The 72,089-nt window shown below is 45.7% G+C and overlaps 1 protein-coding gene across 5 annotated transcripts; it reads right to left on the bottom strand.

Moving 5' to 3' along the window:
* Nucleotides 1-47,677: 47,677 nt before the first annotated feature.
* On the bottom strand, nucleotides 47,678-70,478 carry LOC129380661 (uncharacterized). Of its 5 annotated transcripts, none has more exons than XM_072284860.1 (2): nucleotides 59,325-59,810; nucleotides 53,607-55,182 (listed from the first exon to the last, which is right to left on the bottom strand). In XM_072284860.1, the coding sequence occupies exon 2, from the start codon at nucleotides 54,709-54,711 to the stop codon at nucleotides 53,908-53,910; it is 804 nt and encodes a 267-aa protein (XP_072140961.1). In that variant the 5' UTR covers nucleotides 54,712-55,182; nucleotides 59,325-59,810; the 3' UTR covers nucleotides 53,607-53,907. The 5 variants fall into 4 exon arrangements, 3 of the variants coding, with proteins under 3 accessions (XP_054918327.2, XP_072140961.1, XP_072140962.1); XR_011890518.1 differs by lacking the exons at nucleotides 53,607-55,182; nucleotides 59,325-59,810 and adding exons at nucleotides 47,678-48,875; nucleotides 70,072-70,478; XM_055062352.2 differs by lacking the exon at nucleotides 59,325-59,810 and adding an exon at nucleotides 70,072-70,478.
* Between the last annotated feature and the right edge of the window lie 1,611 nt (nucleotides 70,479-72,089).

Below are 72,089 nucleotides of genomic sequence, written 5' to 3'. Positions count from 1 at the left end.
GGCAATGGCGGGGCGAACGAAGGGCGCCTTTTGTTTAGTTCGAATGGTCGTGGCAGAGGGCGCAACTCTCGTACAGATTATGTTGCAATGAAACGTTTTCACATTTAATCTGGTGAGAGGACACATGCAGGCTCTGCGTCTGCAAATGGTGGCAAACAATACCCACTGCCACAACGGCCAGGTCTAAACAACACTTTATGGCTACTGATCGGGTTTATTTGGAAAAATCTGGCTCTCTGAGTGACGACGCAACGTCCTCTAGTACGATACGTCTACTGTAAATGGAAGCACAGCATACCTATGCGCTAAATATTCAACCACTGACTATTGAGGGACCAAGGTAGGCGGGAAAACCGGTTAGATAAAGAAAAACATCGGTAGATACATGCATACGTACAAGCATAGACAGGCACAAAACTCCCGGAAAGTGCGTAAGAATGCTAACGCATTAAAGAAGCATTCCTGTGGAGCTACACATTTTATCTCAGCTGTAACCGATAGCGCAGGACACGTTCTCTTTAAGCCTTGACCATAGTGTAGTTTCGGTACGTATAGGGTAGGGTAGTTGGTAAATAATGCTGAAAAATAATTTCTTGACCGCTGGGGATGAATTCACGAATATTTTTGTGCTTACGTACAATTTGCTATTCACTGGCTGACCCGCTTCGCTATAATTTATCCAGCATCATAATTGGCTGGAATATCCTCTTACAAACATTTACAAAGTAAGAGATATTCGTAAATATAGTTCTTGATCACTTCTGTGGGCAAAATTTCCAAATTCTCTGAGGAAGTTTCAGCTTAGGATCACTTATCTAATACATGGGAAAGTATTATTCTTTTTAGTCGGCAACCACTGCACCAAATTTGATCACTTTTGCTGCATTTGAAAGAATAAGTTAATAGGTGGCGACTGTTGGTAGTGTATTCTTTATTTAGGCCGTCGATGTCTAACAGAAACATTGTCTAAAATTGCAAGTTTTGAGAAAACAAGACTATCAAGGTTACCTTTACTCAAGTTAACTATCAAGTTACCTGTACCTGTAACTGTACCTCAGCGATGTAAATTATATCGCAATTCTGTAAATTGAAAGTTTAGCCAATTTATAGCGGACAATATGGATATATTATGCATGCCTCGTAAGTAAACCATTAATATGTGGCTAGGTATTTAGCAGAACCCTTGCAAACATTGTAAGAAATTTACGTAAAATATAAATTATTGCATCAAAGTTGTCGGGTTTGTATGTTCTAACGGGAACAGTTTGGGGAACTGCGGTCTTTTACTCTTGCAGAGTTGCGGATTTTTAAACGTCGTGTTCCTATTCTTACCATTTACCAATTTTTGTAAAAATATTCGGGTCCTAAATAAAATTTGCGTTTCTGGCACTCACTAGATTTTAACCTTTTTTTTTTAATTCAACAAATTTCATTAACGTTGGCCCAGGGCATCTCAGAAAAGCAATTCGGCGTTTTAAATGCATTTCAAAAGGCGGCATCGGTGTAGGGCCTGAGATAAATTTTCAGAGCAAGCCTGTTGTGCTAAAGACTACAAAAGAAAGTCGTAGAAGCAGCACGCATTACAGTTTTCTTGCGACCAAACGTACACCACAGATTTGCTTAAACATGAGCGTTGAATAATCAACTGTATTTGAAACAAATAATCACCAGTTTTCATAAGGGCCAACAGCAGTCGTTCGTGTCCCTGATGAACACCACGTAGTTATGCCTTAATGAAACTATGGATTATGTATTCCGGGTGAGCTAAAACGTATAGCGTTACCGTAATCAAACACCAACTAGCCCAACAACAAGTCCTTCTATAGTATACCCTCCTTTTTCTGAAAGCTTGCTTACAATACGAGCCCGTGCCTCTTCTAAATACTTTGCAGTACTGAGGTCTGCGACCGCAGCATCGCCGGCGACTTCATCATGTGCCCAGCCTGTAACACAACCTGCCCTTACGAGTACCTGTACAACAAATGCACAAATCACAGGGCAAGTATCTCTCTGTCAGAAAAGAAAAAAGAAAAGCGAGTGGCCGAATATTAGTTCATTACAGTCATTCTAAGTGGCGAGTGTGTAGAGGCGTGACTTCATGAAGGTGTGCCTTAACTCAGTACGAATGTCCTCATGCTACGCTATGTCTGTGTGTGTGTTCTCACTTTTAAAGCGAAAGCTTTACTGGCCACGAACTTGCGATTTCGCCGTGGCGGTGCTCCGAGGAGGTACATGACGTCACAACTCGCACCTCGCCGCGGATATTCTCTCTCTCTCTCTCTCTCGCTCCCTAGTCACTACTGCGCATGCACCACCAGTAGCACCGAGCCACAGGTGTTCCGCCGCTGCGCAGCGCCGCGCCTTTCCGCCATGGCCGTTTGGTATGACGTCACACCGCGTTTCTCGTCGTTGCGCTCGCCTCCACTCGCTTCGCCAACTGCGTCGCATGCCTGATAACATGTCGGAGGATTTAAAAGGAGAGTCCCATGCGCCGCAACCACTGTTGAGGCGGCAGTGTGGACGGCGACAATCCTGATAAACAGGAGGAGGCCTGGAATCGACATCGGAACGAGATGAAGAGGAAACGAATCGCCCAGGAAACAGATGAACAGCGCGCCGGACTGGCTAAACGCCGCAACATAGCTAGACAATCAGACTAACCTGGACTTGCAATCAAGATTAACCAAGGCTAACCATGCTATGCCTTAGCTTTCGCTACGTATAACCTAGCATAGCCGAGCTAAGCCACTGCCCATCTTTTTGTGCTGTTGTGCTAACAAAAAAAATTCTAACATTGATTTAAAATCTTCGAAGAAAACCTTACAGTGCCTATGTGCGAGGCCGGGTGACAAGATCCTTTGAGGAAGTAGCTCATCAGGCAAACTACGGATCCACTTTTACCTAGTCGTCGTATTGCATATGAGGGAATAGTTCCCTTCTTTTACTCTATCCTCTTTGTTATCCTCTCACCCAGTTCTTTTATTCCGCTTCTTCCATCTCTCCACTGTTGACCGCCGTTCAGATGTCAGCAGGCAGCACTAGACAGTTGCAGTGCAGCCAGCAATAAGTTCCTTCCCTTTTTTCCCTTTATTTATTTTGATTTAGTAACCAATTACTACTAAGAAAGCTTAAACCCGGTAACAAAAAACTTTGATATAGAGACGCGGCATCGTCAAGGCCCTGAGGGAGACAAATTCCTTGCGAAAAGGTTGGCTTGTTTACCCACTGCTAATCAGTTCAAATTACTAATTTCATGCGATACATATATTTTTTGACGAAGCTGAAAAAGAATAATACATTGAATTCGTGCACTGAAATATCAAATTGTCACAGAATCTTTCGCGCATATAATATGGCCCGCTTCTGTGCTTCCCACGCAGCGTGGCGAGTGTGTGTTGCAGTGACGAATCGTTAGCAAACTTGCAAACACATACAGAAGCGACTATAAAAAAGTAGCGAACGCAGCAATCTTCAAGGTAAACTGTTCAGACAAAGTGTCATATTTCTATTGCAGATGATGTATATTTTCGACAATGGAGCCACAGTGGGCTTTGCAATATTTATGGCCTTGTGGGGTAAGTACGACTATTTAGGTTTTCTTTGTGCTCCCAATAGCACGGTTGTTGGTTGTCTGTATAAAGATAGGATGAAATATTACACTCCGAGGGTTTGAGAACGGGCCTGCCACAATTCATATCATTTGGACGTGTGAAAAGAAGCTGGATTTTTTTTTGCTAACTACGCAAAGCAGAGTACTGTCACTGTTATATTTAATAATATAAATAATAATATAATAAAGGCAGCTTGTCGGGTGCGTACCATGGCCACGTACGCTTATATCGCCTTCCGTTTCTCTACCACGGGTGCGCTTTAAAACCACGGCGCTGCAATTTTGCTTTAGAGACTTTCCTTTCCTTCCTTCTTCGCCTCACTTAAACTGGCTCTCTCAACTACTACACGCAGAGACAAAGCAACAGCGCGCGCATTAGATCCCATAGATGAGATGAATATTTACAATTACTATTAGGGTTATAATTATATTCGAGTGCTGATTGCCGTGCTATCGTTTGTTAACGAAGCTTTCCCTCAAGTCTAAATATTTTAAGGCAGTTTGTCGTGTGCGTATCATGGCCACGCACGCTTATATCGCCTTCCGTTTCTCCCACGGGTGCGCTTTAAAACCACGGCGCTGCAATTTTGCTTCAGAGACTTTCCTTTCCTTCCTTCTTCTCCGCCCTTAAACTGGCTCTCTTAACTACTACACGCAGAGACAAAGCAACAGCGCGCGCATTAGATCCCATAGATGAGATGAATATTTACAATTATTATTAGGGTTATAATTATATTCGAGTGCTGATTGCTGTGCTATCGTTTGTTACCGAAGCTTTCCCTCAAGTCTAAATATTTTAAGGCAGTTTGTCGTGTGCGTATCATGGCTACGCACGCTTATATCGCCTTCCGTTTCCCTACCACGGGTGCGCTTTAAAACCACGGCGCTGCAGTTTTTGCTTACCTTTCCTTCCTTCTTCTCCGCCCTTAAACTGGCTCTCTTAACTACTACACGCAGAGACAAAGCAACAGCGCGCGCATGCGATCCCATAGATGAGATGAATATATATATATATATATACATATATATATATATGTATACATAGATAGATAACTATCAGTCATAGCTCTCGTAGTATAGCCCTCTGGGCCGTTTCCTTTCTTTTTCTTTCGAAAGTAGTCCTATTAGGGTTATTATAATTACACGAAGGTATTTCGCCCTCGTCAGCAGCAGTCCTTGAGATAGTTATTCTGGCGGCTAGCTTCCCACGCTATGCGTGCCGCCATCGCACCTGGTTAAGCTTCTCATAGACGCTAGAGTTATACTATGTCCGCGCAACCGTGAGCGATCGGAAAGCGCGTTTCCCCCTCTTGGCCGGCGGGGACGGGAGGCTTTGTTCCGGCCGCAAAGCCCTCCACGTCTCAGTAAGGTGCCTGGTGATGGTCTCGTACGGACGATGCCCTCTCGGTGAGCGCAAATTTCCCCTCATCTTTTAAGAGGTTCAATACTTACAAGCATTTGTCTCGCAAACCATATTTATTTCAAGGAAATTTTCCACGTCTCAATAATTTCTCTCATCGTATTCGAGTGCTGATGGCCGTGTTATAGTTTGTTAACGAAGCTTTCCCTCAAGTCTAAATATTTTAGGGCAGTTTTGCTTGTCTCTAAAGCCGCTCGAGTTCGCTCTTCTCCTCGGGCGGCCATTTTTCCAAGAAAGTATGCCTTCCAACCACTCGGAAACCAACTATCGCGGACAACATGAGTCCCTTTGCACGTAAGTATGAGGCTCGGAGCAGGAGCTATGGCGCTTGAAAGTAGCCTGGGGCCTGACGAACCAACCGACTGAGCTATCTTTCCGGGCAACATCGAAGGGTCACGAGTTCAAATCACCTGTTATGTTCCTTTTTTTTTTTCGCCCCTTTTTCTTTCTTTCTTTTCCTTCTTTTTAATGTCTTTTCCTTTATTTTCTCACTGTACGGGAACCCTCCTAAAATAAAAAAAAGAAAGATATATATCTTCAATTATGTATGGCCTCACATGTGCAGGTCATAAATACCAGGTTCTCTAGCCGAGTGCCATCCGTGCGGTATAACCGAGCTCAGATTGGTCCACCTTGACTGATCAAATAGGGCACCACTGTATATTAAATGAGGCGTACAACTCCTGCGGGACCCGCCGTGGTTACTCAGTGGCTATGGTGTTAGACTGCTGAGCACGAGGTCGCGGGATCGGATCCCGGCCACGGCGGCCGCATTTCGATGGGGGCGAAATGCGAAAACACCCGTGTACTTAGATTTAGGTGCACGTTAAAGAACCCCAGGTGGTCGAAATTTCCGGAGTCCTCCACTACGGCGTGCCTCATAATTAGAAAGTGGTTTTATCACGTAAAATCCCACAATTTAATTTTTAAATTTAACTCCTGCGGGGACGGTAGAGTATCCGCCTCCCGTGCAAGAGGACCGTGATTCAAATCCCGGGCCGCACAATTCTCCACCGGAAAATACCAGAAAAAAACAACAACCGTGGGTTGAGAAAATTGCACAAACAGGCCTGGAGTGCGGCCTGATCCCGGTGACCAGAACCGGTAACGCACTCTCTCACCAGAGCAGGATTGGCCACCCTGGTGCAGGATTGGCCACCCTGGTGCAGTACTTGGCCAACCCCTCCTATATGAACACAACAATCAAACCCCGGCCCTCAGTCCCCAGCAGCTGCGAAGCAACTGACCACGGCGGCGGTCAGACCTGCGACGCTGCAGAGGGTGCTAAGAATCCCTGGCTCCGGACAGGCCGCCATTGGAATATGAACCTGGCAACGTTTAACGCTAGAACGTTATCTAGTGAGGCGAATCTAGCAGTGCTATTGGAGGAATTAGAGGGCAGTAAATGGGATATAATAGGGCTCAGTGAAGTTAGGAGGCCAAAAGAAGCATATACAGTGCTAAACAGCGGGAACGTCCTGTGCTACCGGGGCTTAGCAGAGAGACGAGAACTAGGAGTCGGATTCCTGATTAATAAGAACATAGCTGGTAACATACAGGAATTCTATAGCATTAACGAGAGGGTGGCATGTCTTGTTGTGAAACTTAATAAGAGGTACGAAATGAAGGTTGTACAGGTCTACGCCCCTACATCTAGTCATGATGACCAGGAAGTCGAAAGCTTCTATGAAGACGTGGAATCGGCGATGGGTAAAGCCAAACAAAATACAGTATACTGATGGGCGAGTTCAATGCCACGGTAGGCAAGAAGCAGGCCGGAGACAAGTCAGTGGGGGAATATGGCATAGGCTCTAGGAATAGCAGAGGAGAGTTATTAGTAGAGTTTGCAGAACAGAATAATATGCGGATAATGAATACCTTTTTCCGCAAGCGGGTTAGCCGAAAGTGGACGTGGAGGAGCCCGAATGGTGAGACTAGAAATGAAATCGACTTTATACTCTGCGCGAACCCTGGCATCATACAAGATGTAGACGTGCTCGGCAAGGTGCGCTGCAGTGACCATAGGATGGTAAGAACTCGAATTAGCCTTGACTTGAGGAGGGAACGGAAGAAACTGGTACATAAGAAACCAATCAATAAGTTAGCGGCAAGAGGGAAACTAGAGGAATTCCGGATCAAGCTACAGAACAGGTATTCGGCTTTAACCCAGGAAGAGGACCATAGTGTTGAAGCAATGAACGACAATCGTATGGGCATCATTAAGGAGTGCGCAATAGAAGTCGGTGGTAACCCCGTTAAACAGGAAACCAGTAAGCTATCGCAGGAGACGAAAGATCTGATCAAGAAACGCCAATGTATGAAAGCCTCTAACCCTACAGCTAGAATAGAACTGGCAGAACTTTCTAAGTTAATCAACAAGCGTAAGACAGCGGACATAAGGAACTATAATATCGATAGAATTGAACAGGCTCTCAGGAATGGAGGAAGCCTAAAAGCAGTAAAGAAGAAACTAGGAATAGGCAAGAATCAGATGTGTGCGTTAAGAGACAAAGCCGGCAATATCCTTACTAATATGGATGAGATAGTTCAAGTGGCTGAAGAGTTTTATAGATATTTATACAGTACCAGTAACACCCACGACGATACGGTGAGAGAGAATAGTCTAGAGGAACTTGAAATCCCACAAGTAACACCGGGAGAGGTAAAGAACGCCTTGGGAGCTATGCAAAGGGGGAAGGCAGCTGGGGAGGATCAGGTAACAGCAGATTTGTTGAAGGATGGTGGGAACACTGTCCTAGAAAGGTTGGCCGCCCTATATACACAATGCCTCATGACCTCGAACGTACCGGAATCTTGGAAGAACGCTAACATAATCCTAATCCATAAGAAAGGGGACGCCAAAGACTTGAAAAATTATAGACCGATCAGCTTACTGTCCGTTGCCTACAAAGTATTTACTAAGGTAATCGCAAATAGAATCAGGAATACCTTAGACTTCTGTCAACCAAAGGACCAGGCAGGATTCCGTAAAGGCTACTCAACAATAGACCATATTCACACTATCAATCAGGTGATAGAGAAATGTGCGGAATATAACCAACCCTTATATATAGCCTTCATTGATTACGAAAAAGCATTTGATTCAGTCGAAAACTCAGCAGTCATGGAGGCACTACGGAATCAGGGTGTAGATGAGCCATATGTAAAAATACTGGAAGATATCTATAGCGGTTCCACAGCCACCGTAATCCTCCACAAAGAAAGCAACAAAATCCCAATAAAGAAAGGCGTCAGACAGCGAGATACGATATCTCCAATGCTATTCACAGCGTGTTTACAGGAGTTATTCAGAGACCTGGAGTGGGAAGAATTGGGGATAAAAGTTGATGGAGAATACCTTAGCAACTTGCGATTCGCTGATGATATTGCCTTGCTTAGTAACTCAGGAGACCAATTGCAATGCATGCTCACTGACCTGGAGAGGCAAAGCAGAGGGTGGGTCTTAAAATTAATCTACAGAAAACTAAAGTAATGTTTAACAGTCTCGGAAGAGAACAGCAGTTTACGATAGGTAGCGAGGCACTGGAAGTGGTAAGGTAATACATCTACTTAGGGCATGTAGTGACCACGGATCCGGATCATGAGACTGAAATAACCAGAAGAATAAGAATGGGCTGGGGTGCGTTTGGCAGGCATTCTCAAATCATGAACAGCAGGTTGCCACTATCCCTCAAGAGGAAAGTGTATAACAGCTGTGTCTTACCAGTACTCACCTACGGGGCAGAAACCTGGAGGCTTACGAAAAGGGTTTTGCTGAAATTGAGGACGACGCAACGAGCCATGGAAATAAGAATGATAGGTGTAACGTTAAGGGGTAAGAAAAGAGCAGATTGGATGAGGGAGCAAACGCGGGTAAATGACATCTTAGTTGAAATCAAGAAAAAGAAATGGGCATGGGCCGGACATGTAATGAGGAGAGAAGATAACCGATGGTCATTAAGGGTTACGGACTGGATTCCAAGGGAAGGGAAACGTAGTAGGGGGCGGCAGAAAGTTAGGTGGGCGGATGACATTAAGACGTTTGCAGGGACAACATGGCCACAATTAGTACATGACCGGGGTAGTTGGAGAAGTATGGGAGAGGCCTTTGCCCTGCAGTGGGCGTAACTAGGCTGATGATGATGATGATGATGATGATGATGATGATTCTTATTTGCGACCGCGACAGTGCCATGTCACTAAACAGTTACAGATGGATGCGTTCTTGAAGCAACAAAATTAACAGTGTTTTTTTTTTCGATCCAATCGGCGCCTTAGTCATCGCATGACTTGCACTTATGAATATAAAGCAGGCCTAAAGAATGTAGTGACTGAAAGTCATTATGCAATTAATCTTAATGCTTAGTGCCGTTGCTGACTATAGTCGCTAGTTTTGTGCGGCGTCGAATACTTGTTGCAGTAAGTACTGTATACTCTTATTTTACATAATGAATACCTAGGGCACCCAACAGCTGTCAGTACTTGCATGGGTTGTGTTCACTATAGGTGCTTAGATAGTGGAGCACATGCCGGCTCTAGCACATATTGCACTACTATCGCATATGCGGTAATAACCGCGGATTCCAAAAAGGCGAATATGCAGCAGGCAAGTCGACAACAAATATATTTAGACAAAATGTGTCATATGTATACGTATCTTCTCGAATGCTAGCACACTCGTTATTGTTCGCTAAACCATCTGTTCCATCGCCATCATTAAATCATGGCAGTACTTACACACAATACCACCAAATATAGAAACAGTTTACAGAGTCTGCCAGCATGGTGCGCATTCTGTAGAAAGCGTTCAAGGAAAACAAAAATATTAACCTTTATCATCGTATTTGTAATGTTCGCAGCAACTATCTTCATGGAGCTCTGGAAGCGTCGTCAATGCGTCTTGGCATTGCAGTGGAACCTGAGTGACGTCGACAGGCTCACGGTGAGAACTGCAGTGCCAGTGCACATCATTTTTCTCATATAGGCGCAGCAAGTCAACTTTAACATTATCAAAGGAAAGTATGACCAAAGTCATTTGAAAACTTTTTTTCCTCTTGTCGCAAAAATATCCACCCTACGTACCTTAACTTACACCCTCCGCATCACATCAATCATCGCATTGTAGGTTCATACATAGGCTGTTCGTAGATGTTGTCACACCTATTTACTTGTCGCACAGACATTCCTGCCTGAACGTTTTCAAGCGCTGTGTTCAAAACTGCGTATGCCAAGATGGTGCATCAACAGCCAATGCATTGATGAATTTAAATGTATTTCAAGTATGCTGCATACATCTTGAAAAACTTCTGTTTGGAATTGTGCTGCAAATATGAATAAAATTTGCAAGGTATTTCAGTAAAACCTGTGGGAAAGTAGATAGGTGTTTCTGCTCGATGCAGATTCTTTGATTTTACTTCCCATTCTTTTTCACAATGTTTTGCAACATACTTATTTTTCAAGTGGTCATATTCGTGATTTTCAAGCCTGCTAGGGAATAATTAGTTGATGTGCACATATCTGATGCTCCAGTAGTGAGTTTTCGTATGGTATCCACATGCTGTAAACTTCACAAAACTCACTAAACAGTTTGAAATATTCATCCTATTTTGCAACTGTATCCTTTCTTATAATTCTGAAGACAAAAGAAATCCGGTGAAAGTAAGTTTTAGATCAGCAGCATGCTGAAGAATGGAACAGTACTGAAATATAGAAAGGACTCTAAAGAACGCCATGAAGGGGGCACACATCACTAACGAGCTCATTATGCAGCGCGCGTATTTACAGCCTTAATTGTTGAGGCACATTAACTAAATAGGTGCTCGTTCTGAAGCAACATCGCCTCTTTATGCTATGTCCATTGAGCCTCGTTTTGCGTCAGCTTGCGGGCATACGAGCTTTTGTATGTGCATACATGTGCGCGTGTGTGCATGCTAATTTCCTCGTCTGATCACTTTATCTGAGGTTATGCTGCACCAGACTGTCTTTCCCTTATTGTGGCGTCCGCTACGTTGTTTCATTCGAACACTACCGAGTTAGATGGACGCAGTGCATTGCCTGCCGAAATGTCCACATTTCCTCTTAACCTTGGGTGGAGCTACCGCGTTTGCTCCCCAATTCGCGTAGAAGTACTCATGTAAAATACTTTGGCCTTTCAAAGTACTGACGTTGAATGAATGAATGAATAAAAAGGGGACGGCTCTAGGCCACTGTTGGGAATTAGGAGGGAAAGGAATGTGGGTTCCCGGACTGTTGGCTGGAGCACATCTTCATGTCAGTCTTGGATCTTCCGCTTTATGCAGACTCAGGTGCATGTTCAGTTACGCCGCTCTCACATGGGCTGATCGACCCCTTCTACACTACTCTTAACAGGCCACTTTGTCTGCCATATGTCGCAATGGTTTTCTGTGTTTCAGGGTTAGTCTGTATTCCAATTCCTAGGGCTCTAATGTCTCCGTCTAGTAAATGTTGAATGTTGGATCTCCCTTGGGAAAAAGCTGCACAGCTCCAAATGAGGTGTTGCAAGTCTGCTCTGCATGACTCCTGGCAATGTGTGTATCGGGTATAAGTGTTCGAAATCGTAGCTTGTCTGGGTTGGTGCCATTTCTCAAGTATGCGTGGTGTGTATGCAGCGTTGGCCATAACCTTACTCAAAAAAACTTCTTCCGTGCGAGTAAGCCCGCCCTTCTCGTCGAACACATGTACTGGTGTAGCTTCTAATAGTCTCTGTTTACTGTCTGCTTTTATTTTAGTGCGAATGTAATGCATCAGTGCTCTGCTAGGAGAGCCTTCGGCCTATATCTTTAGGTATGGATTTTGGTCCGCGGGGTTTGGCGAGGAAATGGAGTGTGGGGAGCTGTACGCGTAATCAAGCCCACCCGCTTGCGCGGCAACTGCGTGAACGGCTGCGTTTCCCCCATCCGTGCCGGTGTGCCCCGGTGTCCATAGGATTTGAACATTTGTCCCATTGTCCTGTATTCTCTTTAGCTTTTTTCTGGTGTCGTTGGCCACAGCATCGATGTGGAAGTACTTGGAACTCTCCTTTACCATAACTTTCCTTTCGCAGGACGTTGTGTACCCGGAGTACGAGGCCAAAGCGACGCTATACAAGCTGAATCCGGTGACTATGGTAAGAACCTTGTCAAAGGAAGAGAGGCAAGATATCACAACAACCGCTGTGTTACTACCTTTGGGCAAAAGGTGTATTAGCAAGAGCGAAATGTCCCTGAATGTTTATACATGGAGGCTCCTACCACGCCTTACAATAATATTTACCCAAATCCTTGTTTGCACGATACTGGCAGACCTCATTTGGTCCAACCAGAATATGCACAGCTTACTGACTACTGCGAATTACGCAGCTTATTCACTACTGTTTTCAAATGACTGGTCTTAAGTGCGCCAGATTTGTGTTTTCAGCAGTTCAGTACTCCCAACTTCTCCTAAAGGTCTCAAGGTTGTGACGCCTGTAGAACTATAGATAAGCTACGGAACTTGGAAGTAGATTTGCAGTGGCGCTTCTGTCACATTAGCTGCGATGCAAAAGCGAAATTTTACAACTTACACTGGGGTGAATTTTGTCGGCTGTGCGATTGGGGCTTGTGCGAATTTTCTATCCTGGTACGTACCCCGTGGCCCATGTCTGGTCGGCAGTGCAACAGCCAGTGCACACTTGGTGACCGAATTTGACTATCCTACTGCTATGTATACTGTTGCGTACAAAGGACAGAGATACAAGATAGAACGATGGGACGCGCAAGGCGCATTTGTGTCCGATCGTTGTTTCTTGGGTGCTTGTTCGTTATGCGCGACACTGTTCCTACTTATGGCATACCAAAAGGCCCAAATAGCTACCTTAGTACATAATCCTACCGCTTTTGATTGTACGAAATCAGCCGACGTCTATCCAAAGTGGGCGAGGTAGATAAAGAAAGCCGTCACTTTGAAAGATAAGACAGTGTGTGACCTTGTAGAGTGACAGCCCCATTAAAAGCAAAGCTGTTTTTTCCGAGTTGTTGCATACCGAACTTCAGTTTCCGTTAATTAGACCACACTGTAAAGCATTGCCCATGAATGACTCACCCGTTAGGAACGCTGCCCGCATATAACACTATCGAGGTCTTTTCTCAATAATCTTTAGCAGAGGCCGCACTTCATCCGCACACATACAGATATATAAGTTTGCATGTATTATCGCATTCTGTAAAGCTGCAACGCGCAAAACACCCGCGTACTTAGGTTTAGGTGCACGGTAAAGAGTCCAAATAATTCCGGAGTCCCCCACTACGGCGTGCTTCATAATCAGATTTCATAAATCTGATTATGAAATCAAATCAGATTTCAATTCGGCGTCTTGCGTCCAGCGTCAACCGCTCGTCATGTCCAACCACGCAGGGCCGCCATGTAGCGCAAAGAAGTTACTGAGCTAATTGAAGTTCTCAAAGTAAAATACGTCAGAAAAGTCGTAAAGCACGACTTGTACACAACCAGCAGACATGATAGCGTTGGTCTGTAATTTGCACGTACGAGAAAACATTTTTCTGTTAACGTGAAAACTCAAACACAAACCCATTTTTCAGCATTTCTAAAATTCATAGAGCAGCCATGACTTCCGAGATCGCGCGCGACGGCGCGCGCAAATCTCAGAGGCCATAAGGAGGCGCGCCCGGTTCCTTGCAACACCTCCAGATGGTACTAGCGTCTGCCGCACCGTGGCCCACGCAAGTGGCCGCGTTTCTACCAGAAAGCTCCCCTTCGTGCACAGCGTTCGCCCCCAGCGTTTACCCGTAAACATTACGGTTACATTAGATGCAGCTGCCGGGAAGCGCGAGAAGCAGTCTGGGATCTTTGAATGCTATCGCGTTCCACTAAAAGACGAAGCTTAGGCGTCCTCCAATCTTCGCTTTTTTTTTTTTTTTTTTTTTTTTAAGCAGCAATGTGCAAGCAGTGGTCGGACCGCTCCCTTGGTCGAGCGGGTAGCGCTAACTTGTGAGGCTTTCGAGAAAAAAAGTGGAGAGCGTTTGGTCATTCCAGCAAGATACATAGCCCCCGCGATTTCTGTCGTCTGCTTTATTCGCCCGCCGAATAGCTGTCACTACACCAAAGAAATATAAACACAGGCAGTGTCGCCTGAAGGCGAAGCATCGAAAGCGATAGTGGCAAGGTTACGCGTTGCGCTGAAAGGGTCTCGGAAAGTTGGCCTGATTAGTAGCGCCGTAAACGGCGTTGCAGGAGGCGCATAGCGGTGGTGCATGAGGTGAGACCGAAGGAAAACCACCTATGTTTGTCAGCGCCTAAGAATTAGAATATTTGCCTTTACGTTTAATGTCTCTTCAGCTCAGGCCAGTGTACGGATCACGGTGTGATTTCCACACACCTGTTCAGCACTGAACAACGACGTAGAAAGAAGCAGACAGATGAAGACAGCGCTGTCTGTCTGTTTCTTTCTACGTCCTTGTGCAGTCTCGCTTACGCATTCTATCATGGATTCAAACCAACTAGCCCGTCAACGTGTTCTAACTAAATTAACCAGCACGGTGGCACGCACGCACAGGTAAACATGAACACATCTCGCTCGATGACAGTGGATACTGTGTGAAAACGCTGGAGTTACGAATCGCGGCAGGAGCCGCGAGCCAATTGACCTCGGTGCATCTGTCGCTTCAACGCGAACGAAACGTCGAAAGCACAGCGCATACGAAGCTGCCGGAGCCACATACACTCTGCAAACATCGCAAACCGCTTTGAAGATGAGGCCCGTGCGGGTGGGCACTTTGGCCACGTCGCAGATCGCTTTCAGGACACAACTGCTGATTCACGCTTGCATATTCTATCATTATTAGCATCATGTTAGTAAGCGAATGTCTACACGTTTGTAGGGCAGATAAAGCTACTATGATTACTTCGTACAGCTATCTACTAATTTGCTATCGCAATCCGAGCTTCGCCTTTCGGGTGGAACTGCGAATATTTTTTTGTGTAATACAAAGACGTTAGACAAGTTCAGACAAGATGCACCAAATCTTATTTTACATATAATACAGAGAAGTAGGTTTATAACCTAACATATGGGCCGGTTATTGGAAGAATTGTTCTTTTAAAGCGCCCCTCACCAAGCCACATAGGAAATTGTGGCAGAATTCTCGCAGTTCTTACGTGCCCTCTTCGGTAGAGGGCACGTAACTTTCGGTAGAGACCTTGAGCTTCAAGCAAAATGTCTCGTTTTTTCTTACGTCCTTATCGGGGCCATTGAACATGTAAGCACGAACTGTGGCTCATTCTAGTGGCACATTTTAGTGGCAATGTGAAATATTCAGAACAAAAAAAAATATTCGAATTCACAAATAACGACTGCTTGACCCTAGGTCCAAATCGGCTAGGACAATAACCGATCATTTGAACGTTTCGAATACTTACTGTTCAGCTTGTCCGTACCCCAGCCCTTCGCCTTGCGGAACCACATCTTCGTTATGGACTACGTAGCGCACTTTATCTCAATTGACGAGGCTTGATAAACATTTCCGGTCACACCATGGAATATGCACTTCTCTCTGATCAGTTATTGATACCTTGCACTGGGCTAACGCGATCAGTATCACTAAGACGAACCCATTTGCATTTTTCTTTTCTGCAGATATACGAACCTTACGTGCCCACCTGGGAGAAAGTGGCGCGGATTGCAGCTACCAACTCCGTCGTTTTGGTTATGGTTAGTACAAGTGAACAATAATCTAAGAACAAATGACGTAAACAACGAGGAACTGACTGTGATGAATCGTTGTTGAGCCTGATGGCTCGTAGGCTAGTGAAATAACTATTACCACAACTATTAAAGTAAGGTTTAAATGGACAACAACAAGGCGCATGAAATCAGTTCCGGCCGGTAACACATTCTTCCAGAACTTTCTTTTCGTTTATTGTGAGAAAGAAAGTTGACCTAGCAGTAAATAATAAAATGACAGATTTCACTTTCTGAATTTTGCGCGAATATTTCGACGTCAGAAAGCCAATGTGACGTTACGAATTCGGAAGCATTTTCTAAATTTCGGACCGCTTCGGCGCAAGAGAGCTCAAGACCTGCTAGGTAGAGTCTCTGATGCTATTGTAATGCAATGCTGATAGGAAGTCTGCAAGGCCATATTTGAATCTTGACGTCCGGTTCAAGTTGGAACGGGAGCTTCTGTGTTGCTCTTGTGTCTGGTGGGCCCCTGATTATGTGACTGACCACATTGCTGTCGCTCTAGGTAAGTTGCTTAATATGCAGCTGATATTCCTCATTGGTGGCCCGTTAACGGAGTAGTGAGAAAAAAAGGTTTTGCAGGATTTTTATTTTTTTTACTGGATTGTTGTCGACACGGTATTTATGCTATGGAGCAATCAACTCCCCGAGGTTACAGCAAATAGCGCATTACGTCACGTTTAAATGTGACCAGTGCTACTAATGGCGTGGAAAGGAGGCTGACTATTCGGCACGTCAGCAAAACCTCATATGGTTGTCTAGTGGCAGCGGATATCACTGAAAAAGTAAACACACACTATGGCCTTGCTGTGGATACCTGAGTGCATTGACGCGCATAAGCGCATAACTTGCATTTTTTTACGCATCCTGCCCTCGGCGCGAGTTTTCAATGGGTTGCACAAAATGTGCTATGAATAATTACTTGCGGCGCTCGGATGGAATTAAAACTTTCCATGTAAATATTGAGCGAACAGCTTCCTAAACAACAACAACAACAACAACAACGATAACAAAAGAAGAAGAAGAATGCGGAAAACGAGATTTTTGTGTCTGTACTGAGAGCTGACCACAAGCACAATATTTCCCGTGCATTTTCGTCGTGGCATTGCCGGATATCGGTGCGTCTTTTTCAATCTGCGTCATAACAAACAGCAAGTATCATGGCCATAACGCTCACCCTAATGCTAAGAATAACGCATACCGGCCGCTCCTTTTGAGGGAGCAAATCCCTGTGCCTCGTCAAACTTCACATTCGAGAGCCCACACACCCCAGGATTACTTAGCTCGAAGCAGGGTGAACGTGTTGGTGCTTGAGGGGTACGAAAGCCTTCAGAAATTAGGTAAGATAAATGGGACGCGCAGTTATTCGCGCAGACGAATTTTCCGACACTCTCTCTGTTGTAAGGGTGCAAGGTATCCCTCACTGAAATCAAGAATCTTGCACCTTTGAACGTTGTGGTTGTCCCCAAACAATAGTGGCCATCCGGCTTGGGTGCCTTTTTTTAATGAGGCACCCCTGATAATTCCTGGTAGCGAATGGCATACGCTCGTGAGCATGGCATGACGTTCTTGACAGGAAATTAGCGAACACAGAGGGAAAATAAAGGAGCTGTACGCTAGGTTGATGGCGATTAATGTTGACCAGAAGATAAGCCCCAAAGGTTGTACAAAAATATTGGAGTATAGCTACAGCTTATAAGTATGGGGCAAAATCCCAATGACCTATTAAAACAATTTGCTGGTAATTTGTTTGTTTTAAAAGATATAAAGCTAAATGTTACCGATTGTAGGAAGCAAAGCTACAAAACTGTAGGAAGCACAACTTCGGGCGTAAAATATATTACGAAAAATTTCCCAAAGTGGGTTTATTTCACGAAAAAAAAAAATCCGAAGCACAGGATCTGCGACTCCTGTAGCCATTCGTCGAAAAAAGAGAAATCGTAATTGCGTAAATTTCTCAGACCTGGTGTTGCTTCACCTGCTAATGCCGGCTTTTCTTGAGTACGGAAGAATCAGTACGCCCCCAATGAGATGCATGCGGTTGCCGCTTCAGAGCAGCTCACGTGGTCATCCCCACCCGCGTTGCAGCTGTGCCTGGTGGTGTGCTCGGTGTTCGCCATCATCGCCTATCGCATCATCACACTCGGCTGGTTATCGCAGAAACCCCAGCTGCGCCCCCACGCCCACATGGCGACTGCTGTGTCCGCTTCGCTGCTCAATCTCGTCGTCATCTTACTCATGAACAAGGTGTGTGTGCTCCGTTCCGTCTTCATTTTGATTTCCTAGTATCCTGAGGGCACCAAGCATTTACAAGGGGAGTGGCCAGTAGAGCTCAGAAATAGAGTACGTAAGAACTGAAAATTTCTCATTATGCAATACTAGCCGGTAATCCACGAAAAGCAGCAATGTCCTACAAGCTAGGAATTGATTGATCTGGGAAGGTGATTCCAGTCCTCAGAATTCCGTGGTATGAATGATTACGGGGAAGGGTATGTGATACATTTGCTAATACCGATCTTACTTCTAGGACCGATGCGTGAAAAAATGTGAGGTTGGGCAAATTAGATGAAGGCGGCACCGTGGGATGTGACAATAGATTTCGTGAAATCCTGCAAGCCCGCAGTGTCGGCGTCGGGATCCAAGTCAAAGAAGGTCAGCGGTGATTTTTAACGGATGTGGAACTAGCGGTGCAGTTGTAATTGTAATAAATCTGGAAGTGCTCCTCTGAACAAGGTAACTTGTGGCAACAAGCTTAATGAAAATACGTTCAACCTAGAAGCCGCATATTCAGCTTTAGTTCCGACAAGACCTTCGAACAAAGGTGATTTCAGAGAAGAATATTCCACATGTTCCTCTCTGCGTATACGTAAACGAAGGAAAAGACAACTCAAGCACCCACCAACATAATCAGAAAATAAAGGGGAAGCGGAATGCAGCAATAATGAAACGTATAGACCACTTCGGCGCCGCCATAAATTTGAGGTGATGCGTGGAATCTGGAAAATAGTAATGGCGCTAGCGCTAACATTCGCAAATGCGATTCTGTGTTTCAAATCAGATATCTGGTTGGGGTTGGAAGTTAACCAAAGATCGGTAGCCCGGTGGGCATCGGAAGTCCGCGGGAAAACCACCAATGAAGCAGTGCAGGGTGACATTGGTAGAGACTCGTATGAAGTACGAGAAGCGTACTTTTGGAGAAAGACTCAGGAACCTGAATCAAAATAAATAGGCGGCTAAAGTGCACAAGTATCTGTACATTAAAAAAAATGAAATTATGGGGTTTTATGTGCCAAAACCACTTTCTGATTATGAGTCACGCCGTAGTGCAGGACTCCGGAAATTTCGACCACCTGAGCACCTAAATCTAAGCACACGGGTGTTTTCGCACTTCGTCTCCATTGATCGGTACATGCAAAGTGCGGACACAGAATCATGTAAGAAGTCAAGAAATTTGGCAATCAAGTACAGGGTAATTGAAAGCGTAAACAGACAACCAGGAGTCAAAGAAAGTGAGTGAGCAAAACAGAGACAGTGAATGGAATACAAATATTGGAAACAAAAACCATGAAGATTTAACAAGAATATCAAGAAAAAGAAAATTAGATACTGTACAATAATACGAAGGGAAGTGCCTTGCTATTTGAGGCTGGCGCTGGTTGCCGAAGAAGAAAAACATATCGGAGCAAATATTCGCAACTAGGTCAGGCATGTGTAATGCTGCAACAAAAATTTTGCGACCAGTCATCACATTCTAAGGAAATGCCAAGGAATTCACTCAGTGAGACCCGTGGGTAACGTACGCCTTCCAGAAGCGCTTGGGTTTAAATTGGACGGAATCGTCAACCACTGTCGCAGTGGAGATAAGCAAGACACATTTAAAATAATATGTAAAAAAAAGCAGGGAAGAGGTTGATACGACCGGATCTGTTACAGACATATCTAGCGGTACAAAGTAGCTTGAGAAGTTCTGGATAAGAGGAAAAAAAAGATTTAAGCGATGTATGCTGAAAATGCCACAATGAAAAGCATGTTTGAGATACCTAACTCAAGCAGGCTAGGTGACTGTGTCACCACCCCATTTCAAAGCGAATGCCAATAAATCATCATGATCGTCCTCAACCACAAGGTAGAGAAGTTTTGAGGAAGAGAAAGATGATTGAGGTGATACGAAAATATTAGAGTGAAAAGAATGTATAGCATCTCTGATTAACTCAAATAGGCTAGGTGACTTTTGTCACCATCCTACTTCAAAGGGATAGCGAATAAATCATCACCATCGTCATCATCTTTGGTACCTTATTCCGGAACTCTAACAGCATACTGCGGATGTCAAGTCAGGCATCCCCTCAAGGACAACCTAAAAGCGTCGGAGAGCCTGCGCATGGTATATTATGCGTGCGTCTAGTTGTACGAAAAAAATTATATTAGAGTTTTAGCATATGTACAAAACCGTTCTGTCGGCACAGTTACTGCACCCGCTATCTCTGCACGTGATAGCACAGTCGACATGTCCATTACGTGCTCTCTGTCTTTCTTTGCCTGCCTGTCTCTCCGTTGTTCGTGATGGTGTGCGCTTGCATGGCACTATACGTTCCGCAGATGCAGATCCGAAAGCCAAGATAGTTAATGGTTCTCGCAGTGACACTATACGGTATTAGGCTCCCAGCCAGGAATTTCTGCCTGATTTTACATGCGTCTCTCGCAGTAATTTGCCAATGGCAGCGTATTGTGTTTTTGTTCCACAGGTGTACAGGAAACTTGCCACACGATTGACTAAAATAGGTAGGCTATCCCATGGTCTAGATTTTTTTTCATACGGTTTAAGGTAAAGCAAATGATGCTTGGCTACGTCTAATGAAATAGTATACGGTGGAACCACTTCAACTGCTGAGGTACTTGAAAGGAAAAGGGCCAGCAACTTTGCCTCCGCAGTTTAAAGGCTGTTTCTCGAAAACATTTACGGCTGCTGGTATTACTTTATTGACCGTTTCCTTTCTCGTTTCTACTGAATTTAATTACCTGCGCATATACTGACTGCCGTTGGGCATGACTTGCCTGTTTTTGTCTGACAGCGCTCACGTGTCACTAACGTTTTCTTTGTCATCAATTCTGTTGCGACTCTTTCACATGATGTGCCTCGTATAAAGATGGAGATGCGTCGACTCTTTGTTTCAGTCTTCATTTACACTTAAGCACAGCAATGAAAGAGAAGAGCACAAGCGAAAACAACTGTAGTTTTGATTGAAACATGTAAATAATAATTAAAATGGAAGGGAAAGTGGCCGCAAATACGCTTTGCCGCCGGTGGGAGCCGAACCCATATCGCTCTGCCAATTCAGCTACGGCGGTGGATGTCCTTCTCTCCGCTTTCCTGCTCGTCTGACTATGTGCACTGGATCTGGCCCTGGGAGTGTTAGTCATCGCCACTCAGGGCCATGCCACCACACAGTAATAATGTGTACAGGTTTGCCGATCGTCGCCGGTCAAGCAGCCCTCTTTAGCATAAATAGCGACAATAGCCTCACCGCATTCGATGTTCACGTTAAGTCTGGGTGGGTTATCGGTGGTAATAAAGTTGGCAACAGTACTATACATTTACCTTAAGCGGCAGACATCGCGTTATACATGGTGTAACGAGGCACATGGAACCGCAATTACATGTTGGCGAAATACTCTTGTAAATTTTACCGTGAATGATCTGAACTTTAGGCCTGGTGCTAGCGTTATTCGGGGCAAACTAGCATTATTCAGGGCAAAGAGCTCCGGTTAACTTGAAAAAGGTCAGCATGGGCGCCTCTAGAAATGTTACTTCGATTAGCATGCACGTTGAAGGCCGAAAAAGCAGCAGACGAGAGGTCAATTACTTCTTCAAGTCACAAAAATTCGTGGTTTCTTTCGTTTTTGTCTTTTTTTTTTTCAGAACGTCCAAGGACGCAACACGAATACGAAGACAGCTTCACATTCAAGATGTTCCTGTTCACTTTCCTCAATACGTACTCTTCGCTTATCTACATAGCGTTCTTTAAAGGAAGGTGCGTGCTACTAGAGTTAAGATTGTACAGGACGCGTCAATTAGTTCGTTGCGGTTTGTTCTGACGAGACTTTGCGGCGAGCTTCGCTTCTGCTCCGAGGTTGTGCGAATAAACCTACCTCAACCCCGCAGACTATAAACAAGGTACTTATTTTGAAGACTACAAATTCTCACAATAAATCAACCACCGAGTTTCTGACCATGCTTACATAAGCTGGATGGTCAGCTAAGCTAAAACCCGCATTTGGAGCGTGACTGGGCCCGGAAGAACAGTACAGGCATTTCATGGCAGCAGCGTTGCATAGAACACCAGCAAAATGAGGTATATCGTGACAGCGGCGATTCAAAGCGAATAGGAATTTTTACAGTGTACATCGTCACATTACATCGTGGTGTGGTGTAACTTCGTGCTGCGGTGTAGGGTCGTGGTGAGAATTGTGGAGTGGTTCTGGTGGCGGTATGCAATAAAATTAGGTTAAGGCTAGCCGCGCTTCTAATGACGCGTTTATTATTATAATGTCATTTGTGTAACAGTATAGGCAAAATGAAGTCAGGTTACGTAGGATAGACACATTAAATAGACACACAGCTAAGCTGCAGTGAAGTCGAACTAACTACGCACATGTCCTTTGTGATCCAGGTTCGCGACGCGCCCAGGGCATCACGGGACTCTGTTAGGATACAGCTTGGACAAGGTTCGTGTGGTTTGTTCGCACCATTTTGCGATAATCTGAATAATATTTGTGTTGAGCTCTCGCGCAGTATCCGATGGTGAAGATAGGTAAATGTGTCACAAGGCCACAAGGTTCAGTGACGTCGGCGATAAAGATTCTGGCTCGCCTGATCACGGCACGGCAGAAAACATTGAACTTGGCACATTTCCGAATTCCCACGAGAGGAGAAACGTATGTGGTATCTTGTTGGGATTGAAATGCGAAACAAACAAACAAACGAGCAAACACAGAACAGATGTTGCATTCTATTGAATAGTTGCGTAATCACTCAATTACATTCAATTAGTTGAGTAATCGTATCGCAAGTGAACGCAAAATGTTCTACAACCGCAAGGCTAGGACTCCGAAAGATGGAACACCGCATTAAAACATGTACTATGTAGAATGCGAATGTGAAACTCCGCTCCCAAATGTTTGCTTCGTGTGCACATTTTAGTGCGGCGCGAAAGACATCCACACTTCAGCGATTTTGGACAGCAACACCGGAATGTTAGGTCAAAATCGCGTTGCTCGAAAAATAATGCCGAGACTAAAGATTTGACATGAGGCTCAATATTGAACGATATATTTGCGCACAGTGCTTATTAACACGCATGGTTCAAATTCACCACAAATGAGAATTAACCGTTGCTCGAAAATAAATGCACTTTTGTACAGTTCAATTCAATTCAATTCGCTTTAGTTCAACACCAATATGTTGAGGACCGCGAACAAAAACCCTTTTTATGGCTTGACGAGGTCCGCAGCCCCTTTTAACAGCATAATGTGAGGTGTTACATATTGTGCTAGAATCCCCTAAGTCGCAATAACATGAGCGACAGTCATAATGCATATATGTAAAATGAATTCAAGTGAAACAGAATGTATATATAGTACATATAGCACTCACGTACAATTGAAACCGAGAGAAAAAAAAATAACGCTAATTACTAATGCACATTATACGTATATGAAATCGACAAATGTGTCACACAATACATACTACAATGCAGAATTCGGCAAATACACTGTTACCAAAACCAATTTCTTCCCTTTTGCAGAAACAACGAGAAGACAAGAAAAGGAAAAGCACAATAATGAAAGTTATACAGTGTAGATTTTGTTCAAACAAGACGGCAATGTAAAGCGCAACATTTGGTAGGTGTAATTAGTCCTTGCCCGTGGCATCACCCAGAGATCGCAACTGCGCGTATTTAGCTTCCCATCTCTGCATCTTAAGTTCGAGATAGTATTTAACGTATTATTATTTCTGTTAATACCTGTCTTATACCGGTGAATTAGTGTTTGCTTATAAATATCAGGCATAGGAGGTAAATTCAGTTTTTCGAAAAGCGGGCGCGTATGTGTGTCGTAGGGAACATCCAGAATACTACGGACGGCCTTTTTTGTATTCTGTATAATGCGGTGATATTATAAAGTTTCGTAATACACTAAATAAGATGGCAATAGTTAATTTGACTGAGAAGCAAGGACTTGTATAGGAGAAGCTTGATGCTTTTAGTGAGAAAATATCTTAACCTGCAAAAAGTTCCGCTCACACGGGATATTTTAGTAGCGACTAAATCCCCAGGCAAGTTTCACGACATATGTTGTTCGAATACAACCCCAAGACATTTAACAGCAGGCACAATTGGAATGATAGAATTATTGAGTTGTAATGTTAAGTCTGTAGCGACATTACGATTTCTCGGTCTGAACAGAACAGCTGTTGTTTTCTTAGTATTTGTACTAAGTGAAGTCGCGGCAGACCACGAGGACAGTTTTGTGAGTGCCTCATTTGCGATACCGATAGCCTCTGTGGAATTCGGTGCGGTAACCAGCATAGTTATGTCGTCCGCGTACATAATAAATTTCACATTATTATCAATAGTAACAAAGTCATTATCATAAAGACAAAAAAGCAGGGGCCCCAGGATACTTCCTTGTGGCACTACCGCGTGAACTGGCTTTAAATTTCACCCATATCGTTCTATGATCACTTGTTGCATACGGTGTTGAAGATATGACTGTATTATTTCAAGAAATACGCCACGAAAACTATAATATTCTAGTTTGTTGAGTAGTGTAGTATGATTTATACAATCGAACGCCTTCTAATAATCAACAAAGGTACCCAGAGTACATAAATGCTGTTCAAACGAGTGCAACATAATTTCCTTTTGAGTGAGTAAGGCAGTTTCTGTCGACTGCGCTTTCATAAAGCCGTACTGCATACTAGTGATCAGGTCGTGTTTGATTAGAAACGATGTCATGCGGGCATGCACTAGTTTTTCTATTCCTTTAGAAAAAATGGGCAACACCGATAATGGACGGTAGTTTGTTAACTCGTCTTTGTTACCACTTTTGTACAATACTACTACCTTCGCAACCTGAAGTCTTTTCGGGAACGCGCCCCTAGAAAATATTAAGTTGAATATGTGTACTAATGCAGGTAGAATCAAGTCCAGGACATGCTTAATTGGCATGATCTCGAATGCGTCGACGTCACAACATCTGCTGTTTTTGATAGGCATAAAAGTAGCAAATACCTCATCTTCCATAGTAGGCGCTAAAAATGCAGATTGTTTAGACCTGCAGCCAAGATAATTAAAAGAATTAGGATCATGAGTACCGTTTACTAATGTTGTGAAATAGTTATTAAATGTATTTGCAAGCGCCTCATTTGATAAAACTTTATCACCTAATGTGATTTACCTTATAGTCGTGTTCCTATCTCCTCGCCCAAGAAAACCATTAATACGTTTCCAGACAACATCAGATTTCTTTATTACGTCATTATTGAACAAATTATTCAAATACTGTTTCTTCTCTCTACGCAAAAGACTATGTGCTTTGTTCCTTTGTGCCTTAAATTCATGCAAAGCTTTTGAGTCCTGGTGCGAATAAAAATTTTGTAGAGGCGGTTTTTGGCGCCAATTCCACGTATAAAGTTCTTTTTATCCAAGGTTTCTTGCCTTTACGTGCCGGTTTAACTACTTTGTATTTGAAGCATTTATCGAAGGTATCCTTAAACCTAGCGCAAGAGTATTCATAAGCAGTTTCTGGATCACTGGTACGCATTAGTTCTGACCAATCTATTAGCGATATTGCCTCACAAAAATACTGTAGGCTTTGCATATTGACATCACGAACCATTTGTGGGAAACGGTGTTTGCGTGTTGAATATGAACAATGGGTCATGAAAAGAAATATTGGAAGGTGATCACTTATATGAGCACTCACAACACTAGATAAAATGTTAGAATGGTGGATGTTGGTCATGAAGACGTCAATTAATGTCTATGTATCTGTTGAAACACGAGTCGGACTATTTATAACATTTTCAAAACCATTTGATTCGATTTTCTTGGTAAGTTCTTCTCGAGAAGTAGAAGCCATTAAAAGATCAATGTTTAGGTCACCTGCCAGAATTAACTTGTAACCATCGTCAGTCACCCAACACAAGCATTTTTCCATAAAAGACAGAAAGTTCTGCGTGCTCGATCCCGGTGGTCGATATAGGACGCAGAAAACATTATCATCGCACTGTGCAGTAAGCACTTCATAATCCAACGTAGCAAGGGAAAAAGATGCAACAATGTTGCAACGGAGTGTGCTTTTTGCCATTAACTTAACGCCACCTCCTCTTCGACATGACCAATACCATAAAAAATATTGCGTAGCCGGGCAACTTAAGAACTTCTGATTCACATTGGTACCATGTTTGAGTCACCATCAGTATGTCAGGAGCAAAGCCAAACGTAGCGACGAGCGCAAGAATCTGTTCCTCTTTATTTCGGGCAGACTGCGCATTGAGATGGATAAAAGATAGGCAGTTCTTATTTTTGCCATACAGGCTGCCAACTTCATGCGGTGTAAGATATGATGCGTGCGTAGCGCTTCCAGACATGACGTCATCATTAGTAACCATGAAAGCTTGGTTAGTCAATTTTTTCTAGATCAGTGGCATGCATTATTTGCAACGACCGGGAGGATTCACTTTCCCTAGGAAAAATCTTGCCGTCCCACGTCCAAGTGAACACCAATTCTTTTTCAGTTTTCCTGCGATCGTCATGCCAAAAAGGTTTTCAATTCAGAGCACAGGTGTTCATTGACAAACACAGTACAAGACTGTGTGTAGCCAAGATCAGTGGCCGACAGTCGCTTCTTTAGTTTTATTGAGGACTGCGTCGCGTTTTGACCGGCTGCGGAACGTATCACGATGCTGGACTGCCCGGAATCCCTCGTCGGAACTCTGTGACAGATCTCAACGTCATTTTCACTAATAGGCTCACCTACAAATTATCCGACTTTTTTCAGAATGGTAGAAACGTTTTCGCCCTGTGAAGTTAGAACACCTTTGATTTACAGATTCTTACTTCTGGAATATTGGTCTAGTTGTACAATTCTGAGCTCAGATTTCAGTACACGCTTCTTCAGTAGTGTGGATTCAGAAGTGAGGCAAGCGTTCTCAGCATTGATTGCAGCAGTACACGCTTCTTCAGTAGTGTGGATTCAGAAGTGAGGCAAGCGTTCTCAGCATTGATTGCAGCGTTTTCTTTATGAATATCTTTCATGATGGTACACGTGTCCTCAAAACATTTGTTCATATGAACCAGGCTATTAAAAAATTATGGGGTTTAACGTGCCAAAACCACTTTCTGATTATGAGGCACGCCGTAGTGGAAGAGTCCGGAAATTTGGACCACCTGGGGTTCTTTAACGTGCACCTAAATCTAAGTACACGGGTGTTTTCGCATTTCGCCCTCATCGAAATACGGCCGCCGCGGCCGGGATTCGATCCCGCAACCTCATGCTCAGCAACAATGCAGGCTATTCTTAATCTCTCTATTTTCGTTCCTTACTTCTCTCTCCAGAGATGCGCGCATATCACGAATTTCTTGCTTCAAATCTTTCAGCATTTTCTGCTCTTCAGGGGACATTGCAGCAAAAGCAAATAGACACAGAAAAAAAATACTTTTGCAGTAGCGACAGCAGTAAATAAGCAACGTGAATACTTCAGTCGCACATAGAGCCTGACCTGCGAGGCAGAGAAGAGGAGACACAGCGTAGGCCGTGCTGTCCCGCTGCTGTCCCGCTGCTGTCGCCGCTGCCAAGTGAAGCGGCACAGTGCTTGCGTCGGGTTTATATAGAGATGGCACTGTGGTGTGGTGATGACGTAGACCGTGACGTAAAGGCGAGCTCGTGGCTAGTCACGGGATGATCATCGGATTGGCAGTTATGCCAGTGAGGCCAGGCAGAGATGGTTTTCTCACTGCAGTGCGGAAACTCGCCTGTTCTTATGAAAATATTTGAATTTTGCATAAGAAAACGAAAGACAGCGCGGATGGGTATGCAAACGGAGATGGTGGGGTTGGTGGGGTTGGTGCATAATTGTGCAATACATCATTAACTGGCAGAAAAGGCGAGGTACTTTCTTTCATTTCTAACTAAATTCTTTATCGTCTACCATGAGAACACTTTTTATCATTTGCACCTGGCGTTAATGATCTCTTTGAGAAATCGCAATGTCAAGCGAGCAAATAAAGGAATCACTAATTATCTTCTTAATGAATAACTTTCGACCACATGCTTTTCTTCTCCTCGTGTGCCCGTTATTCCGTAAAACAAGGACGAGAAGCCTCAATCATGCTTCCGAACTCTGCCGTTCTTGTCTGATGTGCCCTTTTATGGTCATTGGTGGCAGTTGGCCCCTTGTAATGTAACAAAAGATGATTGTTAGTCAAGGCTGTTTATGTTTTTCTATACGTCGTTCCATATTTGACGCTGTTGTTCCTGATTCAGGATGTGTTACGAAGTTCAGAGCTGTCGTGTTAGGGACACACAGCTGCTGTAAAGAAATTAAATTCGTCCCTTTTTCACGTAAGCGCTGCAGTGATTACTGCAACCGTAATGTATACTATCTTATGCTTGTATATTTACCAATCTGGTGCCCCTGGCCATTATCTTCGTCGAAGTGTTCGTTACTCTCACGTGCCAAATTCGAAATCCAGAATCCTTGCAAAAGAATCGTAATCGTATATAAAAAACTGAAGCTGTTTACTTGCATCAGTTTGCCGAAAATTTAGTAAACTACAAATGAGCTTCAACAGTGTCAAATCCAGATTAGTAACTTTTTGTCGACAGTTATTGCAACCACTAGGCCTTCTGGCTAATTAAAATCACTTTGTTGGATCCTAACTCGCAACTAATTTGTCACATATATGTTAGAATTTAGCGCCAAGGAAGCGTTCACCAATTTCAAACGGTCACTTTGTCCTACTTGTTTGTTGCTACCATAGTAACACAAACCATCTTGAAACACTGTTGAGTGATACAAGTTTACTAGCTTAACAAGTGAACCAGGACACGGAGAAAGCAAGACGAAGTCACACAGCTGTCCTCATCTTGACTTACTTCTGTCTCACTTGGCACTTACAGCAGTGAAGTATTTATCAGACCACGAGCCCACTACTGCGCCTTAGGTTCTAGTCACTTCGCACCTCTCCATAGTAACGCCTTCTGTAACCTGTTGCAAATGAATTACTGCGTTGCCTTTCAGTGCGACGGCGTCTGCCTCTACGAAGTAACCGTCCAACTGGCAATAGTCATGATCGGCAAGCAGGTCGTCAACAACATCCAAGAGTTTGCAAAATTGTAAGATTCCGCGCTTCTTCTACCTTTTCTTACAGCTGTTCATCGCACAATCGTGACTTTGTTTTCCTTGGAACTTCCGCCTACTTTTGCGTAATTTGCAGCTCTTTTCCTCGACCGTTTTCGTCGCCAAGGTTCTTTCTTCGTTGATCATACAAATGTGCAAGTTCCTCGTTAACCCGAAATTATCACGATAGCAATAATGTGTGTAATGCCGGGTATTTAGTTAAAAATGGAGACGCTCCAAAAGAGTCACAATAACGAGGGATAAGTACTACGACAAAAGCACGAGGCTTCGTAGAACGTATATTAAAGCAAATCTACGCACCATATATTGGTGACATGAATTTCTTTGGGGTCTACAGATGCCTTAAACGACTGCTTTGGTTCCTTCATAGCCGCTCAAAGCAGCAAGAGGGGCTATCTTTTGCGAGCTTTTCGCGATGCTCGCGCCCGTACTTCAAGCGTAAACCAACGCAGGCGGCTCACCAACCGGTGGCGCTCGTGGCAGCGGGACCACGTGAGGCGCGGCGGCGCAGTGAGCAGTGGACCGCTGGCCCGCTGGGAGGAGGACTACGTGCTGGCGGAGTGGAGCGTGCTGTCGCTCTTCGACGAGTACCTCGAGATGGGTGGGCGGGCTAGCCTTGTGCCTATGTGCCAGTCCCTACCACGAGATATACATGCTTATAAATGAAGGGGAATGGTGTAGCCAAAGTTAAAACTGCATCATGCGAACGGGCAATGAACTGTTTTATTTGCTGAAATGTACAAATAATAACGGAGAGATTATTGAACGTGGACGAAAGGACAACTTGTCCTCACATGCCGCATTGCTGCTCGAGAGTGCCAGTTTACATTTGGAGACCAAAAGAAAAAGTCGCAGGGGGCTACATCCGGTGCGTACGGAGGGTGGTCGAGCATAGTGATGGAAATGTGTGCTAAGGCCTCACGTACTTTCAACGCAGTGTGCGCAGGGGAATTATCGTGGTCCATAATCCCCTGCCCCTCTTTCGACCAATCAAGTGGGAGTCGAACCGACACCTTCCCCATTACGCGTACGACGATACGTGCCAGTTCACCTACGCAGACGGCTGCCGACCGGTCGACTCCCTGCATCTTTTGACTACGCGCATTAGCTCTAGCCGTGACGGTGTTAGCCAGCGGCACTCTCAGCCAGGATGTGGAATGTGGAACATCCAGACGTCGCACTAGCTCAATCGTAGGTAAAACATCGCGCCGGCAGATGGCCCTTTCTTCGTCCACTTTCATACTTATTTTACGTATTATTTCTACATTTTAATTAAAAGAAGGGTAAAATTCTCTTATGCTTTGCTGGGCATCACTGTCTTTATTGTCTGCTAGCCCTTCGGTTTCCTTTACTATACGTATGCGTTCTTGCTCAGATGAATACGTTTGCACTATGCTTTCCGCCGCTTTGAGCAACAAAAAACCAGAAGGGTAGTTTTTCTTCGGAATGGCTGCGGTATGGACGTCAGGGTTGGCTGTCAGTTTAATGTTATCACAAACGGATGTATATGAAGAAATGTCGTCGTAAAAAAAGAACACTGTGGTTTCTTTTGTAATTTACGTATAGGTCATAAGAGCGGTCCCTGCTTATATAACATGCATGTTGTGAACGAGGCTATTTATTATACAGTAGTAAAGTTCGGATAAGGCTCATCAGCAATGAAAAAAAAAATGCACCTATGCTGTAAAGGAATACACGATGTGAACGCATATTAACACGTAGAATAAGTGTTAATATGTGTAACGCGCACACGCACACACCCATATATATCGCATCATATCACACATCATGCGTTATATTTTTCCAGACAGTAAAGTCAGTCGTTTTTAGTCAACGCGTCGTCCCGACGTTTTCTGCCGTTTTGCGTAATGGCGTCGTCTGCTGATTTACATAGCTTCTAAGATGTTCCAACTCGCCCTGTGCAACCCTTTCGCAGCCATCCAGTTTGGTTTTGTCACCCTCTTCGTGGCCGCATTCCCACTGGCGCCGCTGTTCGCGCTCCTCAACAACATCGTGGAAATCCGCCTGGACGCCTACAAGTACACCTCGCAGATGCGCAGGCCGCTTGCCGAAAGGGTGCCAAACATTGGTGAGCAACGTCCAATGCCATTTTTGTCGGGGGTGCTTGAATGCAACAAGTTGGGAATCAAATCGAATACCAGTAATCGAGAAAGACGAGCTTCGAATGTCGAACCAAATATAGTATATATTTTTTTCTTCTGGATGAAGCAAAATAATACGGTTACAAGAAGAACCAAACTTCCAGTCAATTGAAATCACCGGAAATGAGAAACAGATAAGCTGACTGTTTCAAATGAACCATCACGATGATGGTTCGTTTTGTATTTCGCCCTTTCTTTGTCGCTTTCACAGTGAGTATTTTGTGCATGTGACCAGTGGTACATTCTTTTCTTTTTCTGGGTGCAGGGGCATGGCAGGTCATTCTGCAAGGAGTTTCCATTTTCGCTGTCATCTGTAACGTAAGTGCACTTCCCGTAGCATACGCAACGTCATTGACATGTGTGTTAAGTTGCATTTGTGTGCACAAGAAATGAGAAACAGCTGAGAAAAAGCGTTCGCTCTGTGTGAGAAGCTAATCTTTCGAAAGTTCATTTAAAGCCTACGGCCGTTAACAGGACGTGTTCCCAGACACGTCCTTCATCAGAACTTCATTTATGAAACTTGGTGCTAGCACGATCTCAGTGTTCAAAACTACCCGAAGAAATGGTTCGGCGTGCACTTAGTAATTTCATTTTCGTAATTTAAATTACGTCGGCTACTAAATTCTGGGACATGTATTACCACGCGAGATGCTAGTAGAAATATGGTTATCAAATAGCATATAGTGGGGAATTTTTCATTTGGGCACACGTTTTATTTATTACGACACAGTAAAATACTTCTATTAAGTATCTTTCGAATACTCGTACTTCTCGTTTGATTTTCAGCTGATCTGATCATCAACTTGCATCACTGTGGTGAAACTTTTTCGTGCGAAAAGAGCCCGGCGTCACAAAGTATCTTTTCGAATACTCGTACTTCTCGTTTGATTTTCAGCTGATCTGATCATCAACTTGCATCACTGTGGTGAAACTTTTTCGTGCGAAAAGAGCCCGGCGTCACAAAAATACCAGAGAATCCGTGACAGCAGAATTTTATTAATTCAAATTATTTGGGAGAATTTATTTGAGAAATTATTTGAGAATTTGGACATCAAGTTTCAAATAGAAACTTGCCAGTATACTTCGGGACAGCGCGAAAAAATAATGAGAAAAGATTAGACAACGCGGGTGCAGACATGCCCCAACTTTATTTGAAGACACAAACGTATATGTCGTGTGAAGAGTCAGAAATAGCCAAGTTCACTGGTCTGACAAAAATTAAAATAAACTTACAGTGCCAGCAGACAGCCCTATCACCTGGTCACAACTTGCAGCAACATAGCCAAAATATATTTTTTTATTCCCGGTAAACCTCTCACTAGAAAACAGATAAACACACGTGTCCACAGTAGCAGACGACAGGGCAGCGTGCCTTATTGCTTACACAGTCATGACTGAACAGGAAGTTCTACACACTCTAGGATATCGACAATGAACAACACGAAAGCCTTCAACGACAGTCACATGCTAAGTGCTGTGACACGTCAATCAAAGACTGCGCTATTACTCATTCCCAAGCTTTCTCAAATACAGAGTGCAAGTACGTAAATGCGTGTGCTCAAGCTTTCTATAACTGACGGCAGTGCCAGACCGCACAGCTTAGCCAGTACAGGAAGCATATCTTGCAGACAGCGACCATTCTTGCGGCAGACGAGAGACGTTCTGAAATGAATTTCTCCCGGCACTCATCTCCTATTGGCGCTTTGAAGTCACGTGACAAATTGCCGGAAAAAACTGCCTTCAGGTGTGCTTTAACCTTACCTAAACTAACCTAACCATCCGTGAGCCAGTAGGAGGTAAGTGCCGGGAGAAATTCGCTTCAGAAATTCTTCCGGCTGCCGCGAGGATAGACGCTGCCTGTCTTGTAGGATCCACTACGCGTTCAGTTTTCATGTTCTGGAACCGTACAACCGTGCATGCCGTGCATGTCTACAACAAGTGGTGGCGAAGGCAGATAAATTGTGCGTCCTTGTTGGTGCCGCGCATTCGACAAGGCAGGGCAAGTTGTCACACATCAAGTGCAAGCATGCCATCAAACTGGCCCGAGTTTATCGTTCTTCAGATCGCGGTGCAATTTCTGTCGTATTCCTAAACGGCTGGTATATGCAGAACCTGCAAGTAGGCTCGGGTGCTGAATTTTAAATGCGGGTTAAAGAACTCCAGTAGATCGAACCAAATCAATCAGGAATCCCCCGCTGTGTGTCACACCTTCCGTGTTACTTTACAACGTTGAACCCAGTAATTATGTGAGAGTTTGTTCTCCCATAGTTTTACGGAAAGACAAAGAATCTGTACTCACAGCTAGGCTGCTACAGAAGGGTTCAGATTTCCCTTGGTTTCTCACCATGCAGCACGATAGCTTCAACTCTAAATCTGGTGCCAAAGTCACGAAATAAAGGCAGAAACTTGGAGTGGTTCGCGCTACCAAACTGCCGACACTCCGCCGATTTCGATGCTCCCAACTTGATGGGGAATGATGCAGTCATTTTGCAGACAGGAACTGGGTCAGGACATGTGTTTTTCACTATCCATTTCCATTTCGAATTCTTCATTAGTTATCGTGCGTGGTGCCGCAAGCGATCAATGTGTCACCGGCAGTGCGACAGCGACGGTCATCATAGGGCGCGCTTGAGACGTTCGCGGCTATTTCGTTATTCCGTCGCCAATTGCACTTCGCACCGTTTGGACGAGTTTGCAGAGAGCTGCAGGGACGATAATCTTGTTTATATCTGCGTCCAAAAGGCTCGGTAAATGTGTGTGCAACAGTTGACAAAAGGCTGAAAGGAAGAGCGTCAGTGGCCGCACAGGGCCAAGGATGTCAATAGGTTCACTTACTGTGGCTCGCGGGATTGTGTGTAAGCTAACTTGAGCATGTGCCAAAGTGTTCCCGTATCGGGCGGACGGGCCGCTGCATTTATGTTCGGTTCGGAAAACTTGGACACTCTTTAAAAAGTGTAGTGTCGTACAGTACCTGTCGCGTCATTATATCCCGTGAGGTTGCATCATTTAAATTCACGTCGGTGATCACAAGGCACCAGCGCACGCACGAAGTAGTTAAATCATGTTTTATTAATTTTTGCGCTGTACAACATGCTGGTATATGCATAAGCCAGGATTCAGTGATGCTACAGAATGGAAAAAAATAATTTTTTTTATGGCTCCTGCTTTCGCTGTTCACGTCAGAGCGTGCGGTATGTTTCAGTGCTCCATCTCTGCAGGATGAGCCACGGCAAAACAGCCGAAGAGGTGCGCATTCGTTAAATGCTACCGGCAACCGAGAGATTTTCGGCCAATACGCTGAGCCTGTGAGGTCACGCATTGGGCCGACTGTTTGAGGGGGAAACGCGACGTGAAGGGGGATTGCGCAGAACTGGCTTGCCAAGGCTGGCTGCCTGAGTCAATACCTTCCTTGTCGATATCCTACACTGTAAAAACTTTTACATCCTTAAGGGTGTTTTCCCGTCGCACTGGTAACACCCTTACAGTTAGGGTCTTACAAAAATGTATACAGGCCGACAACGGAGCTTAACTACACGTCCAATGACGAGAAACGCAGTGGAAAAATATGTAATCATTCGAACAGCCTTGGGTGCACAGAAATACCCGACAGGAGAGTTTCATATCTGTCCCTGTAAGATTCTCGTGGTGGATATTTCTGTGCCCCCAAGGCTGTAAGAATGATTACATATTTTTCAACTGCGTCTTTTGTCATCGCACGTCTAGTTAGAGGCTCTGTTGTCGGCCTGTATAAATTTTTTTAAGGCCGTAACGGTAAGGGTGTTTTTAGTGCGGCAAGAAAACACCCCTAAGGGAGCAAACACGTCTACAGTGCTCCGCCGTGTTCAGAGTGCCGAGCTCCCCTGCAAAAGTATTAGTCCGGCGAGTACAGAAAACAAATAACAACACGTATTGTCTGTCACATCACAGTTGCCTGCTAGCTTGCCTTTTTCTTTTGTGTTATTGGAGGAATAAGTTTAAACATTTAAAAAAAAAGATGTCGCGAAAACAATGTCTAATCTGCTTCACTACGTTTTTAATGAAGTGCGCTGAGTACGCCCATGTATGCCAAAAATAATTCACTCTTTCGCTAGGCGCTGGCAGCTGCGAAAATCGCTGTGACACAGATCGGCGCATTCGAAACAGCAATGTGAAATTCGCACTATCGGAAATCGCAGCCACCGAAAAATCGCAGCGCAAAGATCACCCCGTGTGAAACAGGCATCTGGGGGCAAATGAGTGAAAAATGAGAGTTCTGAAGCACACTTCATTGATTTCAACTGATTCAGTGCTGCTCACTAGTGCTTCTTTATTCGGCTAAATCTTCACTGGCCGACTACAAAAGCGCGACGCGCATGTGTGAACAGGCGTTCCAGATCGCGTACACCAGCGATTTCATTCCGCGACTGGTGTACCGCGTCGCGTACAGCGGCGACTTCAGCATGCGCGGATTCGTCAACTTCAGCCTCTCGTCCTTCGACACGAGCGACTACGACAACGAGACGCGCCCGGACAACGCCACGCTGGACGGCATCGTCGTCCGAGAGTGCAGGTGGGTTGTGTAGGCCGGGGAACCCGGGCCCTTGGTCGGAGGTAACTCATAAGCCGGGCTTGAAACTGTAATAGCTTCAATTGCTGACACCTTTTTATTGCGAAAGCAATACTGCTCGCACCTTCGGCCCATCGGTGGTCGTGGCGCCTCCTTACACAGCTGCGCGTCACGTGACCGTGTGACGTCACGCCAGACCGAGAGACGGGGCCCCAGTTCGCGGCATAGATGGTGGAGGCGAAGCCTTGCGCGCCGCTGCTGCGGCGCTACCGAGAGAGGGCGCTCGCTGGTGTGACGTCACGCTAGGAGGATAAAGGGGGCTACAGCTCGGCTCCTCGCAGTGGTCGGCGCGCTGCCTTGCGCTATGTCGGATGATGTATAGCCATAAGTTTAACAAAGGGCAACCATGTCCACACCATCAGCCGAACCAAGGCGCAGCCAAGGCTATTGCTTTCGCAATCTTCCAGGCTTAACCAAGCTAAGCCTTCAGCCAATTTTTTTTTTTTTGTGTGTACCAAATGTAGGCGATGCTCCTGAGATGACTGTGGATCGAATTTATAATGAACACGAATTCAAACTCCAAGATGTGCCCATGTACCTTTGACTATAGCGAAATGTATAAATGAACTGCCTTGCACTCATACCTTCGACAGCTGCGGGTGGTGGTTTAGCGGGGCTGAGTGCAGGGGGCGTTGTATGTCGGTGCCGCGGTCCGATTTTGAGCGTGTAGATTGCGTGTGGTCTCAGGTGGATGAAGAGAATAAAAAACAACGCACTTCCATTAATAAAAACTTAGCACGGTAAATTGTGCATTAGCGTGTCGTTCTTGGCGCGGCAGCAAATGTATAAAGTAGTACATATTTTCATGGAGTTGGATACAATTGCGTATCGGCACTTGCAGTGTAAGTCGTTCAGGCATAGGATCTTGTAACATTGGAGGAGGAGGGGGGGTATGGTATGGTATGGTAAAACTTTAATGGAGGGGGGGGGGGGAGGCCAGGTTAATAAAGGAAAACTGAAAACGCGCGGAGGCAGCGCTGCCCGTAATATTCCCGTAATTTCCTTCGTTTATTTATGGCCTGATAAATAGACCATTGAATTGTTTCACCGCTGTAGTGCGTAAACTGAAAGGAGAAATAATATGCTTATTTCAGCGTAGGCAGTTCAATCTCTTTCTTAGTTCACGGTTTCGAGTTTTGGCACATAGGAGAGCTTCGTGTTCGTTTTAAAGCGTACTTATCGCATCCGCTTCCGAGACCGGTTTTTTCGTGTGTGTTCTAGCCGAAATGTCGCTCAGCTTGGCTCACGGACTAATGACAAGTTTTAGTGGAAAAATGCTAAACGAAATAGACGCATGCAAGTGATGTTCATCGTTGGCGTCGACTAAAGCATATCCAGCTTTTCTGTACCAACTAGCGCCCCGAGTGGCCGCGGCGCGAAGCTAGCGCGTTTTCAATGGAACGAGCAGGTTTTTCGTTCCAATAGAATAATTAAAAGTGCAGGTCGATTATTGAAAAAGGCTGGTGACGGACATGTTCTAGAAGACAATCCACACGAGAAAAATGGAGTGATCGTGCTGTGGAAAGCTATAATATTGTTTCCAGAGCGGTCAAAGGTTCAGCAGTGGAAGCCTATGTGAGCGACCAAAATTTGTACTCCATTTTTGAGACGCAGACGGTAGCTGTGAAAGAACTACGGCTGCTATCGTAATAGCCGCTACAGCGTATGTAGTACCGAGAGTGCTTTCAATTGATGCCTATCTAGATTCTCTACACATGGCGTAACGCTGTTCCCAAAAGGGATTTTTGAAGCATAGTCGTGCAAACTCAACTGGTGTCTTGATCAAGGAGGTTAAACCTCCTTTAACCTCCTTGGTCTTGATAAACACGAGCGTATCAATGCGGAAACGTCAGAAACCGTGACAGCGGTTTAATCGCGCGCACCTATCGTCCCGCGTCATGCTAGTTTAAATTCACTACGCCATGAGGTGGCACTCCCGCGAACAACATCCTGATGTCCAGAAAAGCTGAATACGGATCTGCTGCCTTTGTAAGATAAATCAGTTAAGTTCTCAATAGAAACCGAAAGCTGCGTCATGCTTGTCCGGGCCACGTGGCGCTGTATGAAGCCCCGCCCCTCTAAGCCTTACCTTCATGAAAAAGAACAATGATAACAAAAAATCTCAAATATCCGCGTTTTCCAAGCTTTCTGTTCAGTCACGGAAATGCACTGAACAGGGGTTTACTTGTTTCTATAAAGCCGTATTGATTCCTTTGTCCAGGTACCAGGGATACCGAGAGCCACCAGGTTCGGAAAACGAATACGAACTCACCCTCACCTACTGGCACATATTCTCCGCCAGGCTTATCTTTGTCGTTGTGTTTGAGGTAAGCGCAAACTCGTGAGCAAAGGTGTGTGAAGCTTTGTGTGAGGCATATGGAGTCAGAACACGAGCACACACGCACACGCGCACGCGCACACACACACGCACACAGACGCACACGCACGCACACACAGAGACAGACAGACAGACGCACGCAATTTTTCCCTCGCATGGCCGGCGCCAACTTTAGGTATGACTTACTGTTGAACTGACCCCACGTATCTCTTTAAGGCGAGCTCCATCTGGTGGTGGTGCAAGGAACCCAGTGGCGGGCGCCTACTCCGCTGTGATTGGTTGGTCTATTCGGCCAGAAGTGGGTGAATAGACCAGACCATATGACCAGCCAGGCCGCAGCGCCCACGGTCACTAAACCCGGTGAGGGCCTAAAAAGAGAAGACGAAGAAGAAGTAAAAAAAAAAGCCCAGTATACCGATCTTAACACGTTCAGAGGTCACGCACACCAGCCCTGCCGGCGCCATAATGTATGCACACAAACTTTGTTTTTCGCTGTATTTCGGTTCAAGGCAACATTGACGGGAATGCTGAGTAGAATGAGATTGGTGAATTTCTATAACGAATTATTAGGGGAGGCAGGGGGGTATCTTTATTTTTTGTAATTTTATTTATGCAATACTGCGGACAAGCAGGGTGAGCCAAGTCCAAGCAGAGTGAGCAAAATACAAAAGATTATTTACACAGAAGAACAACATGAAACAAGGGTGTAACACGTTTAGACAAATTGTTTGGTCATAAGGTAGACGATTAAGAAAATTTTTAACTTGATTACAATACATATATTATAATTACACGAAATAACAAGATTATTTACACAAACGATATACAGCTCACGGGCGCTGGGGGTATGCTTCAGTTAGATTATTCCAGTGATCTATTGTTTGTGGAAAAAAAAAAAAGAGTATTGAAAAGTGTCAGTCCTTGCGAAAATTCGTTTTAGAGAATGAGGGCGGCGGTGTCGAGTGGGTCTGCTTATCAAGGGGGATACGTATTTTGTGGTTTCTAAGGCTAGCCTATGATTAATTAAGTATGAAAGAAACTCTAGCGGACTTTTCTTTCTTCGAACTTGTAATAGTTCAATGCCGTTATCGGTTAGTAATGCAGTGGGGAAGCCAGTAGCCTTAAATTTACTGTAAATAAATCGTACTGCTTTTCTTTCAATTCGTTCTAAGTTATTAATGTTACCTTTTGTGTGAGGGTCCCGAACTATGGTAGCATACTCAAGTTTTGGCCTAATTAAGGAAAAGTAAGAGAGTAGTTTAACACTAGGCGGAGCAGTCGTGAGTTTGTGGCGCAGAAGGCATAGTTTCCGGAAAGCGGCAGAGCACATGGTATTGATGGGATGTCTATCTATTGTCTATTGATGGGAAGTCTTGTCTAACCGCGCGGCTACCGTATGTTCACTGTTTAATCCCATCTCCTTATAATACCATAACTCTAGAAGTAGAGCGGTTTGTCACCAGAAAAAAAAAGAAGAAAGAAATTCTTTAGCAATTTAAGTTACTATGTTGGGAGGGTTGGTGCGCAGCTAACAAAGGCAATGTGGTGTAACCAACATTACATTCGTTAAAAATTTTCCTGCAGCCGGCTAAGGACTAAAGCTACTAGTATCCCTTGCAGCAGCGGTGGCATGTCGGAACTAGTTTTGAGATCGGTCTATTACATGGTCACCTGGAATTGCGGATCCTACAACCCGAGTTGCGTTATGAAAACACATCGCAGTGTTTTTGTCCCCTTCAGGCTTCTCACCTATATAGGTTGTCAACAGATCGTCTACTCGTGGTCACCGGTGCACACTGTGCACCGTAAAAATATTTACACCCTTGTGGGTGTTTACTTGTCGAACGGGTAACACCCCTACCGTTAGGGCCTTACAAAAATTTATAGAGGACGACAACGGAGTTCTAACTAGACGTGAAATGACAACAGACGTAGTTGAAAACTATGTAATAATTCTGACAGCCTTGAGCACACAAAAATATCCACAGGAGAACTTCACAGGAAGAGATATGAAACTCTGTTCTGGGATATTTCTTAGCACCCAAGGCTGTTGGAATGATTACGTAGTTTTCAACTACGTCTTTTGTCATCGCACGTCTAGATAGAGCTCCGTTGTCGTCCTCTATAAATTTTGTAAGGCCCTAACTGCACACTCTTCAACAAATGTACACCCTTTGGGTCGTATATTGCCGCACAGCAATAATCCTCATCAGTCTTGCTTGCGTTTTCTTTCTTGAAAAAGCTGCCCTCGCTACTTTCCTGTCGAGAATGCTCTGTCGTGCTGATAACGCGCATGTCGTTCATGACTTAGAAGTACCGGGATCCCAGCATTAAAGAAATGAAATGCGGGCAAGACATATGACGATTATTGTTGTGTGGCAAGATAAGACCCAAAGGGTGTAATTTTGCTTACACTCTACACCCTAAGAAAAGTTTACACCCTTTGGGGTAACATTGCAGGCCAAACTCATCCACCATGTATTGCATGAACCATTTCTTCTCTGGCTTAGAGATGTTCGCGTGCAATTCTCAGTTGATGATCACAAGTGTGGTATCATCCTTTCTAACCCACTGGAAATATGTGTTCATAAACTCATTGATTTCGGACTTAGAAGTAGCGGGCGAGATATACACCGTCGAGATCCCGATTCCTTCTTCCATTTGTATAGCACAAACATCCGCACAGTCGGTGATGATTCTGTTCATCCCAAGATCGTACGGTTGCACTTGAATGTCGTTCATTACGTATATAGCAACACCTGCAGCGCGCCTCTCTGCCCTGCCAAGCCACACGACTCAGGTGCAGCCATTGAGCTGGACGAACGAGTCTGACCACGTTTCCGAAAGACACAGGACGGGTGTCTCGTTTGGGATTGCATCGCGATAGAGATCTTCCGCATGCAGATTCAGTGATCGAACTTTCAATGCCGCAACTGCAATCGTATGCGGTTCCTGCAGTATATAGTGCTTGGCAAGTCTCGTAGGCAGGTAGTGATTTTCCAAACGCTTGAACTCGTCTTGCGAAGCTCTGTCCCAGTTTTCGTCTGCATGGTGAAACGTGTGGTCTCCTTTCAAATTCACGAAGAAGAAGTGATTCACGTCCGTGCGTCGGTTCAGAGCCACGTACACGGAGCCCTCTGGGTTCCACGTGTGACATTAATAGTTCAAGGGCGCGTGACAGGTTCCCCAGCCCACAGGGGTATGTGCCCTTTCTGCACTATCACCAGGATTGGCCCACATGATTTTTTTCTGTTGCCGGACGCCGAAAAAACTACGGAAGGTTTGTCATACACAGCTTTCGCTGTAAAACTACTTGCATGGCTACTGGGAACCAAACGTCTCCGCAGATCTCGATTCTTGCTCAGTGATCTCGACGCACGAATTCACGTGTTGGGGCACCATTGAGCAAAGGTACCGGCTTCACAGAACGTTCGCTTGACAAGGCTGGCTGTGTGCCGTAATGCTCTCTCCAAACTTTTTCGTTCCTGCATGGTTAGAACACCGTGCGAGGGATCTTGAGCGCCATGCTAAACCTTGTTATCGCTGTCGGTGCTCCACCTCCGGGTGAAACCACCGCTTTCGTTTACAAGTGCTCATAATTATTGGTGTTTACAATACACGGTGTATGCCGATCTCATTACCGCCGACCGTCGTCGTGACGTGAGTTCTGCCGATTCTGTTTTGCAATGCTTTCTTGTGACCATGTTTTATTGTAATGTTCTTGGATAGACCAACTAAGCGCACGCAGTTTTAAGGCATGTACACTGAGTTCCTCCGGCGAGCACGGGCTAGGCCCGTTCATACAGGTTATGAGCCCGGGCCGGGCCTGGGCTTCAAACGGCGGGCTGGGCCCGGGCAACGACAGTTGGGCCGCATATAGTCCTCTAGGTTCAGCACAGCACAGCTCAGTGGAGGCGTGCTATCGCATACCTGCTGGATTCCCGCAAGAAATGGACCTGATGAGCTTGCACTGCTGGCGACATCTTGCGGCGCTATGTTTTAAGAAAGCACGCAGAACTTGTGTTGCAGTGATCGCCGACTGCTTATTGTATTTATCTGCTGCCATAAACGTGCGGAAGGTAACGTAAGAGTCCCAAGGAATTTGTCTGAATTGCACATTTTTCTAGGGAAATATTTTTACATTCTTTGAAATAAAATTACATTATACCTTCGAAATAAGAGAACGGGTCATGTATACGCGCTTTTCTGGATTTTAATGCCTGTTGGTTCCATGTGGCCATAACTAATGAAATATCGAATTCATGGCTCGTTTCTCCTCAGCCTTGTAGCTCAATTAGCGTTATGATGTGTTGCGGCGTAGCAAGTTGTCCCCACTGTTTAATGCATCTTACTGGGTAAGTCACACAGATCCATGTCCAGGAATATCGGACATTGCGTCTTACAAAATTTGTTTAACTTCACCGCAATACACGAGCGTAAATGAAGGGGCGGCATTTTCAAAAATTATATTTCAGAATGTCTGCCTAGTTTCCCCAACTTTTTCTTAGCAATGTGGAAAGGGTCTTCTCACATCATACCCACTTACGACACCTATTCGACAGGGAGCACTAAGTGCCGACTAAGCACCGTAAATGCGTACGTTACTAAAAGGAAGCCCCCCTCTCGACGTTGCTATTTGACACTTGTAACTCGGAGCATCTTATATTATATATTTAAATGCTGCCCTCCATGAAGCAAACTAGTGTATTGCGCAAGTTAAGGTAGTGTAGTGCGACCGAATCCAACTGATTCCCAGAGGGTCAATTTCAAAATTTCCCAAGTATGACCCACTTCAGGTGAGGGATGCCGAGTGCGCGCACTGATATTTAAAAATAATTTGCCGAGAAACTACGCAACTCCTTACCGGTCCGTTAGGTGCAAGGTGCACGTGACCGTAGGGCCCACGTCAGCGTAGGATACATATTTCGCTCAAATCCGAGCACCTAAAATAAATACGACCTGTGGTCGTTTGACTCCCGCAATCGTTTTCTTTTATTGTGTTTTGCACATGCGCAGCACGTGGTCTTTTTCATAACGGGTCTCGCGGCCGCTCTCATACCGGACGTGCCTCAGTCAGTGCAGCAGCGGTTAAGGCGGGAACAGATCGTGGCACAGAATCTGATCGCCGGCCTGCACAGCGGCCAGCGCGCTCGGTCCCAGCGAGGATCTAGGAGCAGCTTCTCCAATGTCAGCAAGTGATCGTCACCAACTTCAGGATCATCGCTGCCAAGACTATCCCGCGATACAAGCGTGCTCATCTAATAAGAAGTGGAGGAGTTCGCTTCGAACTGTTGTTCCTGAAGCAACATGCTCAGGTCATGCTGCAACGTCTCGGCGTAGAAAATTTGGAAAAAAACAAGCGTTTAAGGATTTATGCGTAAGAATAAATTAAAGACGCTGAGCCGGCAAAAGGATTTTGAAATGGGGGTTCGGCTCCACCCTGTGAGCTTCGTTCAAAACCTATTTATTTTTCATTTGTGTGCTTTGCAACCGCGAACTTACGCACAGCCCGGCGTGGTTGCTCCTCTGGTTGCGCGCCGAAGGCAAGAAATGTGAACAAGATGGGAGAATCTGGCTCTACACGATGGGTGGATTAACGCCGACTTCCGGCGTCGCTTACCTTCACAGAGAGTGACGTCAGGGTTCCTCGTTAGATTTCGCCTTCTCGTCCACATATTCGATCGCTTTCATGCGCGGCCGTGCTGTGCGCTGCCGCCGCCGGAGTAGAATCCCTCCCCCCTCGTCCCTCTCCTTCCCTTCCCGGGTGCCTCGCACGCGAAGGAAGACGGCGCGCATCCTCCCCGCTTTCCTCCTTTGCGTGCGCGAAATCGAGCCGCAATCGTCGGGGGATTCTCGAAAGTTTAACTCGCGGATACAGCATACAACACACGGCGACGATAGAGAACTCTTTACTGAAATAGAAAACTCTGCCGGCACACCGACCCTTTCAGCTAAGCAGTTTGCTCTAGAGAAACGAGATGGTGGTTTCGATAGCGCGCTCCTAAGATCCCTAGATAAAACAAATTTACGCGCCGCACGTTGCCTAAGCGAAAGCGCACGAATATTCGAAACCTCTTCAGCCCTAATTCTGTATGATCAGCTGCCCGAAATGCAATTGACTTTTCGCTTACGCACTGTGCTCCATTCATGCCACAATATCTGTAGTGGTGGAGTGCAGACACGAGCAGTAGTTCGCTCTTGCCTATTAAGGACTGGAATGAATCTGCGTTTCCAATTTCACGGACCCCTGCTAAATAAGGACTGCCTGGCTGCCGGCTCTTCGCGGTTCACGGCTTCCCTTGAAGATAAAAAAAATCATTCATCCGCCAGGGGTGTATCGCTAACCTCCAAGGAAAGAACTGAGCATGTGTTGGTGGGCTAGTTGGTTAAGCATGATTACAAAGACGGCGCCGAATACAACAACACACGAAGAAGGCAGCGAAGACAGCGCCTACGTGCTGTCTCGTGTTCCCCTTCTTCGTGTGTTGTTTTATTCAGCGCCGTCTTTGTAATCTCCAAGGAAAGAAGCTTCCTATCCCGGAACGTCTGCAAGAGTGAGTACCCGTCGTCGTTACACAGTAAAAAAGGCAGTAGCGCCATTTCTTACCATAAAGTAAGTTTCTCGCACCTTATTTAGACACGTCCACCCCAATTGACACGCGAACTTAGCTCACTCTATCGCTTATGAGTCAAGAATAAGTGAACAGGCGCATTCTTGAATCAATGCGCCGAAGCTTGGGTGACGGCCATTACACGGACTGCACACCAATGTTCGAAGCTGAGCGTTTCGTAACTATCCAAACAGTAAGCGAGCGACTATGGATATTGCGTATTTGCTACAAGCTATTACAAAGTACAGAACATCTAAGTTACAAGCCTTGTGCGCAGCAAGAACAAATCTATCGCAACTGATCCTACCCAACAGCGACACGGCAGATAATCAACAGATTGTGACTGCCCAGGGAATTTACTGAGCCAGAAACGTGACATGCCGCTGTTTAAAAGTATTTGCTAAATAAAAAACAAAGAATGAAACGCTCTGATACAAATTCCGTTCATAAGCGGAAAGTTCGGATAGCGTGGAATACATTTTTAGCTCCGCTTTTAGTACCAGCACACTAACCGCTACTCGCGCCGTTTTCGGAAAGCGCAATGAGCTCCGGAAGTATTTGCATGTCACCTGAAGCAGTGGCCAAAGATTCGAGTGTCGTTAGTCTAGTCATCCTCTACGATTTCCATCGAAACAAGCGTTTGCAGAGCCGCACCGGCGTCATGTACATCGATTGTAAACACAGAGGCAACGGAGGCAGTTATGCAAGCAATGGACACGTCACCACGTGATCAAACGTGGCAGTGCCTATGGCATATCGTCGTGAAAAGGGTCTGTAAGTAGGAGTATATGCTACTCTGCATAAGGAAGGGGATCGGGGACACAGAAGCCCTAGGAGGAGGAAAGCGAAAAAGCAAATAGAAACAAGAAAAATGTGATCATTGTATATACAGATGACACAAAGTTGATTGGTATTATAGTTTGTCATGCAATATAGTTTGTTGCTTAAACTGGTATTAGCCTAGAGAGGGAGAGAGTAAACATCGATATTCAGGGATTCTTAAAACGTTATCTCCGGGGTGGTCTCCCCTTTCCAGGAAACAATAGGCTTTCGCCGCGTCGACGGCCCTCGCTACCAGCTCGCGCTGGCTTGCGAGGGTGGAGCTGTCTATACGGCTCTCTCCCAAAGCTTATGTGTGTAGTATGGATTGGCTCGGCTAAGGGGTGATTCCGTAGAGCTCCATACTATGTGGTAAATGATGCTCTGTGCTTCCACAACAGTGGCAAAGTGGAGAGGACATTTAGAGGGTGAAACGGTAGATGGGCGCACGGGGAACCTGTTGGTTCGCAGTGCCCTGAGAAGGCGATCTTGACCTTTGGTTAGCTTTCTTTTTTTTTGCTATAGTGTATGGTGAGCAACTAGAGAGTGAAGGTGCCAGGGCTCCTCCGTTCCGCCAGGGGCTTGGTTAGTAAAACCTCGAGGCCCGAGATGCGCCATCTCGTTGACTGAGACGCCATGATGCGCTGGTACCACACGATCTTTACTCGTGTTTCAAGGGGGAGGGTGTCCCTCTAGAGTATTTGCCAGCAGGTTCGGTGACTTATGCCGTAAGAGAAAGTGCGGCGTGCTTGCTGGGAGTCTGTTGTTATGGCAGTCAGAATTTTCTCTCTCATCACGGCATTGATAAATACCACGCAGAATCTGGTATGACGACGACTTAAGAGCGACGTCGCTAATCCAGTTGAAAATATATGTAGCTGTTAGCGGTTAAATAAGAAACTGCTGCCGCCTGAGAACACACTGGGAAACGCGTTCGGGGTATACCAACCGCGCCAACCGCAGCATGATGCCTTGAGCTATTATGCTCACCAGTAACATTATAATGAAGTGGAAAGCCTACACTGCCATCACAGAGGCGCCTTTGTATCCCCAAGATCAAGGACTCTATCAGGGGTTCAGGGACGTAAACACCACACCCAGTTTCCGTCACCGTGTCTGGGAATGTAGAGGCTTCTCGAATCAGCCGGGCTGCGTCGCATGGCACCACCATATGTTCCTATGAGAAATTAATATCTTTCAGAGAAAACAAAGTCGTTAAAATGGCACTGGCATTATTGCGGTATGGCCGAGAATTTGCGGTTCTCCAAAAAAAGCGTCGCAGTTTCTTCCGAAAGGCGAAGCATCGATTGGCATAGCAAATCAGTAGACAACTATGCGAAGTGAGGACAGGAGATTTATCGGCCGTATAAACTTGGAAACGTGCCCTTACTAACTATATTAAGAAGCATGGTGCTAACGCGAAAAAGCAAGCATGAACACATCACACTCGATAAGCGCGGACACTCGCCGTCGAAAACGCTGGATGCTGGTGCCAGCAATCGCGGCAGCAGCAGCAAAAGAAGTGACCTCCGTGCGGTTTATTGCTTCAAGGCAAGAGCCGCGAGAACAGCGCGCAGAAAGGTACGAGCCGCCTGCAGATCCTTTCCGAGGTACGGGGTACGCGACCGCGCGCGGCCGGGCAAAGTACACGCTTGTCCGCGGAGTCCAAGCCCCCCATCCGCCCGCACACCCTCCCCCCCCCCCCCCCATTCGTCCCGTGCTGCGTCCCCGCTTTCCTCCATATGTGGCGCACAGTAAACGACGCGCGGCAACGGTGTCTATAGACATGCAGTTTCTACGGGACATCAAGACGACGGCGACGGCAAATATGCGCGTGGAGTGTACATATAATTGCTATCGCAATAATGTGCGACGAAATTATTCTTGTGGATCCAGAGTGCCACCTCTCTCCACCCCTTTCTTAGCCCATCTTCCCTTTCCCCAATTTGGTCGCGCGCTGTCCTTTTCGAAATAAATGTATTCCATCATCGCGTAATTGCAGCAGGGACGACTCACCATGTCACTCAAAATCCGTGAACGCCGCGATAATACGTGAAGCCGTGGTGTGCGTTCTTTGTCCCATTGCATAGTCTTTATTTCTGTGCTCATTGAGTCATTGAAGTTTCGTTGTCATCATTGTAGTCGTCGCGTCGTCACTGCTGTCATGACGTTGTCATTTTTGTTGTTTGGAAGCTATCGTCATGTTGGGCTTTGGTTTGCGACTTTATGTACTTTTTTTGCTGTCTGAATTCCCAAGGACAGTAACTACGCAAGAACATAATTCTGTTCAGAGTCGAACACAGAGAGGAAGTAATAAACATCAACAAAATCGGCGAATTACACAAATCAGTGTGAATTGGAGATATTGGCGAGTTTTCTCGAAAGTTTACGAAAACGTTAAAGCAAATGGTATACAAATGTGACCCAAATGGCCTAGATGTCGCCAAAATGTCCTAATGTCAACGCACTTGGGCTAAGGGTCGACAGATGATTGGAGACCATATCGGTCAAGCTTACTGAGTCACTGAAAAAATTTAGTTCACTGGTCTGAGCTGCTGAACGAGTTGCAGTCGAGTAATCTTCGAATGACGATAGAAGTTCGCGTCGTCAGGCAAGACATTCGCTGAATTGAGCTCAACCATAAAAAATAAAACATTCTAAAACTTCAGTAGCTCAAAAATATATCGTCAAGTTTGTGACGTCGCGCGGTGGAAGCTAGAAGAAGCGGCTTGTGCCAGTCCTCAAAACGATGCTGACAAACAAGAGATCAGCGACACTTAGATGTCAGAAAGTGCCGCGCGTCGTGGCGAAGTCGGAGCAGCCGCTCTCGTTCCCGACGTTGCTCATCGGCTGGCATTGGAACGCGATTGAGAAGTCGGCGCTGTGCCTAGTAGGCCCATTCACCAAACCACGGCTCTCGTCTCCGCTGCATCGAAAGTAGGCGTAACGGGCGTAGAAGAACTGCGCCTCGGACATGCGGTACAGGCTCCAGGCGAGTTTCGTTCGAAACCACTCGGTCCTTGCGAGATCCCCGCCGGCATAGCTCGCGGTTGCTACACTCGCGGCTATCCGCAGGCCCATGGTCAGCGCAAACAGGTAGTCCTCGTTGTCGTACATGGACAGCCTCTCCGACTGCTGCACGCATTCCCTACGACGGAGATAGAGGTGATACGGAACAGCGGGAAGACAGAAACACCTTTAGTAAATCCAGTTCAATTTCAAAAAAGGTAACTTAGTCGAAATGGCAGATTTAATTATGTAAAGTAACCAACGTGATTTAGTACAGGTAACAGAAAAGCGGAAGCTTCCGGATATTTCGATGAGGTAGCATTGTAGAGGGCGTACGTTACCGGGATTCAGCCATACGAGTATCTAATAAGATTCCTCCCGCGAGTAAGGGGAAGGAAGCGTAGGAGGGGAAACTAGTGACAAGTCATGAGCAAAGCAGCTCCCGGATTGGTTAGCGCGTGTGCTGACGTCGATTGAGCGCTATGGTGAAAGGAATAAGGTTGCACGCAATAGGCAGGAGGGAAGCCTATCTTCCCGCCGTTGATAGATGGCGTAGCGTGATTGACGACGTCACTGATTATGAGGCACGTTGTACATAGGGGGGAGTGGGGGGGGGGGGGTCAAGCACGTAAAGTGATGAGAAGGTTATCCTGGACACTCTCAAATTCTGCCACATTTTCTTATTTGTCATTGTGACAGATTTAGTAGACTCACACTCTTCCAACAGCTCCTCTGGTTGGCTCAAAACGCCACTTTGGCTGAATTGGACTGCGTAAAGAATAGCACCACTGCTGGCTTGATCGATCGTACTCGTTATATTCGGGAGCGAACATAACGAGGTGTGATATAGCACACGGAGGTCACCATGATGTGAAATGCCAGCAACATGCATCCCGTATGTAAGTGGTTAGAAGGGCGCGGCGTAGACGCAGTTAGTGGAGGCTATGTATGAACGTGCACCGTTACGGCATAACGCTGTGGAATGCCGACACACATTCGGCGTTTCTAACAGCTTCGACTGGCGTTGTATCAGTCGACACGGAGGGACGTGATAGGCGACGAAATGGGAGCCGATGAAATCGCCGAGTGTGCGTAGGCTTTAAGGGACAGTGCGGGAACTAAGCCCACACTATTGGATCACCGTGAACACATGCAGCTGGCCGGCCCACACATGATACCGCATATATCTCATTGAATAAACGTTTCCTAACTGACGCTGGCAAACTTTAACAGCCGAACTCTGTCCAGTGAGGCCAGCTTAGCAGGAATCTTTGAGGAACTATCAGATATTGTTTGGGATATCATTGGCCTTAGCGAGATTAGAAGAGCTAGTGAAGCGTATACAGTGCTGACTAACGGCTATGTCCTCTGTTATAGAGGTATCCCAGATAAGAAGCAATACGGGGTAGGATTCATAATCCATAAGGAGATAGCGAGCAACATTGACCAGTTCTACAGCATTGATGAGCGGGGAGCAGCAGTCGTAATCAAACTTAATAAGAGGTATAGATTAAAGGTAGTGCAGGCCTACGCTCCAACATCCGGCCACGATGATGATCAAGTAGATAAGTTTTATGAAGATGTTGAATTATCGATGAGAAAAGCGCAAACTCACTATACTGCAGTAATGAAAAAGTGTGGAAAAGCAGACTGGTGAAGAAGCAATTGGCAACTATGGCGCCGATTCTTGAAACGTTAGAGGAGAGATGCTGGTAGGATTCGCTGAAAGGAATAAGCATTCAATAATGAACACCTTTTTCAGGAAGCGTAACAACAGAAAGTGGACCTGGACAAACCCTAATAGCGAAACAAGAAGTTAAATTGATTCGTACTTTCTGCTGACCCAGCATAGTGCAGGATGTAGAAGTGATAGGTAGGGTAAAGTGCAGTGATCATAGGTTGATGAGGGCTAGGATTCACCTCAATTTGAAGAGAGCAAGAGCTAAATGGGTCAAGAAGAAACAGGTCAACCTAGATGCAGTAAAGGTAAAAGCAGACAAATTCAGGCTGGAACTTGCAAACAAATATGCAGCCTTAGAACAGAGAGATTATGATGACAGAGCTAATGAGTGAAACCATAACTAGGTTGGCTTCAGAGGGAGCGATTGAAATGGGAGGCAAGGTACCAACGCAACCAGTAGGCAAGCTGTCCCAAGCAACGAAGGATCTAATAAAAAAACGACAAAAAAATGAAAGTGTCCAACTCAAGAGATTGGATAGAATTCGGCGAACTGTCAAAACTGATCAACAAAGCGAAAATAAGGGATATTCGAAGCTGTAACGTGAGAAAGACTGAAGCCGTAATGAATGGACGCAGCCTGAAATCGGTGAGAAATAAACATGGCATAGGACAAACCGAGATGCATCCACTGAAAGATAAGCAGAATAATATTATCAGCCATCTCGAAGGTATAGTAAAAGAAGCGGAAGCATTCTATACTTACCTTTACAGTATCCAGAGGACTCAGGATACCTCCATTCGAAACAGTAATGAACAGGATACAGAAACTCCTGTAACTAGTGATGACTTCTGAAGAGCCTTGCAGGACATAAAACATGGAAGAACGGAGGAGAAGATGGATTAACAGTCGATGTAATCAAAGGTGGAGGAGACATTATTCTTGGAGAACTAGCGGCGCTCTATACGAAGTGTCTATCGACTACAAGGGTCCCAGAAAGCTGGAACAATTGAAACATTATTGTAATTCAAAAGAAGGGCACGTTACAGAATTGAAAAATTATAGGCCCTTTAGCTTACTCCCAGTATTATATAAAATATTCATCAAAATAACTTTCAATAGAATAAAGGATGCACTGGACTTTTGCCAACCAACGGAACAGGCTGGCTTCAGGAAGGGATGCTCTACAATGGATCACAGCCATATCATTATTCAGGTGATCTAGAAATCCGCAGGGTACAATCAGCCTCCCTATATGGCTCTCAAAGATAGGAAAAAGGCATTTGATTCAGTAGAAGTACCAGCAGTCATAGAGGCAATACGTAATCGAGGAGTACAGACCACTTACGTAAACATCTTGCAAAAAATCTTCGAGAGATTGCACAGCTAGCCTAATTCTACACAAGCAGGGCGATACCTAGAAAAAAGTGGTCAGATAAGGAGAGACAATCTCTCCAATGCTATAATACACTGTTTGCTTGGAATAAGTATTCAAGCTACTAATCCACGAAGGCTTAGGAGTAAGGATCGGCGGCGAATATCTCAGCAGCCTTCGGTTTGCCGATGACATTATTTTAATGACAGATGCTTGAAGACCTTAACAGAGAGAGTGTAAGAGTGGGGTTGAAGATTAATATGCAGAAGACAAAGATAAAGATGAATAACCGGGTAAAGAAACTAGAGTTCAGGATCGCCAGTCAGACTCTAGAGTCTGTGAAGGAGTACGTTTACCTAGACCAATTATTCACAGGGAAACCTCATCACGAGAAGGAAATTCATAGAAGAATAAAAATGGGTTGGATCGCATACGGCAGACATTGCCAGCTCCTGACTGGAAGCTTACCATCATCAACCCAATGAGTGCATTTTACCGGTGCTGACATATGGGGCAAAGGCTCGGAGACTAGCAAAGAAGCATGAGAACAATTTAAGGACAGCGCAAAGAGCGATGAATGAAGAATGCTAGACATAACGTTAAGAGGCAGAAAGAGAGCGGCTTGGATCATAGAGAAAACTGGTATAGCCAATATTCTAATTGACATCAGGAGAAAAAAATGGAGCTGGGCAGGTCATGTAATGACACAGGTTAGACAACCACAGGGCCATTACGGTGACAGAATGGGTACCAGGAGAAAGGAAGTGTCGATGAGGACGGCAGAAGACTGGATGGGCCGATGAAATCAGCAAATCCACGGGCGCTGGTCGGCATCGGTTGGCTCAGGACAGGGGCAATTAGAGATCGCAGGCAGAGGCCTTCGTCCTGGCAGTGGACATAAAATAGGCTGCTGCTACTGCTGATGTTGATGATGACTTTAAAACTTTATTTTGCTTTCATCCGCAGCATTTATATTTAGTTTGAAGTGACTTCGCGAAACTCATTTCCTCGAAGCAGCGTCATCTGTCGAGTTTCTTTTTTAATTGTGTTTTTGTATCATGACAGGATCTCAAGTTTCACCTGCGCCGCGCTGGAAATCACAAAAAGTGGCTCGGACCCTCTTACATCTCAATACGGCGATGTGCAATGCTTGGACGTTTCTCACAAGGCCGTCCTTTCATCAGCGCGGGCACAGATGACGACGAGGACCGACATAGACTGTGACGTGCAAGTCAAGGAGCACACTTGGAGGCGACAAGAGCTGCTGTCCTACGCGAAGACTTTAATTACCGCGGAAACCCCTCTACTCGAACCTGACGCAGACAAGGCAACTCATTATTGAACGGGGTCAACGTCGAGGTCTTCTGTGGGAACAGCGTCGACTTAAGATTTCCAGATTGTGACATGGTTGCCTCGTATGCGAGGACGAAACGGTGCGACAACATTGGTTCGATACTGCAAGCGGTTCGGCGACTATGATTGGCCGAGATACATTAATCAGATTCCCTAGTTTAGTCTGCTAGGGCAGACGACTGTCTTAAAAGCGGACTTTTTTGGTGCAGTAAAGGTGGGCTGACATGTCCCGATGTGAAATCAGATATTTAATGTGATCCTACATAGAATGGGCGTCCCTACGTGTAACCAGTGTAGTTATTGTAAAGCAAAACTGCTTTCCTTTATTACTCCTACCGGACGTACTCATCAATGTGCTTGGAGGTACCCCGAGCCGCAATAGGCCAAAGCAGTGAAGCAAAAAAATAATGAATGGCTCCCACTTGCCGCCGTTATACTCAACAAAATACGTCGACCCCCACAACCCCGTAGCTACAATCACCCAAGCAAGAACTGTCCCGTCTCGAACATGTTTCGCGATTGTGCAGTTTGCGGAATTCCGCAGTGTTGTATACTTTTAGTAAGTACAAAAGAGCGTACTCGTATTTAGTGATCGTGGTGATCATGGTAACGTAACTAAATATTAGATTTGGTGTGGTTTGATCTATAAGCCGATCCAACCGTAAAATACGAATTCGACAAAATGCAGGAATTTATTATTATTTCTAGGTTCTAGGTTTTAGGCTTTTTAGGTTTCTAGGTATTTTTAGGTAACGGCAAGGACCTTACTGAAAGGACTTAAGCACGGCCTGTGTCCTTGTAGACCAGCCACTCCATTCGTGGACGTTTCTCCACATCCAGTACGCCATGCGGCTCGCAATGACCGGCGCATCCGCGAGTAGAGGATTGGCGGTACCGGCGCTCAGCCAGGCGTACGCTGGCGCACTGACGTAGAGAGTGCTCTTGTTTACAAACATGATTCGTTCTGCCGCATATTCCAGGAAACTCTGGGGAAGGGCAGGCAGTCCTCGTCGCTCCTTCTCAACTGTTGCGTCGTACTCGAAGCTCGTCGCGCGGAAGATGTTGCGCACGAAACCGCTGTTGTTCAACGCGGGCACGCCCATTTCCGGCAGGACGAGGTCACCCGGAAGCATGAGAGTGAAGCTCCGAGTAAGTTTCTCGAAGTTCGCGGTGTCGTTTCCGGCTGCCACGAGCTGTCGAAGCGGCTGGTAACCGACGAAGCTCCGCCGTGTCGCCTCGAAGATGTCGCGCAGTTGACGGTCCTTGTCGGGGCTCGTGAGGGCCGCGACGTAAGTGGCCCTCCACAACTGCTCTTTTCCAACGAGGTGAAACTGGCAGACTTGTGCGCTACGCAGCGCGGGCGAGTTTAACTCTGCGTCTCCGAAGACGATCCATTTCAGGGCACTAAGTGCTACGACGATCAGCGCGTGACACAGCGACAGGGGCTGATTAGCGACGTTCCAAAGACGCTCTATGTCGGCTAACAGCTCCTGCTGAATTGCAAAGTCCTTGGTGCCGACGTCGATAAAGAACTCGCGCAATATGGCCTTGAACTGTCCCGCTTCCATGCCTCCGAAAACCACGGAAAGCTCGTTCCAAGAGATGACATCCTGTTTAGTGTGGTCGTCAGTAAACAGCTGCTCCCACGCAGCTATCTGCTCCTTCGTGCAGTTTGCGCCGAAGTGCGCGTTAAATGCGGACAGGGCGGTGGAATAACAGGCGTCGTCGCAAAAACGTCTGTAGGCCGCGACCCGGAGCAATTTCCTTATGAAGTAGATGTCACCGTGGTAGTCGTAAATAGTGAAGTAGAAAGGGAGATCGTACCGTGTCTGGACTTACAAGGCAAAGCGCAGAAGTTGGGCGCGGCTCATGCGCTTCGTGGTGTTGGCAATTTCAAAAACGGCCGCCAGGGTGTCTCTCAGTCGCAGATCTGGCTGCCATATCTCCGTGACGCATGATCTGTACAACGCCTGAAGTGCTGCAGCGGCTTTTACACCGTAGTTTGAGGTGCCCGTGAGGATGTGCGTATCGATGTCCCACTGCGAAGAGGGAGGCGTGGTGTTATTATTCCTTAACGGCTATCTCGTACTTTTGAGAGATTCAATGAGGAATAAGGATAAGCATATAGTCTGTATAGTGGAGATTAATACAATGGTGGGATGACATCAAGTTGGGTGGGATATGTGATAACATGGTAAATTACAGTGGAAGATGCGGTAATTCAAAGGAAGTCCTAATAAAGGAAGCAAGAAAATTGGTACGGTTTTACAATAAAAAACACTGCAGTTGTAGGGTGTTTTAACCTCTATAAGGAGAACAGTAAATGATGAGCTCAGACTCAAGCTCTTTATTTTGTCGTCGACAATAATTAAGCTAGTGAGGATGATGCATTTGGTACCATGCACCAGGTAACTAGATAGTACTCTATGTGCACCCACTTGTAGGATTTTTCGTGCTAGTTAATTAAGAAACATAAACCTGTTTCGAAAAAAATGGCAATAGTTAAGAACTAATGCGTAGTGTTTCCCGAGACTGGAGTTCTTTGGATCGAGTAAACTAACAAGCTATACCTCAGTTTCTACGATAAGATATCAATTTGTGAAGTGGCTCAAACAGCTTTACATATATATACAAGACTTCCATAGCTTAACTACTGCGATGTATTCAAGGCTAGGTGTTACGTTAGCCAAGAGAAAGAGAGCAGTTGTGATCAACCTCATTCTTAAGACCACATTGAAGATGGCCTAGTTACAAATTTTGCAGGATAAATGTGCTTCTCATACATCGTGCTTTAGAACGAATATAAAATCGCTATTACGAGGAAAGTGGGGGCACTGCTCACAGTTACATGTGAGCGTCAAAATAATGGTAGTTGATTTTATGCAGACTATCTTTTTGAACATATCACGATGTAATTTCTATCTTTAAAAATTTGTTCCCCTCATAACATGATTAGACAAGACAAAGTTCGAAGGAACAAAAAAAAGGCTCCCTAACTATTTAATTCTTTACAAAATTGTTCAGAACCAACTTGTTTTTAGTGCAGCCTAAACGTCGCGCTGGCAACGTGATTAGAATCAGGTGCCATAACTATTTTATCGACGGCGGTTGACAAACATTTCCGCAGGATGCCTAAGAAAAAAAAGAAGGTATGGCGCTATAAGAAACTGTACAGGTTTAGAGTTGATTCTACATTACAACACTATTCACGCCTATTGCATCGTCGCCCTCAAAAGCGCACACTACGATAAGGATCTTCCCAATTTGCTCTTTTTTGTGTCGCTTCACTTGCCGTGGCACCCTTTCCGCTACCATAACAAATCACTGGTTATCTATCCTATAACATCTCATGACATGCCCGGGTCCACGTGTTCCTCTAGACTTCCCTTAAAATATCGCTGTGAATGTCCCACCTCTAATCACTAATTATGTGTATTACGTGTAATTAGCATGCCTTGAGTTACGTTCCAGTTTGTGGTACTCTGCCAAATCCTTAGGTGCTTACAGTGTTTCCATAGAGATTTAGCACGCCTGCAAACTGGCTTTTCTGACTGGTTTACCAGAGCCGGCGACCGTAGTAGCACAGCTGATTTTTTCAAAATTTAATTCTGGGGCTTTACTGGTCAAAACAGCAATCTGATTATGACGAACGCCGTAGTGGGAGACTCTGGAATAAATGTGACCAGCTGAGGTAGGTGCACCTAATTCACAGCACACGTTGTTCCTGCATTTCGCCCCCGTCGAAATGCGACCGCCGCGACCGGGATTCGATTCCGCGACCTCTGGCTTAGCAGTGGAAAGCCAAAGCCACTAAACCACCAGAGCGAGTGTTTTATTGGCTTTTAGTTGGCATAGTAGGATACTGCCACATGTAGGTCGTGGGTCGAGCCCAAAAGAACAAAGAAGACCGCGGGGCTTCGCTGCTCGCGAGCCGACCACGACGGACGCGCTCTCCGAGAGCCCGCTGCTCTGCGGTTTATTAAAACCCTAAGAGTATTCTGAAGACTGGAAGATAACCGTTGAACTGTTAGGGTTACAGAATGGGTGCCAAGAGAAGGGAAGCGCAGTCGAGGACGGCAGAAGACTAGGTGGTGCGATGTAATTAGGACATTCGCGGGTGCTAGTTGGAATGGGTAGGTACAGGACAGGGGTAATTCGAGATCGCAGGGAGAGGCCTTCGTCCTGCAGTGGACATAAAATAGGCCGATGATGATGAAAAAGTAGATTAGAGTAGAGTAAGGTGAATTACGGTGGATTATGCTTGGTTAAGGTGGATTGAGGTGAATTACAGAAGACTTTACAAGGCTTTCTCCTTCGCATCTTAGGCGATATAGCTAGACACCTGGGACACTTTTTAAACATTTGAACAGCTTCAAGTCTGTAACTGCTCTATACGCGCGAGTCAATAGTAAAAAATAACGAAAGCTGTAAATAATGTGCTTATTGCGGTGATTAGTCGCTACAAAATGAAGCGAGCAAAAGTTATACTTACTGCACAGATCGTCTACAATAAGCAGCTCGAGAAAGTCATCCCCGTGGCATACCTTGCGTAGATTTCATCGAAAAGCGTTGTAAGTGCCACCAATTATTTGCAAACAACTTATCCTCTTGTGGAATATTCATACAGTAAGAGTGGAAGAGTGGGCTAGTTTATCCGATTAGAAGTAAACATGGTGATGGCACGTTCTAACTCTTGTAACGTACTTTTGTCGGCCCTATGGTTACATCTTTCTGCTATTAAGCACGAGTTCCTGGGCCTGGCTCCCGGCCATGAATCTGAAGCTCCGATTGGGGTGGAAGGCAACAACGTTAGTGTAATGAAACACAGCTTGAAGAATTAAATCCACAGCCTCCCACTAATGATTCTCTCATGCTGCTATGCTATTTGGGCCTCCGTTTCTCGATTGATCGTATCATCGAGTCTTCCTCTGGCACATTGTTTCCACCATATTACCAAACAGTCCTCGACATGACGCACTTTCAACCACGTCGCATAGCCTGCGTACTCACGCTATGGTTGTTGCCCTTCGTGCTGCGCGATTGTATACTACACGATATCTTCTGCGCGGTTTAGATATTATTATGCAGATTTATATAGCACGAAGGAAAAACGAAATAAAAAATGCAAGTAAAGGAAACAAATAGTTATGGCAGCGGGTCCCCGGGAAGCCGCAACTGCTGTCGCTATTATTCCTTCGAATGTCTGGAGGACCTGAGGTTCTTTAGTGACACGATCATCGAGTGACACTCTTGTTTCTTCCGCAGCGCTTCCAGTTCACCTCCTGAGACGGCCGAGGACGAAATTCAACATAAAACTTTTCTTAAAAATTCAAAAAATTGCGCACTCTTTCAGTTCAGTCAGCGTAGGGGGTCACTTGCTAAAACGCTATGTAACGAAAAGACGCCATAAAGATATCGTGCCTTGCTTTGATACCGTTGTGTCGTGGAAGAAAGCGTCATGCGTGGGTCGCATGCACACAGATGCGGTTGGAGTGTCACGCATGGCGCAATCGGAGCTAAGTTTATCCGCTTGCGACGCGCTCAGCGACGCATACCTCGGTAGTGGTAGTGGTCACGTTTGAGAGATACGACTCGTCTAAAGTCGGCTCTGTGCTCATCGGGAGTTATGAGGCTTAAAAGCGTTTGATTTGATGCAGAAATTTGACGGTTGCTAGGCTACGGCGCTGTCCTTGTTCGACAGGTAGTTTCCAGAAATGCCGTGAAACCATGCAGGCAATACGACAGCGAAATGTTCATTCGCGCGCGCCACCCATGAATATGGTGGGGACACAATGAATAGGGAGTGAGCACCGATGCGAGATTGGACCGTGGGACCTTCACTAGATGTTTCATAAGTTCAATCAGTAAGCTTGGTAATACGGGAATAAATGTCACGTCTATGTCACTGCGGCCACTTTTGTACCATGCGCCCTCAGCAACAGGCGCAATACAGCAGCCAGATTTTGGAGAACAACAGCCGATAAGACTCTCAATAGCGAGGCTTTAGTACTCTGTACTTGACTACGTTAATCTGGGCGCTTTTCATCGATCGCTAAAATTATAGTTCTCATTGTTGTCGACCAATGTTTAAGGTCTGAAGGGTCGCCAGACTGCAACGTGCATCCCCCTTTGAACTTGGCAGCCTTAGTAACACTGCCCTCTGCTGCTCAACGACACTTACCAAAATGTCGTGCTCAACGTTCCGCTGTGTTAAGACTCGGTCGACGGCGTTCCTGCAGACGTACGCGAAGAAGTCCTCGCAGGGCGCCGCCTGGTTGTCGATGACGGCGAACAGTTCGGCCGCCTCGCGGGGGCAGCAGAACGGCGTCTCCCGGAGGACGGTGTCATTGCGCCGCATGGCGGTCAGCCGGACCGAGAGCCAGATAATGAAGAAGATGGCCACGGAGATGGAGAGGGCGCAGGAGACGCCGAAGGTGGCGCCGGCTATAAGCGTGCGTTTACTTCGGGGCGCCGGCGTTGGAGAGATCGCACCAGAGACGGCCCCCGGGCGCTGTTCAAGTGGCGACTGCGCTACTTCGCTCCGGGCCATAATTGCACTTCTTTCTCTTCGTCTTCTACTTCTGCACCATCAACATCTATGACGCATACTCATGTCGACATACTGGGGAATAGCGATCGAGCTGCGTGTTTCTTTTTGCTAGTCTCCTCTCTTGTTCCTGAAACCAGATATGGGGTACTAACCAAGAAGCCGGCGGTTAAAAGGAGGAGGGAGGTAAACTTAAAGAAGGTAAGACATGCTATGGAAGGAATCGTACTAGAACCTGAGTATCCTTGTACAAACAAACAAACAAGAATTTTGGAGTTTCGCCGGAAAGGAGAAGCATCAAGTGCGATAGTAAATTAACAGGCAGCTAAACTAAGTAAGGATAGTAGTTTTATTGGCTGTATTGACTTGTAAACATTCGCTTACCTAACTAAAATAAAAAGCAAGGTGTCAAACGCGCACAGATAGACATGAACACATCTCACTCGATCACGGCGGAAACTCGCTGTCAGAGCGCTGAAGTGAGGAAGTGCGCAAGCAGCAGCGAAGAGATATAAGACAGCAATTTTCCTCCTCGCTTTCCTCCTCCCTTGCGTGCGCGAGGTTGAGACGCGATCGTCGGGGACGATGTTATCGTTCTTGTATTTCATTGTGGACACCTCGGAGTCGGCGGCGCTGATGACAGAAATGAACCAGGAGTGTCGATATGTCTCCTATCCCCATAAAAATTGACTATATTTCCAAACAGACTGTAAATTGGGAGTATAAAATAATTGCAATAATTACGACGCAAATCTTATTTCAGAAAAGAAGCATGTAATTCTTGTGTCGCAGCGGTATTCATAAATGCCCGTTTAAGTTTCCAATGGCTGACGCCGAACAAAGGGCCTTGAATGTCGAAATATTTTAGAGAACTTATGAGAATATTTATTAGTCGAGATTGACAATTTCCAATACTTGTGCCTTTGACTTTAATGTGATTAGCATTCTTTGCGCAACTTCATCAGTTTGCGGGCTGCCTCTCTGTCTGCATATTTGCGCTGCGCTAACATCTTTCACGCCAACTGCGGTCACAGTGTAGTTCACTGTTTAATGGGTGGAGCTTGGTATGTGCCAATCTTCAATGAATTTCTTTCACACCAACTTCTGTTATGGGTCACGTGCCACTCTTCCCCGATCTCCAATGAAAAACAGGAGAAAAGAAGATTCCTAAAACCACTTCTGCTGCCATGGGGAACCTAACCTGTGCCCTGGATTTTTCTCTGAATACAGACCAGATTTTTGATAGCCTCGTAGCGGGAGTGCTAGCCGCGCCACTACTGGATGGATGATTGTTATGAGCGTCCCCTTTGGAACGGGGCGGTGGGTTGCGCCACCAAGCTCTTGCTGTTATACTGCGTAATGTCCTACCTAGGTTAAAAAAGAAAAAAAAGAGAAGAAAACACGATCAATTTCCATAAACAAATTTTTGACCCCCTATTCTGAACTTTCTTTTTGTACGTCTCCGTCTTTTGTCGTTTCCCTACTTTTCTTGTACCAATCTTCCAATCGCCTCTTACTAATCTCTGTTGCGGACATGTTTACTTTTCCCCTGCTCTCGCTGAACCCAAGGGCTTCAAGGGGGCCAATGGTGCCTAAATCGACCTCTGGGCAGATACCTTCACCTTCTAATACAACATGCTCCATAGTTTCCCTAGCTTTACCACAGCAAGCACATGCTTCTTCTTCCTTATTATATCTCCCTTTATAGGCGCATGTCCTAAGGCATCCTGATCTCGCTTCGCAAAGTAATGAGCTTCCCTTTGAGTCATCACAAATTGTTTCTTTCTTGGTTTCGTTTTCTTTCTCTTGGCTATTTACTCATGGCAGGTTTCTTTTCCGTTGACGCCACCCATGTGATTACTTCAGCGTCTCTGACTTTCGCTTGACTTTCTTTGTTGCTATTTTGCTCACCCCACAGGCCGCATATTTGTTGGTAAGCTTCCTAGTTCTTTTCCTCCGCTGTGAATCAATGTTCTTTCCAGTACAAATACCTCAACACTCTTCAAGCTCATTTACTTTCTTCTATATTCCTCAGTCGTTCTTCATAATCACTTTTACTGTGAGCTTCCGTCACTTCAAAATTTGTGCAGCCCATGTCACCATGCACAGCTTCATTTGTATTCTTCCCATGAGCGCCCAATGCGAGGTGTTTTACTGATCTTTGGTTTCCATCGAGTCCTGATTCTATCCCCGATTTCAAGCAAACAACCGCATTTCGAAAAGTATGTCCTGTAACCATTACACGTTTCTACATATCCCGGAGCACCTCGTACCTATAGTACCCCCATAGCACTCCGTGCTTTATTATCGCTGTATTTCTATTCCCTTTTTATTGTAGTTTTATGTGTTTCCACATACCTATTGTCTTCTTTTATCCATATACCAAGGTATCTATCTTCTTTTACCTGAAGCATTTACTGGCCCTGTATTGCCACTGTCTGTTCACTGTTTTCATTGAATACCATAACACCTGATTTTCTAACACGGAATTTCAAACCTGGATTCTCGCCTTCCGGTCCACAGATATTACCCAGACGTTGCAAATCACTTTGCTTGTTAGCTAGCAAGAGAATGTCGTCAGCATAAAATAAATCGGGAAGCTGCTGCTCTACTACTGTACCCGCCTGTTTGTATGAGAGATTAAACCCGTCAATACTTACTTCTAGCGACCTGTCCATCCTCACCATGTACATCATAAACAGCAGTGGGGACAAAGGGCACCCTGCCTCAGTGCATTGTTGATATCAAGTGCACGATTCGGTGTCAAGTTGTAATTAGACTAAACGTGAAGCTCAGACAGTTTAAAGGCGCGACAACCTCGCGTCAACGTACACTGTGAATATCGCTGTGTTGTCATCATTGTAGCCGTGTCGTCGTCATTGCCGCATGACGTTGTCGTCATTCTTGTTCTTTTGCAGGCGGTTGCCATGTCGTTGGTTTGTGACCTTAAATACTATATTTTTTTGCTGTTGGAATTCCCATGGATAGTAACTACCTAAGAGCACAATTATGCTTAGAGTCGAACACAGAGGACAAGAAACAAACACAAAAAACGGTGAATACCAGAAATGAGTGTAAATCGGAGATACTTGAAGCTTTCTCGGATGTTTGCAGAAACATTAAAGCAAACAGCACACAAACGTGGCACTAGCAGCCTAAACGTCGCAAAATGTCCTATTGCAAAACAACCACGGCAAGACAAAAGATTATTGGAGCCCGTAGCACCCAAAATTAATGAGTGCTGAAAGAAGTTAGATCACTTGGCTGAGCGGCTGAACGAGTTGAAGTCGAATAATCTTCGAATGATTGTAGAAGTTCAAGTCCTCACGAAATGCATTCCCTGACTTGAGCGCAACCGCATAAAAGTAAAACATGTTCTAAAGTTTCAGTGGCTCAAAATATATGATCAAGTTTGTAATGTTACACGGTGGCAGCTAGAAGAAGCGGCTCGTGCCATTCTTGACAACGATGCTGACAAAAAAAAAAAAGATACCAGCGGCACTTGGATGTCAGAAAGTGCCGCGCGTCATGGCAAAGTCGGAGCAGCCGCTCCCATTCCCGACGTTGCTCAACGGCTGGCATTTGAACACGACGGAGAAGTCTACGCTGTGCCTGGTAGCCCCGTTCACCGAACCACGGCTGTCGTCTCCACTGGATCGAAAGTAGGCGTAATGGGCGTAGAAGAACTGCGCCTCGGACATGCGGTGCGGACATGCGGTGCGGACATGCGGTGCGGACAAGCGGTGCGGACAAGCGGTGCGGACAAGCGGTGCGGACAAGCGGTGCGGACAAGCGGTGCGGACATGCGGTGCGAAACCACTCGGTCCTTGCGAGGTCCCCGCCGGCACAGCTCGCGGCTGCGACACTCGAAGCTATCCGCAGGCCCTTGGTCAGCGTAAACAGGTCGTCCTTGCTGTCGTACGTGGACGGACTCTCCGACAGCTCCACACATTCCCTACGACGGAAAGTAAGGCGGCAGCGGAGAGCCGGAGAATAAAAACACGTTTAGCAAATGTAGTTCAATCTGTAGAAGGTAATTTAGTCGAAATCGCACATTTAAATGTGTAAAAGTAACCAACGTGAATTAGCACGTGGTAACATTAACCCGGAAGCTTTTGGTTACTTAGATGTGGCAGCATTGCACAGGAAGTTATCGGGATTCAGCGATACGTGTATTTTAATACGATTCCTCCCACGAGTGGCCGTGCCCAAATGAGGAAGGAAGCCTAGCTGACGGAACTAGTGGGGACAGTAATGAGCAAAGCAGCGTCCGGATAGGTTAGAGCGTGGGCGTGAAAGGAAGAGTGCACGCAATGAGGAAGAGGGGCGCCTATCTCCCCGCCGTTGATAGAATGGCGTAGCGTGAATCATGACGTTGCTGATTATCAGGCACGAGTAGGCAGCGGGCGTGGGTTAGCGCACGTGAAGTGATGGGGGTGTCATCCTGGGTACTGTCAAATTCCGCCACATTTTCTTATGCGCCATTATGACAGATATAGTTGGCTTACAGGTTTCCCACAGCCCCTCTGGTTGGCTCAAAACGCCAATATGGCTCACGTCGACTGGGTAAAGAACACAACCACAGCTGGATTTCATCGATGACGTCACCTGCGATTTCTTGGGGTTACAGAGAGCGTGCGAGAGCAAACACAATGAGGTGTAATACTGAACACGCAGTAAGCGTTGCTTTTAAATGCCAGCAACATGGCTCCTGTATGGAAGTGGTTAGAAGGGCGTAGCGCACACGCAATTAGAGGTCGGCGCATATGAACGTGAATAGCTTCGGCGTCAAGTTGTGGAATTCCTTCACACATTCGGCGTTTCTAACATCTTTGGCTGGCGTTGCATCAGTCAGCGCAGAGGGATGCGACAAACAACGAAATACGAAAAAAAATTATGGGGTTTTACGTGCCAAAACCACTTTCGTATTATGAGGCACGCCGTAGTGGGGTACTCCGGAAATTGGGACCACCTGGGGTTATTTAACAGGCACCTAAATCTAAGTAAACGGGTCTTTTCGCATTTCGCCCCCATCGAAATGCGGCCGCCGTGGCCGGGATTCGATCCCGCGACCTCGTGCTCAGCAGCCCAACACCATAGCCACTGAGCAACCACGGCGGGTAACGTAATACGAGCTGATGCCGATGAAATCGCTGAATGTGCGCAAGCTTTAAAGGACAACGTCAGAATCAGAATCAGTTTTATTCAAGACAAAAAATGGGTATAATTACATGATAGCATATACAGAAGGAGGTCCCATAGTTAGAAACTGAAATGGGACCGCCTGTACATGATGACTAGAATTAATACAACAATGGCAACATGTTAAATTTACGATAATAAAGGTTTTAGGAGACAAGGCATAAATGAACAGAAAATCAGCAGATGAATGTATTACGCAATAACAAGGATTTGGATTAGTCAAAAAAAGGTGAAACTACAAGAAGAGCTTAAGAAAAAAAAAGTAAAAAAAATGCGAGAGACCTATAGAGAAACAAAGTGAAAGTTAAAAATACAACACATAGTACACTCAAATGGGAAAGTCGGAGGAAGCTAAAAGAAAATACTAAAGTTCTGTACGAAATCTGTGAGCTTTGAACAATTTTAAAGGGAATGGTAATGTGCTCCACAGAGATAACGCTGAAAAGTGTAATGACTGCGTACTATAGTTGGTGCGAACGAAGGGTAAAATGAAGTCCATATTTCCTCCAAATCTAGTATTATTTACATTAGTAAGGGATGTCTTTGGTATGATGGTTACTGGAGTATCATTGTTTGATGCCCCAAAAATAAATATGGCCAGGTTATATTTAACAAGGTCAGTCACATTCAAAATATTATGTGCATGTAACAGCTGATTTGCGCTAATGCTACGAGGTGAAAATGTTATTAGTCGAATAGCTCAATTATGAATGACTTGCAACAAAGTTAGGTGACTGTCATAAGTGTTTCCCTATGATTCAATGTTATAGTTAATATGAGAATGAACAGAAGCATAATAAAGCAACGTGAGAGTTGAAAATGAGAAATATGGACGTGGTTTGATTAAAACGCGTATTCCGTATGCCATTTTCTTTTTCACATTAGGTATGAGAAGGTGAAATTTAAGATCACGATCAAATTCCACACCTAAATAGGTGTAATGATCAAGTGCAGTGATTAGGTGATTGTTGATGGAAATAGATTGAAGGAGCTCAGGCGATCGCTGATGTGAGGCAAAGAAGACAAAATTGGTCTTACTAAGGTTAATCTGCGGCTTGTTAAGTTGACACCATGGGGAAATTTTCACGAGATCTTCGTTTAGCTTACATGTTAGCGTTGATAGACAATTGTTAGAACTAAATATAGTAGTATCATCACGGTGCCGAATACACTTCGATGTGGAGAGGCAACTAGGCAGATCATTAATATAATTTAGGGAAAAGTAGAGGGCCTAATATGGACCCCTGTGGTACACCAATGTTAGTAGTAGCTTCTTTAGAGTAGTACCCAGAAATGTTAACGACTTCTTTTCTATCTTGTAAGTAACTGCGGATTGGAAGTAGAGGCGGACCAGTTATTCCGATGGCTTCAAGTTTAGCATAAAGAAATGTGTGATTAATTGTGTCGAAGGCCTTCGATAGATCAACGAATATCGAGGCTGCAAATTTACTTTCATCAATCGCTTTTTTGAGATAATCAGTAAGAGAAATAAGTGCTAGATTACGTCGGCAACAAGCGCACACCATTTTATCACAGTGAACGCGTGTAGCGGGCACGCCGCATACATGCCACCGCATATATCTCAATGAATAAACATTTCCTAATTTAAAACTACGTTTTGCTTTCACCCGCTGCACTTCACATATCCTTATCGGGTTAATTTGAAGCGATTTTGCAAAGACATTCAGCTGTTCGAAGCAACGTCATCTGTCGAGTTTACTGTTTACGTCATCTGTGTTTACGGTTACGTCATCTGTTAAGCTGTTTACCTGACGACACCTGTATGAATGAACCGTATGCGTGTCTCGTAGGGGGGAGGGGGTATAAGGGGCTGGTTAACGTCCGTAACGTGAACAAAAAAATAATGAACGATAGTACGGCGCAGAAGAAAGAGAGGACACGTGATTCCACCGCGCACCTCTTCTGCGCAGTGGGGCATTGCACCGGCAGCTGCCGCTGTTGCTGCCGGCTGCGTCTGCTGTCGTCCGCCCTCAATACAACGGGGCGGCAGTTGTGGCGGGATAACACGGGAATGCGCGCCGCAGTGTGTAAGAACCGGATTGTACATTACAGGGGTAAACCATTGCGACAGTTGCAAGTCAAACAAAAAGGGGAAGAAAAATTGGAGGACGCTTAAGCTTCGCCTTCAAGAGAGGAACGCGACAGAGTTATCGCACCCCGTTCGCACCGGCCACTCCTTCGCTCGGCATGCTCTTGAGTCACACAAAGACAGTTTTCATATACAACACTTCCAAGTCCACAGCACAACTTTGGGGCATCCTCGCACCGGTCCCCGCACGGCCCCAATGCGCTCAAACGAGTCGAAGGGGAGAAGCGGGCGAGTGGCGCGCCACCTGTCGGGCCTGCGCAGTACATTGCGATGAGGGGGTCTTCTGTGTTTGCCGCAAGATGGCTCTGCGTGTGCGCCAAGCGCAGAAGAAATGTAGCGAAAACGTACTTCGCTACTCGTTTAACTGCGACTTCTGTAATTTACATGCTCTAATTACCGATATACACCGCAGTATAACATTCTACGGCACGTTTCTAAGGCAACACCGCATTCACTAGAGGCGCTTTTGTCACGCTTTGAACCATCGAACTCAAGGCTGAGTGGCAGCGGCTCCGTCTCACACTCCGGAGACCCTGGTTCGATTCCCACCCAGCACATCTTGCAAGTTGTTTTTATTTATGAATTGCCTTCCGGAATTTTTCGCTCGCGGCCAACGCCGCCGACGACACCGGCTTTTCTGCGACACCAGCTCCTTAACGCTGTCGCGTTAAAATGCAACTTGAACTTGAAAGCAAACGTTTGGAGTTGTCTCAAGGAAGTGAAGAGGCTCTGGGACGATCAAGTGAGGCAGAATCATACCGCATGGACAGGCTGTTAACGCCATTTGAGCTCGCAAACGACATAGGCTTGTTCCTCGCAAATTTTGAAAGGATTTGCGAGAAGATGAGCTTCGGTCAGAGTACATGGTCAAAGCGGTTGCTGTCTATGTTGCCGTGTGAGGCTGCGGAAGTAATCGCAGAATCAGTGCGCAGGATGCATATGATTATGCGAAAGTTAAGGCTAGTCTTCTGAAGCAATACCACCTTTCAGCCGAAGCTTTTCGGCAAAGGTTTAGAAGCACAGGCAAGAAGGATAGCGAGGGGTATTTGGAGTTTGCATACGGCTCAAAGGCCAACCTAATCGAGCGGCTGAAAAGCGCGGAAGCGTAGGATCATTGAATGCATGTGTCTAGAGCAGTTTTACAAAACCATCCCCTAAGCTGTGAAGCTGTGGGTGCAAGGCAGAGGAAAAGTAAACACTGTGGAAAGGGCGGCTGAATTAGCCGAAGAGTACGAAACGCGTAGAAAGCTGAACGCCGAGGACGGAAATAGGGATCGTCGAAATGGACCGCGGAAACCATTTCCGTTCGAAAAGGGTTCGCAGATTAGACGACCGGAGCCTGTAGACGTGGAGGAAAAGCCCTCAGAAAAGAGAGAGGAGAAAGCAAACGGGGGAAACCGGACAAAAAGAAAGCAGAAAAGAAAGTTCGAATCTTTTAGACCAATCCGCTGCTATAAATGCCACAAACTAGAACATATCGCTGTAAACTGCGGGAAGCCTAGCGTAGTTTTCTCCTGCGTGGATGAAAAAGACGAGAATATGGAACCTTTAAGCCCATATATTCATGACCTGCAAGTTAATGGCAAACCATGCAGGGTGCTGCGAGATAGTGCCGCCACTATGGACATTGTCCATTCGTCTTACGTGACGGTAGATGACTTCACTGGAGAAGTAGCATCGATCAAACAGGTTGTAGAAGAACACAGCTTGTGTCTGCCCATGGCCAAAGTCAAAATCAGTGGACCGTTTGGGTAGCACGTGACCGAGGCTGCAGTTTGCTCTGGCTGCACCGATAAAACTACAATCCTTACTTCTTATAGCTGTCCACTAATTTGCTATCGCAATCGATGCTTCGCCTTTCGCGTGAAACTGCAACTTTCTGTTGCAGGCAGCCCGCTTCAACTGGCTTCGCCTTATCCTATGCTGTAGCGCCAAGCGCAAAGGACAAGGACGAGACGCGTGCACATACACAGCGCTGTGTACGTGCACTAGTCTCGTCCTTGTCCTTTGCGCTGTAGAAAAAGTTTAACAGCGAGTTACCGCGGTCTTCGAGTCAGATGTGTTCACGTTTGCTTGCGCGCGTGTGACACCATGCTTGTTCATTTAGTTAGTGTACCTACGTTTACAAGGTTATACGACCGATAAAACTACAATCCTTACTTCTTATAGCTGTCCACTAATTTGCTATCGCAATCGATGCTTCGCCTTTCGCGTGAAGCTGCAAATTTCTGTTGCAGGCAGCCCGCTTCAACTGGCTTCGCCTTATCCTATGCTGTAGCGCTAAGCGCGGCGCGACTTTTTACGAACGGAAATTCGCTCATTGTCAGGGAAAACTGTTGGGATTTTTAGTATAGCCTATAATCTGGAACATCGCGCACCGCAGATGAGCAAGAGATAAAGAGAAACGGACAAGAACGCGGTTTCTAGGCGCACGCGGAACAAATTTCGCTGCGTAACGTAACATGACATCCGGCGCCGTATCAGACGAAGCGGAAAAGACGGAGCTGTCCGTGCTCACGGCACTTGCGCCGTGCCTTGGCACTTGGTTTCTGTACGAAAATAATGAACTACAGGAGCACATATATTTGCAAGCACTAACAGCTTTTCTTTACCTTCATCGGTCAGGGACTGCTCTGCCGCTCCAACTGTCGACATAACAGACTACAAGTCTTGTTTTGGCAGGGTCCATGCATAGTCCTTCTTTGTGAAGTGGTCCGAGCAGAGGCCGCAATGCTCTCCAGAGTAACGAGTTTGTGCAGCAACCGTTCAAATACCTTCGGAATATATAAATTGCATGTTTTCTACTCGCCGAAAAAAATGAAGAGCAACCGCTAACATAAGCCGAAGCAAAATTTCTGTCTGCGCATCAGCTAGCGTCAATCGACTCATGAGCAACTGTTAACAAGTAGGTTTAGCTTCTAGCAACACCGCAGAAAGACGCGCCGCGCGCCACACCAAAAAGATGTTCGCTAAAGATCAACCGTGGAAGAACTTTCGTTTCGTCCGGAAGCTGTTTCGATAAGGATAGCGCTTGTTTCTTCTTAACGACTGCAGAAAAAGTGCGCTTACCTCTCGTCCACGGGGAAACGGAAAAATTGCGTCCTTGCGTTGCCCCCCGAGCTGCCACACCGCACAGCCGCGCAGCACGCCTTGTGTCCTTTTCTCAGTTTTTCCAACATTGCCGGAACGTTCGCGGGCACAGAAGCGAAATGTTTAACTGCAGAGCATACGAAAAAGCGTACACGTGCATAGAAAGCGGCAGGAGCAGACGAACAAAACGGCAACCGAAGCGATAAGCATAGAGAAATGCGATAAGACCGAAAGCGCCACCCTGTGCTGCAACAATTGAAGCGTCTAAATCAAGATATACGACGGCAAAAAAAATAAAAATAATATAGCCGAGAACACATTTTATTTCTACACATAACAGCGTCACTTTTTTATTATGTAGGTCGAAAAGATAAAGCCACATATGTATACACTCTTAGAAATATTTACACCCTTTGGGGCGTATCTTGTCCCACAACAATAATCGTCATCTGTCTTGCCCGCGTTTCCTTTCTTTAACGCTGCGAGCCCGGAACTTCCCAGTCACGAACGGCATGCGCGTTATCAGTGTGACGCAGCTTCTCGAAAGGAAAGTAGCGAGCGCCGAGCTTTCAAGAAAAGATACTCGGGCAAGACAGATGACGATTATTGTTGTGGGACAAGATAAGCCCCAAAGGGTGTAAATATTTCTAAGAGTGTAAGTTACGGAATTTTCCTTTGGCTGCCAGTATACACTCTTCACTCTTAAAACGGTTGCACCCTTTGGGGTGTATATTTGTCCCACAACAATAATCGTCATCTGCCTTGCTTGCGTTTCCTTTCTTGAAACTCGGCGCTCGCTACTTTCCTGTCGAGAATGCTGCGTCACACTGATAACGCGCATGCCGTTCGTGACTGGGAAGTACCGGGCTCGCAGCGTTAAAGAAAGGAAACGCGGGCAAGACAGATGACGATTATTGTTGTGGGACAAGATACGCCCCAAAGGGTGTAAATTTTTCTAAGAGTGTTAAAACGGCTGCACCATTTGGGGTGTATATTTGTCCCACAACAATAATCGTCATCTGCCTTGCTTGTGTTTCCTTTCCTGAAAACTCAGCGCTCGCTACTTTCCTGTCGAGAATGCTGCGTCACACTGATAACGCGCATGCCGTTCGTGACTGGAAAGTGCCGGACTCGCAGCGTTAAATAAAGGAAACGCGGGCAACACGGATGACGATTATGGTTGTGGGACAAGATACGCCCCAAAGGGTGTAAACCTTTTTAAGAGTGTACTCTTAGAAAAATTTACACCCTTTGGGGCGTATCTTGTCCCACAACGATAATCGTCATCTGTCTTGCCCGCGTTTCCGTTCTTTAACGCTGCGAGCCCGGTACTTCCCAGTCACGAACGGCATGCGCGTTATCAGTGTGATGCAGCATTCTCGACAGGAAAGTAGCGAGCGCCGAGTTTCAAGAAAGGAAACGCAAGCAAGGCAGATGACGATTATCGTTGTGGGACAAATATACACCCCAAAGGGTGCAACCGTTTTAAGAGTGTATAATGGCGACGCTTTATTGCCAATACCGAAACTAGCCCCACTGTCCTGCCACTGCCGAAAACGACGAAGAGTGCGAGGGATGGTGTACGTCATCGCATAAGGAATACTATACCATACCACACCAATGCTGGGCGCTTTCGGAAGCGCCCAGCGTTCTCCGTACTGGCGGGACCGGCGGCGTTTTTAGAATTGCGAGTAGGTACAGCGGGGCGTGGCACTTTTGACGGAGCTCGACGTTTCTGCGCAGGCGCGAGGAAGAGCGGGCACGAGAGAGAAAATCTAGGGGCTTTTGCTCCTTTAATATATGACTCAGCCTAGGCACTACGGAGGAGGTTTCTTAGAGCGCGTTGTATTCGTTTGTCCCCTAGACATGTCGGCATTGCGGAGTGCGGTCGAGTTGGTTTATACACCCCGCCGCTGGCTGCCCGCGCGGTGAGGCAGTGGGCGCGGACGCAGCTTGGTGATCGCTGTGTCTGAAGGGACAATGTTCTGACTGATGTT

Source organism: Dermacentor andersoni, chromosome 10, assembly GCF_023375885.2.
Source record: "Dermacentor andersoni chromosome 10, qqDerAnde1_hic_scaffold, whole genome shotgun sequence".
Taxonomy (NCBI): Eukaryota; Metazoa; Arthropoda; class Arachnida; order Ixodida; family Ixodidae; genus Dermacentor; species Dermacentor andersoni.
The sequence above is the reverse complement of the archived record's forward strand: the minus strand, read 5'-3'. Positions and strand labels throughout refer to the sequence as shown.

What these genes read in the sequence shown, in the direction of transcription:
- LOC129380661 (XM_055062352.2), bottom strand. Translation starts at nt 54,711, where the DNA reads ATGGAAGCGGGACAGTTCAAGGCCATATTGCGCGAGTTCTTTATCGAC.